The following is a 72,089-nucleotide window of genomic DNA, read 5'->3' as shown; positions in this document are numbered from 1 at the left end:
TCCCTTTCCCTTTCCCTTCCCTTTCCCCTTTGTTGAATGAAATTACTGAGAAAATGATGCTATTTTGCAAATGTGTCAATGATAAGGAAAGTGAATTCTCTGTTCTGACATTGTTTTCCCAACAATCTCAATTAACCAGTTCACTTGTCTTTGAAAGGTAAATTTTGTCCCCTTCCTTGGAAATTTTGTACAATTAATGCTTGGCCCAGCTCTGCACACACTGCCTGAAAACAGAGCAGCACTTCTGCAACCAAATGCCAACTACAAATGTGGGGGCCAGTGCATCTCAGGCAATGTGTCCTCTTGGAGCAAGACTGGGGAAATGGCACAAACACAGTCTGATCCTTCTAATTTCCTTGGAACTTGCAGTGGCCCTTTGTGCAGTGTACACCTGCCCTAATTTAAATCATAAAATCACAGAACCATGGAACAGCCCAGTTGGAAGGGACCTCAGAAGTTCATCTGGCCCAAGTTTTCTTGGGAAAGGGAGCCTCAATGAGATTGCCTAGCAACCTGACTAATCTCAAGTTGAAAACCTTTGGTGATGGGGACCATTTTCCTGGTAAGGTTGTTCCACTGAGTTATTATTCTGACCATAAAAAATTTCTTTCTTAAACCAAGATGAAACATCTCCTAGCACAACTTGTACCCATTGTCTTTTCCATGTATCCCCTTGTGAAGAAACAGCCTCTGTCCTCCTTTTATCTGCCCTCTAAGTGCTGGAATACCGTGATGAGATGCCCATAAGCCTTCTCTTCTCCATGGATGAAAGACCTAACTCCTTCAGCCTTTCCTCATGGAGCATTTCTCCAGCCCTTTGATCATCTTTGCAGCCTTTATTTGAACCCTCTCCAGTCAGCTTCTGCTTTTCTTGAAGTGTAGTGACCAGAACTGGACATGGATGCAACCTGACCAATCCTGAGAGGAATGATCTCATCTCCATCGCTGCCAGTAATGCCCCTGTGGCTGCAGCCCAGCATCCAGTGTGACTTTGTTGCTGCTGACTCATGTTCAGCCTTTGCTGTGTACCAGGGCCCTTCAGCAGGGCTGCTCCCCAGCCACTCAAATCCTACCCTGTGCTGGGCTCTTTTAAATCTCTGCTGCATTTGCCTTTCTTGCCTGCTGAAATATCTGGGAATGGTTGACTTAAGAGAAAAACCTGTACAAACCAAAATCTGTGTCTTCTGAAGTGTTCCTTGTGCTTGAGTTCCCAGCAGAGGATGAGATATGGCCTGAGAGCTTTTCATTAGTTTCATTCCATGTGCCTCTTGGCCATGATTTTCTTTCTAGCAGCACTGGCGTTGAAATGGAGGGTCTAATACATCTGAAAAATGTTATTCAACCCTCATCCTTACCTGCACAACAGTGGGTAGATTCACATCAACTCTGGGCTTTCCAAGGACTCTTTATAAATTGCAGGTGGGGAATTCCTGTGTCTCAGAGATGCCTGGATGTGCTCCAGGGTGTTAGAGTTGTTCAGCATAGAGCAGGCACCATGTATTGCTGTGATGTAAAAACTGAGATGAAGTTCTTTGCCATTTACATAGCTGGCTAGTTCAGAACTAACATTATAATCTACAATATTGAATGAATTTTGCTTATAAACAGGCATTGCTGATACAGTGTTATCTGAGAATGCTAAGCCTGATCAAACAATTAGCTTATCTCTTCCCCTTGCCTGATAAGGTGAGTGTAGCCACGATCAGTGTGGAATGCTTGGACATACTGTGCTCTGGTATTTCACATCTGCCTCACTTGCAAAGCTGTAGTTTAAGTTAAACCTGCTTGGTGATAAGTTCTGAGCATGTTTGCCTTCAGGCTCCTGCAGGTACCCTTTTGCCATCTCCAAACTTTACTGAGGCCTCTGGTTATGTTTGAGGGACAAGTCAGTAATGTTAATATGTAGATGAAGCACATAGCTGTCATCCACAGAGTGCATTTTTGAATTGTCCAGTATACCAGAGTGTCACAGCAAAGGGATGAAATGGGCAGAAGTTCTCATTTATTAAATGTTGAGCTTTGAAATTCTAGTCACGTTTGAAGTAAGATTTCAGCAGGGCAGCAGGGGCAGGGATGGGACAGAAACCTTAAAGTCCAGCCCAGAATAGACACTTGGTTTGGCACAACTCCTAATTAAGCTGTGAAACTCGTTTCGCATAGCTGATGCAAGTCAAAGGTATAAAACTCTTCAAAATGCAATTAGACACATTCATGGGGAAAAGTCAAACAAGGACAGAACATCAGAATGAGGATTCACTTAATACTTCAATAATTCCTGATGCCACAAACAGCCAGAAACTGTCAGTGCTTGGGGAAAGAGTGTCAGTGCAGGCAGGTGCTGTTCTTGTGGTCTTTCCTAAGCATCTGCTGGCAGCTGCTGTTGAGGTAGGCAAGCAGTTTTGATGGACCACTGGTCTGGGACAACATGACAGTTTTTATGCTTTTACATCTACAACTCTTAGATCCTGCAGTCCCGGAGACTTCCATTTGAGTGTCCTGCACTGCAAAAAGACACATCAAATGTGGGGCTGTATTCTTTTTCATAGAAGTATTCTAAGCAGAACAGTTATCATAAAAGAAAAAACCAAAAACCCACAGAAAAAAAAGTTATACCATCTGTAAGGCCTTGTGTATTTCCTCCTGTATCTGTACAAGCAAATGCCAGAGTGCTCCTAGAAAATCAGAGCAGGGTATCAAACTTACATCTCAGCAAGCTGCTGTTAATGTCTGCTATTGTTTCTGCAATAAATTCCTCTCACCAAAACTTTGGCTTAGAGTAGGGGAAAACCTAGACTTTATCAGCTGCCATTTTCTGTTGATGATTCCTAAACACTTTAATTAGAAACACACCTGATAGTGCCTTTCAAGCACATGGTGAACAGCTGTCACATAAGCACAGTAAAATTTCTGCACAGCAGTTTTCTCACAAGAGACCTATTGCTAATATAGCAAAAATACTGTGGGCCTTGGGCCATGTAAATTGTACTAATGCTGGTGAAAATCAGTTTTATGGGCTTATGTCTAATAATATCAGCAAAAGAGTGAATCCAAAAATGGGATAAACACTAAATACAAGTTCTGCAAAGTAACAGCAATATGGTATGTGTTATGTGTGCATGGAAAAGAAGCCAGCTGATTATTGGTATTGTGTCTGAAAAAGAGACTATTGAGGGACTAATTTCTGGTAATATTAATCATATCTTAAGTATATTTGACCCCCACAGATCAATTGTTGTTTTCAGGAACTGAATGTCACGTGACATAAAAGTGTTCCCAAAGGAAATCTATTCTACTCTACCCAAATGTCATTATCTAAAAGTGGATAAAGATTATTTGCATAGAAAATGTGAAGAAGATATTTTTCAGCTATTACAATGCTTCTGGGATTAGCACTTTTAGAAGAGATGATTCCTTCTTCCTTTTAGTTTTCATTTTAAATAGAAGAATAAGTCAAATTCTCATTCTTAATTTTATTTTGGTTTTATTTTCCTGCAGGTAACCACTGCCAAAACCTGCTTTTCACAAATTGTTTTAATGCAAACGTATCGAAGAGAGTCTTTTTTTTAGGAGTGGCAGGAGCAAAACGTGGTTTTGTTCCTTTTCTTTCTGTTTTTTGGACTACCAGAGCCTCCTGCTGCAAAAGCCACATGCGGTTAGATGCGATATAAAAAATATGGATAAGATACTGTTCTTAACTCTAAAGTACAAAAATCCCTTATTCCTAGCAGTAGTAAAAATAGGAATCATGGAAATCGAATGTGGGAAGGATTTCAAGAAATATTCTAATCTAATTTTTTGCTGAAAGGCATCAAGTGTATCTAGGCCACTGACAAAGATATTTGTCAAATAATTCATGAATGCCTTGAACGAAGGAGGTTACTCAGAATTTCTCTACCCCTTGGTCCTGAGACTCATTGTCTTTACAATGAGAAAGTCCACCACATATCTAACATAGTTAATCTTTGCTGAAAAACAAAATTATTTCTTTTTCGTCTCCTTCCAGCTGGTCAACAGCACTCTTATTTCACTGAGCAGCAACTCACATCTTGCCCCACACTTCTGCAAATCACAGAATGGTTTGGTTTGGAAGGGACTTTAAAAGTCATCTAGTTCTGAGCCCCTGCCATGGCCAGGTTTGTCTTCAATGTACCAGGCTGCTCAGAGCCCCATCCAACCTGGCCTTGAACACTTCCAGGGATGGGGAATCCCCATTTTCTCTGGGCAACTCTTTCCAGTGCCCCATCACCTTCTCTAAATTTAAGCATATCCCCTTTAAGTTTAAAGCCATTCCTCCTTGTTCTATCACTACATGGCCATGTCAAAAGTCTCTCCAGCTCTCTGGCAGTCCCTACTGAAAGGCCACAATAAGGTCTCTCCAAAGCTTTATCTTCTCCAAGAGGAACAATTCCAATTCTCTCAGACTTTCCTCATTGGAGAGGTGTTTCATCCTTTTTGATAAAGCCAGAAATAAGGTTCTGCAGTCACCTCACATCAACACATCAACAACTGACATGTCCTGGTGCCATGAGCACCATGAGGGGTTTTCCAGCTAGGACACTCTTCAGCCCTTGCAGAAGCACCTGTGGGAACCAGAGAAACTCCCTGAACTCGTTCCTGAACACCAGAACATCGCTGCTTCTCACTGATGCAGCCTCAAGATCCCTGTGTGTTTTAATCAAATAGATGGTTCAAGAAGACTTGCAAAAAAAGTCCAGGAAAAGCTCAAAATGAACTTGTTCAGGAGGATCTGAAAGGGTGGAAGGAGCAGCACTAGGCTTGGATGGGCTCCAGCTGCAGCAGATGTTGTGCTGCTGCTGGGGCACGCTGTTGAAGGGGCAGCACAGGGATGCCTCAAAAGCATGTATCTAGAGTTGTATTACAGCTTTCTTCAGGGAAAACTGTTGGAAAATCCAGTGGTATTTTTGCATGTTGGAAAATCTAGCTTATCTGACTGGAGCTGTAAAATTTATATCCCATCCCATCAGGGCACTGTCAGGGCCAGGGGCTCCCTGGGGGCTCCCTAGGGACCATGAGAGCTCCCTGCTGGGTCTGCCAGGGCAGGTTCTGGCAGCTGGGGCTCATCCCACACCACAGGCAGGAGAACTGGGCACCTCCCTGGGGCTGGGGACAGGCCAAGATGTGGACATGTGGGTTGAAGCAGAGCAGTTGAGAGCTGGAGATGGCTCTGCTGTGGTTTTGGGACAGGGGGCTCATGGCCATGGCAAGCTGACATGAAGTTCTGGGCTGTGGGCAGGGTACGGGGAGTCCTGAAGGGATGGAGAGGGACAGGCAGGGCTAGCAGAGCTCCAGGGCTATGACATTACCTGAATTTTCAAGCTTGTTCTCCTCTCCATCCTTCTCAACCAGCTGCACTTAAAGCACAAAAATATGGTGGATATGAGGTGCTGATAAGTCTTTTGAGACTAACCAGTTTGATACAATCCTTTGGCACAAGCTCCATGACCAGTGCACTCTTTTATCTGTGTTTTGCAAGGCAGAGTTGACTTCCATCAAGCAGAATCCTGGTCCTTCTCAGTGCACAGCTATCAATGAATAAACCAAACTTTGAAAAACACAAGGGCAACTTGTTCAAAAGCTCTCCCTAAGTGTCACAAGATATATAGAGCTGAAAAATGTCATGCTGATAAAATAAGTATCTTTATAAGCATATTTTGTCTGAAATGGGTCATGTTCCAGTAGCATGCAAAGTGCCAGAGCAGCAGATGCAAGGGCTGGGCAGCTTAAATTCTGTGCACACCTGAAGACTTGACACTTGCCTTACTCTCTAAGTTGTCTGTGGGCTGCTCAGATATTGTCACCTCTCCACGTCTCTGCATGAAGAACTGCTGAAACTAATGTCAAATGAAGAGTTCTTCAGGTAGTAAAGAGTGAATTCCATCATGTTTCTCTCTATTGCCTGGAAAAGTTTTAGGTTGTGTCAGATTTCCTTCAAGGTTTTGCCAGGATCTTTGGGACAAGCTGTGACAAAGAGACAAGTTTTTGTTTCTGAATATCTTCAAACCAAACTCAGAACTATATCTGTTTTTTTGGCCAAAATGAGGTTTAGTCAACTCAAAAGTTATTTGTTTCAACATTTAGCTAAATGATATTGAATAAGTGAAACTAAACAAATGAGTTTTCCCCTCTGGTGTGAAACAAAAAGTTAAAAAACGTGGATCAGAACTGCCATAGTTCCTCCTGCTCACTGCTGTGGGCGTGAGTCACAGTGCTTTGTTCCCAAATAAAATGTGGGCTGAAGAAGTTCACCCGGGACTACAGAGATGCAGCTCCTGGGTGAAAGCAGAGCCTCTCTCAAATTCTGGTTCTTAAATTTCTGAAGTCACAAATCAAAGTTAGGCACAATATGCTGTCATCTGAAAATGACACTTTTCTTCTATTTTCTCTGGCTTTTTTAGTTGAAATGAAGTATGACTTGACTAAACCCCAAACTGACTGTTTTTATTTACTTGTAAATAAAGATCTGGCCATTAGAGACTATTATATGTCTGCAAAGAAGTCTATTTTTTTCTGATGTCACAAAAGTAATTTACCAGAAGATTTTTTTTTTTCTCGGAATGGTGGTGCTTAATCATTTTACGAAAATGTGGGAAAGAACTGTCATGTGTCCTTTGCCTTGTAAAGAACCATTAAGCTTTGGACCTATTAGCTGGTGTTTGGAGATTTCATTTGTCTCTCTTTGTAGTTATATAATGAAATATTTATTGAAAAAGAAGAAGTAACTCCCTTCCATCAGTAAACAAGAGTCTCCATCACCTTGTGAAAATGTAGAATGGACAACTCTTCAATTAAACTACAGCGGATACAAGGATTTGCTGAAGACATCTTATTCGGAAAGTGGAACATCTGTTCTGCCTCTCACATTTTTCCTCAAGGAATTCCTCCTTTAAGTTATCACAGTTTTACATTCTGCCAAGGATTTTATTTATCACTCTGAAATGTTCAAAACTACTATCTTGAAGTCCATCCAAACTGTACCAAAGTAACTATGGTAGCTGAAGGATTTTCTACTTGGTTTTCTGTCTTAAAGTTTGTAAGCACCTCTTTTCCTGTATGTGCACAACTTACATAACTCTTGTGCCTTTTTTCATCACACATATACAGAAGTAATTTGTTAGTAGTGTCTCATGCTGTCTTAGGCATTTCTGTTTTGTGATTCTTTATATATTTTTTCAATATGTGGCTTCCATTTCAATATTAACTGACACTGCTTATAAAAGTATTTTAGGCTTTTATAATGCAATTAAGACAAAACAGTAAAAAAAAAGGAATGCTAACCCCTGACAGTTTAGAAGCTTAAGAGAATCACAGATGCTTTTAGTACATGGCCATGCAAAATTATTTCTCTAATAATGTGTTACTATTTTTCTTTCCTGACATACTGTTTTGAACATATTAATTTTCAACTATTTACTAAGAGACAGATTATCAAAGAGACCCAGCACCCACCTGCTAAGGGACAATGATTGTCAAGCCCTTAAACACTCACTTTTGCACTACTTTTACTTCAGATATTCAGATAGACCCAGAAGTCACTTCCAAGTTTGTGAACATCTGGAAGCTCTTCTGATGCCCAAGCGAGAGATGGGTATTTCTGAGAGTCTATTCACATGCACCTTTTCTTTGACACCAGGCTGCTAAAATATTCTGTATAGTCCTGAAACAAAGTTACCTTGCAATGTTATTAAACATAGTCAAAATAAGTCCTGAATTCCATTTAAAAAAATCTGTTGCCATGCACAGAAATCTCCTAAAGCTCTGACAGTCTAAGCCTATATTACATCTGACTGATTTCTGATGCAGGAGTTAGCAACACTAACCTCTCACCAGGCAGGGCAGATGAGTCTATTGCATAAACTCCTACCCTGCCAACACATCTGAGCCTGACCTTCAAAACAGCCAGCCTTCAGCTGTGACTCTTTTTCTCACCAATCCCACTATTTGCTGAATTTCTAAATTTCATCATCCATCTTCATTGCAAGCGTTTTTGCCTTGGGAGGAATGGGAATTGAATAGAGCTGGTGGGGCATTGAAGAAGTGTCTCAGCTAGAGGCACTCATGATCACTTTAGGGAATAACAGTACAATAGCACCAAGCTCTGTTCCTTGCTTTACCTGCTTTACTTGTTGCACTTGATGTCTGAGGACTTTTCTCTTTTCAATTCATATACTTTGGCTAAAATTTCAAGTAATAAAATAGAAAATCCAGTATATTGAAATATTTTATTTTTTATTACTTTACAACCTCAAAATAGATTCCAGGTGGTCTAAATGTGGGAACTGGGACCTCTTCACTTACAAAGTGTTTGGAGGAAAATGTTGAATCCTCATTTCTTGTGTTAAACAGAGAATTTTGCAGTTTTGCCTGCTTAGCTATTTCTTTCCTCTCTCTATTTCTTCTGTCAGTAATGAAATTAAGTGCAAATGAAAGTGATATGTCTGATCTTTGAAGTATAATGTATAGAGGAAAATGTTCTTTTAAATTAGAAAGTACTGCACTGTCAATTCTTCCTCTTCTTCCATCATGTTTAAGGACATCTGATTTCAAATTGCCTTAATCTGTAGTCTCTAAACAATAATTTTCCAGGAGAACAGGGAAAGGTGGCAAGTATAATGATGTTCACTTTGGCAGTATTGGTTAAATTGGACTTTGGTATGCATTCCTATTCATCAGAAATTTGCACTTTGAAAGACTGCATCAGGTATTTACAATTTCATAAAAGTTGTTTCATTTCATGACCTCTTTTTCACTGCTGGGTCTGATCTTTTATTTTGCTTATCACCATTTAGCCATTCCGCTCCCAAAACTAGTTTCATGTGTCAGTTAAACACAGTATTTGACTTGCCGAAAACATCAGACACTGCAGATCTGAAATGAACCATAAGGGGCTGGATTAAAGCAATTTGAAACAGGATTTCAGTTGTAGGGACTTCATCTACATGTACTTACCCAGGCACTTTTAGAATCTCCAAAAAGAAATTACCAATTTGCAGAATAAAATGAAGTTTTTATGACAGTTTAAACAAGAAAACTGAGAAGAAATTGTTCATGCTGCCATTCATGCATCTGCAAATGTGTTCCCTTCCTAATTTTGCCCATATGCAGCTGCATGTTCTCCCTAATTAATGAATTGCCCTCAGGTTACTCACCCAGACACATCTAATCTATCTCTGTCCAAAATGACTAAACTCTGTGCTGCATTAAAGATGTAAAAGGCCACAAATTACTTTCTTGATCTTTTCAACTAGATGGCTGCTTACTGAATGGCATTCTCTCCATGTGGCATTCAGGGTGACTTCATCACCTCAGGGCTGAAGCTTTCAGTAGAAGTGGAGTAAAACCTCTGCTTCTAAAAAGCTCCTCAATTCAGATTCCACTTCAACAGAAGCACTGTTCACTTCAGGTTTACCCTCATAATAACATGAATCCAATAAAATGTGTAAGTATGCACTTCTTCCATGCACTTTAAGCAAAGTTTCTTGAGAAAAATTTCCAACTAAAATTATGTGATTGGGATGAATTTGTTACAGAAAGGTATTTTTATTTTTTCCAGACCTTACAATAAGCAAGTGTGTGCAATTAGCATGTAAATCACATAAAGCAAATAAGAATATGTCATATTTAATACCAACTGACCTCCACTGCAGTGTATGGATGATGCAATAAGAGTGAATGCAATTGTCAAGTGAATTTTACTGTTTTTTTCCCTTACATTTCTTAAACTATTTTCCTCCTTAAGGCCTCTGAGAGCAAAAAAAACACTTCATGTTCTTCTGCCTGCTATGAAATGAAGCCTCAACAGTCCTTGGGCTAAGGAATTGAAAATTATAGTGCTGGATGTGAATTCCCTGCAGGAGTCCAAGCAGCAAGCATGCTTACTTATCACATTGAAGACAAAAAATTCCCCATACAATTTGACCTCTCTTTCAAGTGTGAACACCACAAGAGAAGAAATTATCAACACAGTAATATTGAGGATTCAGTAGCAGGCACAAATTTGGCTGGAGACTTACATTTAACAGAACACATTCCCTGTGATCTTTAGCTGGAATTTGCCAGTGAGACCAAGGCTTATTAATGCACAAACTATGAAAAAAAGAAAGAGAAAAAAACCTAGTGTACTTCTTAGTAATGTGCCGAAAGAGAACAGCAGATGTGGAGTTTATTTCCCACTTTGAGACCACTTTTCCTGTATAATCACAGGGAAGCAGTCTCTCTTGTGCTTACAGTTTCTTATTCATGCCTATCCTCTCTTTTCAGATTGTGAAGCCTCTGGGCAAGAACCTTTTCCAACAAGTGCACACAGTGCCTGACGTAGTGCACTGCCTGTACTAGCCAGCACATTCTGATTTGACCGTAGTAGGAACAGAAATGTGAGGGGAACATTGAGGTGCTCTCTGTCAGTATAATGGGGTAATATTGAAAAAAATTTCTGGTTTAATGTTTGGTTTTATGGAAGTTAGAAATGTGAGTGAAACGAACCCATTATTTAGAATGCTTAAAGGCTTTTGCTGGCTCCAGAAGTTTACTTTTCAAGCATCCTTTGGCTAAATCATGCATGCTAGATAAAACTAGAACTTTTTCTTAAAAGTAGATGAGAAGAGAATAGTACCTAAAGCCAATTTATGAGATTCAACAAGGCGACGTGCCAGGTCCTGCGAAGAACCAGGATGAGAGGAAAAGGCCTCAAGTTGTTCAAAGGGAGGTTTAGAGCAGATATCAGAAAAAAATTATTCACTGAAAAGACAATTAGGCATTGGAAAAAGCTGCCCAAGGAAGTGGTGGAACCATCATCCTTGAAGTGTTCAAAAGGGGTGTGGATGTTGCACTTGGGGATGTGGTTTAGTGGTGGAATTGACTGTGCTAGGTTCAAAGCTAGACTCAATGATCTCAGAGGTCTTTTCCAACTTCAATGAATTTATGATTCGATGATTTTTTTTCATTTAACTACAAAAATTGTCAGTTTGGGAAAAACAGATATGATACTGCCATACTTTCCAGTTTTCTGAACTACTTTTTTTGCTCCTGTTGGGAAAGGTACCTTAAAAATCCTGAAGTCAGCAGCTGGTGTGTTATATTCTTGTTTTGCTATCCCTCCTGCTTGGCAATTTTGAACTGTTGTTACTGTAGTGCCACACTGGATACTGACTACCACTGTATGTTTCTGCTTTTCTGATTGTGTTTGGATTCTTGAGGAATAACTTCAGTATAAAGAATTCTGTCACTCGCACAATATTTAGGACAGTGTAATCAACCCCCTGGGAAGATAATAGAGGAAAGCTTGATTGCTGGTGCCAATAGGGTTTCTTTTCCAGGTCACTGCACAAAGTGAGGCCTGGAAAGTGGTTATTTTCCAATTTTTTTCTTTTTCTAGTCATTAAAGAGGCCAGATTAGTCACCTCCACCTATTAGACCTTTCTGCAGGATCCAGAATTATGGATGCAGATGCAGAATATTCCATGTGGATCTTTTGTAGTCCTCAAAGTTTAGTACATTGCAGTCTTTGTATAGATCTTCAATATTGACATAGGTGAGGTCAGTTTGTTTCTTCTTTGGACATGTTGTTTTAATCCTAAAGAAAAAAGAAAAAATCAAACAAGAAATCAGCACAATTGAATTTTGTATTATGCATTTTGCATTTTTTATAACCATAAATTGTCCTTACTGAAGGATATTCTTCAGTGACTGCCTCTGAGTTCCTGATATAAGGGCTGACTGCCTCTGAGTTCCTGATATAAGGGCAAATTATTGAAGCTCTTTTGGGATCTGCTACTTTGCATAGCACTGCAATGTAACTCTTACAGGCAGGTGTCAGGGTTGGCAGTCAATCTGAGCTCCCTGTCTTCAGGGAATTGGTTATGAATAACTGAAATTTCATTTTTACTATCTGTCCAGCCAGGTTGACTAATTTCTGCTGGTCAAGGTATTGATGCAAGCTGTGGATTGCCATCTTCTTAGAAATGGTAAAAGTTTTGCAAAGCAACAAATGACCAGTAGTTTTATCACTTGCATGATTATTTCTGGAAGCAGAATATTTTGGTGCAAAGTGATTAATTTTAGCTGTTAGCATCTTTGATGCTTCCTATTGAATGAACAAATCAAAACCCTTTAAAACTAAAACTAAGTTGCTGTTTGGTACTGTTCCAAAACAATGAACACTTCCTTACTGTAATACTTGTTTCTCTCAGCACAAAAAGCGACTGCAGCACACAATTCCTTCTCAACAGTACCAACGTTAAGATTTTCTAGCTTTTTTCTAGATTTTTTCCTAGATTTCCTAGGTTTTTTCTTCCTTAATTGCATGCTGCAATGGCCAGAGCTGTACTTTGCTTCCAAAAATATGGAAGACTCAAAATTTATGAACTAATTGACTGATTTCACTTGCAAATTTCTGTGCCAAAATTGCTCTATAGGAAGCATTTACACAAGTTTTACAGCAATGAGATGATCAGAATGAAATCCAAAGTTGCCAAAGACAGAACTCTGAGTGCCCATCGTATTTGACCAAAAATTCCTTCTCTAATTGCTGTAAAAGGAAAGGGTGAAAATGGTGGCCCATCCATACATTTTCCCAGAGACAGCAATGGCAGCAGTGTACTTGAGGTATGTGAGATGGGCATGTGGCTTTCTGTGTGGCAATTTGTCTCTTAACATCATCAGAAGCAGAGGAAAATCTCTGTTAGCAAAACCAGATTTGTGCATCCTATTATCCGGTGCCAGGGTGGTGATACCCATGAATGAAGGAGTGCCAGGATGGTGATGGACACAAAAGGAGAAGAGAAGAAAAATACAGCAGAAAACTGTGACCACCTGGTGACATGATCTGGGCCGTATGCACCACATGCAAATGGGTCTCGTGGTCCTCTCAATATGTCTGATGAATTTTCCCTACAACAATTTTGTTTTATTACCGAGGCAAAGATCCCTATCTTTTAATATCCATTTTGTGAAGAATACATTTACAAATTGTTTTAATAACAGTTATGTGCATTAATCTCGCAATGCATTTTCTTACTGTAATGCAATTACAGAAAACATTTCTCTGAAGCCTGGTAGTAGACCGAGTCTGGAAGGTTAAAAAAAAAAAAAAAAAATTAAGAAGCATATTTCAGAGTTTGAAGACTCAAGTACTTTTAAAGGCAACTGCTGTCAATGTTGCTTTTGTGTTGACAGAATCCTTTTAAAAGGTTTTGTGGTGCGAAAAGCACCTTTTAGTGGGTTTTCATAATGCACTGGGAGAGAACAAGAAAATGTTTTTCGCACCGTGGCCGGTCACAGAGCGCACTTAGAACATCTCGTTCCCGGCGCGGGAGGCGATTTTCCATCGGGCTCGCAGGCGCAGCCGGGGGCAGCGGCACTCACGCCTGCCCTGCTCGCCCTGGGGACTCTTCGCTGCTTCCAGCGCTCCCCAGCATGACTCAGGCTCCTTAATGCGCCCGTCGGAGATGCTCGGCGGCGAGAGGGCTCACACCCGCCCCAAGGCGAGAGATGCACGTCCCTCCCCACAGCCTGCGGGAGGCGAAAGCGCTTTTATTGTAGAGCTGGGAGCGGCCGCAGGGCTGGTGTCCCCGGCCCCAGCCGCCGCCCCGCAGCCGCAAAGGGGCACGGAGGGTTCGCGCTTCCCCCGGCCGGTGTCCGCACCGAGCAGAGCTCGCGGGACAGCCTTGAGTGAGGCTTGAGCATTGCTGTGTCCTTGAGGCTGCTGCTTCTCAGGAAACCCAGCCCGTGCCTACATCACTCCTGCACAAATCCTCCCTTCCTGCTGTCGCTCAGGACAGCCATCGCTTCTTGTCCAGCCAGGCTGGCTAATTTCTGCTGGCCAAGGTGTTGATTGCCATCTTCTTAGAAATGGTAAAAGTTTTTTATCACTTGCATGATTATTTCTGGAAGCAGGATATTTTGGTGCAAAGTGATTAATTTTAGCTGTTAGCATCTTTGATGCTTCCTATTAAATGAACAAATCAAAATCCTTTAAAATTAAAACTAAGTTGCTGTTTGGTACTATTCCAAAACAGTCAACACTTCCTTACTGTAATACTTGTTTCTGTCAGCACAAAAAGCAACTGCAGCACACAATTCCTTCTCAACAGTACCAAAATTGTCTTATATGGTCAGAAGATGCCTCTCAAACACACTAATGTCAAGCCCTTGGCTGAGATGGCCAGACCCCCAAGTGCACCCCATGCTCACAGGTCATATGCAACAGGGTCGTCAGAGATCAAACAAACAGCAAATACTCCCAATTTGGCTCTTCTAATCCTGCTGCTCTCAGCCTAGTCTGTAACAGATCTGACAGCCAGGAAAATGAGAAAATCACTTACACAGGAGTCTGCCACAATCTTCTGCACTGACACTTTGGTGATGCTATGGTGGGGATAAAATTGGGTTTTCTCTTACAGATGAACCCCACCTTGGTATATTTGTGACACCTATGTTGTATATGATGCATCTGTGACACATGTCTTTCTGGGGGTGGACAGGAAAGGACAGGATGGATGGATGCATCTCATGCTGCTGTGGCTTTTGCTCAAGCAAAAATGAGTGATGAAGATGTGATAGAAAGAGAATCTTGTGCTGGGTTATTAAAAAGCACACTACAGATTTTCTTTGCAATATATATCTGTGTGAACCTCAGTGATTTCTCTGCAGTACTGCTTCATTCACACACAGGGTTTTCCTTATAACTTACTTTCAGATGCTTTGTGCAAAAAATGCTTAAGGAATTTCTACCAGAGGTACAGCTTCTGCTGGTCCTGTTGGGAAAATAGTGTGAAAGTGTCACCCCTTAAATTTTTCTTTTTACCCTGCCTTAACATTTTACCTGGAAAATAATCTAAAGATTTAACTGAGTGTGATAATAATTTGCTCTGAAATTGTGAAATAAACAGTTCCTACAACCAGTATTATGCAGATGCCATTAATAACCCAGTCCCAAGGAAGGCAGATATTAAGAGCTCCTATTTGTTGTATTCATCTATTTAAAACTTGCTGCTTTTATAAATAGGACTCCAGGCCATGTAAGGAGAATAGTGACATGTAATAGTTCACTGGGAGTTGCAGGTATGCAGTGCTCAGCAAAAGTAAGGCAGCAACTGTGAACTAAAGGAACTGTAAATGCTCAGCACACAGACCTCTGGGGAGCTAAAAAGCTGTGCCTGACTTCAGTCTCCACCTTTCTTCTTCCAAGAAACCATCTAAATGGAGATCCCCCCCCCCCACCCCCTCACCTTTTCTCCATTTCTTAGTAGTTAAGAAATCTAGATTTTAATATCTCAGTGATCTTTCAGTTTTTTATTGCCTAACTGGCATGGTGAATATGTTTTCTTCTTCAAGTGCAGCTTCCCTTTTATTGCAGGCTCATTTAAGGCTAGTTCAGCACAGCACAAGATACATCCAGGATGTAGTGTTTTGCAACACTTTTCCCACTTAACATCCCTGAATTTTATAATCATGGATCATGCATTCTGGGGTGGTTTGTCTCCCATTCTGTGGAATCTACACAAAGGGTGAGAAGTGATCCTGAAAGAGTATTTGCTCTAGGTTTAGCTACTTAAACTAAATGCAGATGTCGAAATCAAGAGGAATCACCATACATCACACTTTTCTTCACATCCTAATACCAAGTTTATACTTTTTGTCTGTGAGTCAATGCTTGGTAACTTTTGCTATCTTTCTAATGCATTTCAGTGACTGTGCTGACTTTACCTGTCGCTGTTTTCCAGAGCAGCTGTGTGCACCATTGTTCAATAAGAAAAAATATGAGGAAAACTTGTGATTCAGCTCTCCTTACTGTCTCTTCTTCCTCCACGAAAATCAAGGAAGAACACCAACTATATTGAGTGTAATGACTAGCAGTATTATTCACTAATCAACACTGGAAGATGGGGAAATATTTCTTTTGAAGGACAGCTTTTAATCAGGTGCAAAGTCTCCTTTGATTACCCTGTTCTCAGAGGATGAGTAATGTTGTTTTAATTCTTTTTTAGTTTAGTTCAAGGTTATTAATCATCTTCAAACTAGTAACCAATACATGAATTCACTAGTGTTTCAAGTCACTGACTGCACATTTTCTTTTTCTTGGAGACATTTTCTTTGCCACCTAAGAGTTGCTGATTTCTACATGCACTGGTGAAGACCACCACGTGATGACTACAAGTTTGAGGGATGGGAAAGGAATTTCTTCCACTAAAATCACTCTTCATAAAGACTAAATATTAATCTCCCTTGAATTCATGACAGAACTCACTGGCGGAGAGTTACTTTATAGATTAGTGGCACTGAGTGTTTGGAGGCACAAGAGGTATTATTCCCAAGTGGTAAACCTCCAACACTGGCAAAATCTTGGGATTCAGATTAGAAGAGTGACCATCTGACCCCACTAAAGCAATCAGGATCTTTGCCTTTGACATCAGTGGGGTCAGGTATTTGTTTTAGAACTATTGATGTTTTTTAGCTATATGCTCCCAAGAAAGTCACTGAGTTTGCTGTATTTGATACTTTACTAGATAAAACAGACCTAATATGTTTAAGACTTATAAGAATTATGATTTATAATTCTTACAATAATAACCTGACAAAAGAATATTGTGAGAGTAGTAGTGGTATATGAATTCAGATGAAACTTATTGCATAATTGTAGCATATTTGATATGTATAAAGAACCCACATTAAGTAGAGGCTTATACCCAGATCATATGCTGCTTGTTTTCATCTAAAATAAAAGACATTTTTTTCTAAATTTGTGATTTTTTTGGGGGGTGAGGTTTAGCATAATTTTCTCAATACTGAACAAATATTTTTCCCTTTCATAAACAGAATTTTATTCTCCTATTCCAGTATTTATCTTGTAGTAAACAAGGTTTACCTCGTTGTAGCTCGGTGATAATTATATAAAAGTATTCTACATTAGGAATGGGAGAAAAAGAAGAGAGGCTATGTGGAAATGAACAGTACATCAGAAGAAATCTCTGTCTTAGAACAGAACTGGTACAACTGGTCTGAAGAGACAAAGGTCAGGAGTTGTATTAAAACCAGACTTCTTTACTTTCCATAGAGGAGATGTTTGAATAAATAAGGTTCTTGACAATGGCTGCATTTTGAATGGGATAATTTTTTTTATTCCAGAAAGGTATGTGAAACATATAAAGGTATCTCCTTGTAGACTCCTTACTAAAAAAATCAAAAACCAAATCCAAAAGCCAAAACACCTTTAAGTGTTAGCATTAGATGATAAGATGTTATTTCTGCATTTCCTTGCTCAGACTTGCTGTCTATTGTGTTTCAGAGCAAATTAATGTCACACTCAGTTATTTCATCAGAGAAACTAACTGAAGTTATCTATGCAATAGTGCAATATTCTTTAGAGACAGTTATAACCAGTATACATTTTAGAGCAATCTCAAGTGTTACTGAGACCTAGAGAAAAAATTGCATTTGTTGTAGAATAGAATAGGTCAGAACATCATTCCAAATTACTTCTGTTTTTTTTTTTGCTTGAAAATACATATCAAAGTCAGTAATATTCTTGCACTTGAAAGCAAGAAATCCCCAGGAAATGGATTTCCACTACAGTGAAATGTACCGTATTTAACTTTCAGGATTTAAACATATCTACAGAGTATCATAGTTTATCATTATGTTGTTGCTATCGATACGTGCAGTTACCTCTGGAGACTGAACTCAGATTTGGGGGTCAAAAGAGAAAGTTCAGTCTTCCAATGTCCTAGCAATTTCTGGTTTGTGCTGTACTCTGCAAACTCCTATGAAATTCCAAACTGACTAAAGATATCAGTATTTACATAATGAGCTCAATGGACATGTACCTGGAGTAATGAAATCACATAGGAGTTTCTGCAGACAATCTTCATGCCTAATGAGAAGGGTCAATAAATCCAGTGCAGTTCTGTCTGAAATCAGTGAGTGGCATTACAAGGGTCAGAGACTGATTTTTGACATTAGAAGAGGCCATTACGAACATCCAGTCTGACCTTTGCATAAAGCAGGGCAAAGAATGGCTCGATAGCTTGAGATCTTTTAGAAAGATAGCAAGCCTGACTTTAAAGATTTTCTAGTAATGGAGATTGTAATCCAATTCTGTTTAAGTGATTAATTGCCTTGGCTGTTACAGAAATGCATTTTATTAGCAGATGGAGATGGATCGGACCATAAGGCCACACACAAGAAATTCTTTGTGCTCTCTTTAAATATAAAAACTAAGAACCACACATTTTCCTCTAGGCTAGGTAGAATTGAGTACTTTATTAAAGTTATGACAAGAGACAAAGATTATGTGCTGTTTCCTGGCCCCTATGTCTGGCTGGTGGCCCCAGAGTCTGCTGTCCAGCCAACTTGTGACACAGAGGCCAGAAAACTGAGCTCCCAGTCTCATCCCACACCCTACCCTTTACTTCTGGAGCTGTGCATCTGGTGGAGACAGGCCCTCATGTGCTGCTAAGGGATGTGGGAGCTCTCCCTGTTGCTCACTGTTGGAACCCAGGAAATTCCTCTGGCTGCCCTGGAGGACTTGAGCCCCTGCCTGAGGGGCTCAGAGACCTTGGGACAGAGCCCAAGACCCCTGTGCCTTTGATCTTGACCCATGGAAAAAATTACCAACCTTATATGAGCATTTACAAGCCATGAAAGTTTAAGTAGAATGATAGTGAATTTATCACTGGGTGACAAATAGATTTTTGAGGTTTTTAGAATGTGGGCTCGGGGTCCCAAGATGGAGGAATTCGGGCGTGCCTTGTCTTTTTTCCTTCTTCCTAACCTCCATCTTCTGGTGATGTTGGCACTTTTAGATTGGTTTAAAGTAGAAGCTCACTGTCTAACATAGGTGATAGGTATTGGAAAGTTATTGTAAATAATGTACATGTAGTTTTTAGAAAAAAAAGTAACACCACCGTGGGGGCGGGTAGTGTGCCTCAACCCGACCTGGCAGACAGACCTGCGGCAGGTCAGAAAAGAATGTTATAGATAAGAAATAATAAACAGCCTTGAGAATGAGAACAGAAGAATTCTGAACCCTTCTTCAGCTGCCGGACTGGGAAAAAGAAGCTTGTACATATCTCAGAGTCACACTGACCAGCAGAGATTCTGAGAGCTCACCACGCACAAACCAGGGAGCTAAGCCACGTGAAGGGCTCCCATGCTCAGGGCAATTTTGGCTGTGGCCAGCATGGCCTGCAGCCCCACAAGGCAGAAGCTGCACTGCAGGGTGCACAAACCACCAAGGACAGGCTTCTACACCAAACCAAATATCTTTTTTCCTTAATGAGAAAGGCTTTGTTATTGTCTCATCAAAATACGTGTTCTGATTGATATTTACTGGGCTCTGCGTGACCCGTCTCTATCATCCTTAGCGTGGTTAATTGGAATTATTGAGCGGCGCCCGGCTCTGGCACCCTGGGATTCACCCCTGTTGGGATGCTCCTCACCTGCCCACCCCGCACGGCCTCTGTGCAGCCTTGCTCCCGTCAGACTGAATTAAGCTGCACTGTCAGGAGCCAGAGACCCTTCAACAGTTTTCCAGCACAAGCAACACTAAATTAGTGTTTGGTAATAGGCTGCACACTGTTTTGTAATAAGAAAATATGGATGGTTCTATTTATTCCCTCTCGCTCCCTGCGATGATAAGAAATGTTCTAATTCATTATTAATTTGTTCCAACTATTTCTGGTAAATGTAAACTATGAATAACTTTAGCTATGCCATTAGCAATACCTCAGAGCTATGGATGGATTTTTGGTTCTGGACACAGGCACATGGCAGTCCCACTGTTTCTAAAGGTGTACCCCAAATTCTGTCACATTGGGAAACAAAATCAGAACTTGTCATTCACCTTGGGCTACAGCTGCATCTAAAGCAACCCAGAACACAAAAAAATATTGAGGCTGTTATATGTCCGGTATAAATTATTGTATCTTGGCAGCACTTGTGAAACTTTGTATATTCAATCTGCTTAAGTGTTTACCCTACCCCTGAACACTGGGCCAAATAGAAATGAGAGAGGGGATAGATCTGCTGCCAGTGCTAAAGCCTTTTGTTCTGCCCTGTGGACTAGTAAGGTCTTTAGTGGCATTTTATGGGTTGCTGGCTTTAGTGTAGAATAGGCCTTTGGAATATTAAGTCTTAAAATAAGTCCTTTATTTGTTGCTGTTTTTTGCCTTTCATAATTTATTTTTCTAGTTTTCATACATAAATGATTGATCAAAGAACCACTGTCAGAAAGGATCAAGGATAATTCTTTTCTTCCCTTGCAGCATACAACTTTATTTGCGTGAAAGATGAGAGATTATAAATAAATCTATTGGTCATCCAAGGAAATTTTTTGTTCCAGGCATAGCATGGTGGCACCTCCTCGTGAAACCGAGTCCACCGTTTGGTCATTCATTTATTTAGAAAGTGATTTGCCTTTGTGTTTGGATGGGAATGACTCTCCTTTTGCCTCTGTATTGTGGTAGTCATCTGCCTTCATTTACTGGATAGGGGGAGGAGGACACCCACGGGGTAAGATTGAACACTGAGCTTCTGTGTGGGCAATTATGCAAGACACAGGCAACCCACTGGCCTTGTCTCTCACCGTGAGCAGCAGCAAGAGCAGAGTGACTGCGCTGCTGGTGCTCCTACACTGCTGCCCTGGCAAGTGCTCTTCTGCCTCCTCACTTCAGAGGAGGAAAGGAAAAAAAACCCAGCCCTTTTTTTGACTGTTTGCTTGGAAGTAAGGTTATAAAAGGTAGCAAGGAATTATCTTGAAGATTCTCATCACAGAGACTTTGCTAATGCTTTAGGTCTCATGCAAAGAGGTTGGCAAGGGTCCTGGCCACCAAGTGAGGCTGCTCCTATCGTCTCTTGAGAGATTTGTAGTCCCAATACTGTCCCTGGTTGTTGTTCTCTCAGATTTTTTTTGTAGTTAGTACATTCTGCCCAGAACATCCCTGGGTGACCGAGCTTGTCAGGACTGCAGTTTTGTCCCACAAACACAGATATTTGTGCTTTCTCCAGTGTGCCTGAGCATTTTGCTGCTTTTACCTAAAGAAAGCCAGAGAGGGAATGGCTTATTAAAAGAAAAACAACTCTGTGAATGAAATACTTCAGCCCTTTCTGTCCCTGAGTGGACTGACATCTAGCCTACAGGAGGAAAGTAGGGCTTTCCCACCTCTGCTGCAGATTCCACGTCTTGGCTGGAAGTGCTGAAATGTCCTCAAAGCTGTGCTTGAGCTATAATACCATCTGTTCTGCTGCCAGGCTATCTCTAATCAGCCTTTTTCAGATGACCACAGCTACAGCTGGATGATTTAATGGATGGGTTAATCTCCCCTCTGACAAGTTCATCCTTCCCAGGAGCTAGCCCTTGGGGGGGAAGAGGAGTCAGGAAAGCCAAGAAAAAGTGAAGGCTGGTGTTGTGCTTGTGAAACTGGTGCAGACAAGTATTCATTGGCATACTGGTTAGCAATAGGTTTCCCATGCCACTCCTGTAAGAAAGGAGGCCTGGCAGGGACAGGTACCAGATAGATGATAAACTCATAATATGTGTGTGTGTGTCAGAGAGAGAGAGACAGCTGGTTTGGCAGGATTGCTTGCTTTTGAGAAAGAAGAATTCCTCCCTTTCTATATTGTCAGAAATACATGCGTCCTTTCATGATAAAATTATGTATTCCATGTACATAAATTCTTCCAGGTTCTTTTAAAAACATGCAGCTAAGTTGGGGCATATTGAAAAAATATGAATATAGTGGCTGGACATTCAACCAGTGTGTATGAGATATCTGGCTTTAAGGACCAATAGAGTTTCCTGACAATTTGATAAATTACTCATAGCATATTTTATAAAATATGCATAAATATAAAAAGGGGGTTTCTGAGGAGTCAAAAAGATGTCCATTATGGTACATGATGAAATATGTTCCTTTGAATTAGAACTATAGCAGCAAGGTTTCCAGCAGTCAGCTGCAGTCAGCTGCAGTCAGGCTTGACAAGGCTTACAGAATGTAAGCTCCCCTAGAAACTTCTATAGAATTATAATGCTCTAGTTAATAAAATAGATATTTAAAATAGAATAGTTAGATAAATTAAAAGGTCTAATTTAAGCTGGTAAAGGAAAGATGAAAGAAATTCTGCCAATAAAAAACCCCTGCTTTTCTTTAGATGCTGCCTTAGGAATTTGCCCTAGAGGCAAGTATTATATACCTTAAATCCCTCTCAGCCTTGAGATGACAGTTATTGAGAAATTTACTTGTATGCAGAGACAAGATTAGAACCTTTACTTCCTCAGCCTAAACCGCAGTCATGTCCTAATCACATTCACTGTGCACACACACCCCTGTGACGTACACAGAGATGCTGTGAAACTTTTATTGGTACAAACTGTGTGTGAGTTACTCACCACAAGTGACAGCTCAGAAGATGCCATTTTTGCAAACCATCCTGACATTGCTGCTGCATGCACGGCGCCACCAGGGTGGCATAGGGTCTCTGTGTGGGGTCTGTAGCTTCAGGTTTGTTTTATGGGTATCTCTATCTCTACCTCTGTGCTGCTAATGCTATTTCAGGCATCCTCATACTTTCTGTAAGGATCCTGGGGAGTGGGGATGGAGGAGAGGAAATGCAGCTCTATCTATCAAAAGTACTGAAAGTAGCTTTTTTAAAGTGAAAACAGCCACAGCTTTTACATGCATTACCTGTGTGTGTCTCGTCTTTTTGGAGAAAAGGAATGTTTTTCTTGTCGTTTAGACGGAGTGTGCGTTCAAGCCTTCATTCTGACGTGATTCACACAGTCCTAGCCACACAGGTTTCTAGAAAAGCCCCCTGCTACCGCCGAGCCATGACAAAGGAAACCAAAAAAACCCCACCACAAGCCCCGCCAGCCCCCAGGCCCAGTGCAGGGGGGCAGCGGGCCGCCTTTCCTGCTGGCCGCTCTCACAGCCGGGCGCGGGGGGCTCACTCCAGCCCAGCCCAGCCCGGCCGGGGCACGGGGCAGCCCCGGCCCGCCCGACGGCGGCTCCGCGGCTTGGCCGCAGGCGCGCAGCTGCCGCGCGGTGGCGCCCTCCGCTCACGGACCGTGCGGCCGCGGGCGCGGCGGGCGGCGGGGAAGCCCCGGCGCGGTGCGGGACCGGCGGCGGCCGCGGGGCGCCCCTTTTCCTACCGGGAGCGGTGGGGGGACCCTGCTCCTGCGGGTCACCTCTCTCTCCCTGCTCCGGCGGGTCACCTCTCGCTCTCTGCTCCAGCGGGAACGGCGGGTTGCCCCTTTTCCTACCGGGAGCGGTGACCCTTTCCCTAGCGGGAGCGGATCCGTTCCCCAGCGGGAGCGGCGCGGTGACCGCTTCCCCGGCAGCCCCGCCGGGCGCCCTGCCCTGCCCCGTTCCCTCTCCAGCCAGCGGTCCATAGCGGCCCGAAAGGCCCGGCACAGAATGACAACGGGGACAGCGTCCCTCTCCGTCCCTAGTCCCGCATCCCCGCCCGGGATCGCGTCGTTGGGCATTTCTACGGGAATCGTTCATTCACGTCAAATTTCCTTCATCTCCGGAAAATATTGAAACCTTAAATGACCGTAATAGGAATGTAATTGTATGGTGTGTTCTTTGTTGTTGTTGTTTTTGAGAAATCGATTTGGGCTCAGATAACCCATCCAAGCACGTTACACCAAACCCATTCAAATAGGAAACAGGAGAACTATATTATTGCTGTTTCCTGAACGATCTGGTTATGATCCCAATAATTAAAATGTCTAGTAATGGCTCCTGAAGCCTGTATTTCTTTGGGTAATTCTCGGAAATGAAGGGCACATTTTCGGTCGCTGAGGGAGGGGAGTGCGGAGACAAGCAGCAATTGCAGCGGCTGGGAGCCCGCCGGTGGCCCGCGCCCGGCGCATCACTTCGGGGGAAAATTATTCCGGCGGCGGGGAAGTCCCCAGAGAAGGGATTTCCTTCCCGGTCCCTCAGGCAAATCAACTTCTTTTTCTTTTTTTTTTTTTTTTTTTCCCTCATGGCGATGCTCTTCCCTCCCTCTCTGCCAAGTGCTGCGAACCGCACATCTGTCTCTGCACAAGGCGGAGAGACGAAAGGGTCGGGCCATGGGAGTGAGGGGAAAAGCCGCCCCCCCCTCCTCCCCGGGCAGTGCCGGCCGAGCGTGGGACCCTCCCTGCGGCGGGGCCGTTGGGTTTGTCCCTTACGCGGCTTCAATACACGCAGAGCGGTCACCCCGCTGCTGGTTTCCCCGAGAGGGATGCCTTGTGTAATGAGAACAATACTAACAATCCTTTAAAAAAAAAAAAAAAAAAAAAAAAAAAAAAAAGACAAGAGAAAAAAGATAAAGAAAAAAAATTAGGCACTTAAATTCTTAAACCTCCGCGGAAGTGGGGGTTTCCGCGGCGGGGCTGCTCCGCCTGCGCGCTCAGCGCCGGGCGGCTCCGCGGGGGCCTGCGCCCAGCGGCGGCCCCGGGCTGCGTGCGGGCTGAGCTGGCCCCGCGGAAAGACCCGGAGAAAGCCGTGGGGGAGCCCAACAAGCCGGGGGACCCCCACCCCACCCCTCGCTGCTCTCCTCCGCTTCCCTTCCCACGTCAGGTAAAACTTTATTGTGGCGAACATCCTTTTGGGTTTGTGCGGTGGGGCTTTTCTGCGTGTTTGTTTGATTGTTAGGTTTTTTCTATTTTTTTTTTTGGGGGGGGGGGGGGGGAGGAAGTGTGAGTTGGTGTTTATGAGAAGCTTTATGACTCCTGATAAGCTCATCTTTGAGGACGACACAGAACTGTGTTCCTTGAGGAATTGGGGTGGTGACGTCTTTTCTGATACCCGATTATTACGTGACTGAGAAAAAAAAAAAAAGGCATTTGATTCATGAATAAAAATCCGGACACCACTACGGGGGCAACAAACAATATTGCCCGTCCTGTAAGGTAACAAGCAGGCAAATGTTTACGAAGAGGGCTCTTGCCGAAGCGGGGTGTTTGCAAAGATTTTCTTGCTAATTGCGTATCAGACGGAAGGCTGCGGAAGGCTGGTCAAGTTTGGAGCCACCGAGCAGGAGAAGAAGAGAAGGCTGAAGGCACTCAGTGAGGGGAGAGATCTGGGGAAGACAACATCGCACGCAGCCAGCCCGCGGCTCCCGCCTCCGCTCCCTCCCGGACTCGCCCGCTCTCTTCCCTCTCCGGCAGCGCTCCGTTCTCCGGCGGCATCTCGCTCCATCCCTCTTTCTCAATTCCCTCGTAGACTCCACTCCAGATCTGTGCTGCTGCCTGCAAACTTTTTTCCTTTATCTTTTTTATTTTTTTCCCTTCCTGCCTCTCTTTTTCTTTTTGGAGTGGATAGCCCTAAAACCAGCAAACAACTAACTGCTGCCGCTTCTGCATCTTCTGCATCCTGCCGGTCCCTCGCCCATAGGAGAGGCGATGTCACGAGGGTTTTAACTCCTTTTGGACGCAACTTGGGAGAGAGCTCGATTTCTCTCCCCCTCCCCATTTTGGGTCTTTATTTTTTTTTGCCGCCCCAAGACCTGCCGTTTTAGTTTCGCAGCCAAACGCTCTCAGTGCCGGGTGTCTAGAGTTTAATGGTAAGGACACGAGCTGGCTCGCCGGGCCTTCCCGCAGCGCTCCCGGGGCGGGCGGGCACCGACGGGGCGGGCGGCGGCCGCAGCTCTCTGCACCCGCCTGCCCAGGGCACTTCTTGTCCTCCGGGGCCGCTCTGCCTCATTTTCTGGCAGGCGAGGCCAGGGGGTTGGTGAGCCGTGGGGTGGTTTCTTTGGGTTTTTGTTAGTGGTAGGGCTTTTTGTTGTTATTGGGGTTTTGTTTGTTTGTTTTCGGTTTTTTTTTTCCGTTTTTTTTTTTTTTTTTTTACAGCAGTTTCCTTTCCCTCCCGCACAGAGTGGCAATGTGTAGCAAAGCGATCTTAGCACTTCTGGTCTATGGCATAATAATGCACTGCAGCGTCTACTGCTCACCTGCGGCCGGACTTCAGTACCCGGCGCTCAGGTAGGTCCGTCAGCTGTCCGGGAGCTCCGTCGGGATCATTTCAGCGCCCCTCAGCCCCATCTCAGCTAAGGGCAGCGGAATCTTACCGGGGAGGAGAATGAGAGGGGATGTGGAGTAGAGTTACCAAAGGACATCCCCTCCACTTGGGCTGTGTGCCCATCCCCTCCACCGGCTGCAGCACTGGCACCCCCAGGTCCGCTCCTCGGGACCCCGGCACTGTGACCCACGGCCTCTCGTCCCCGCTGGAGTCCCCGAGAGTGGGGGACCTGCTCTTGTGCGTGTCGGCGGGAGCGGGCCGAGGTCCCGGCTGCATGTCGACGGGGCCCAAAAGCTCCTCTCCCGTCTGCCCCGTGTCTTGCGGGGCCCTTGGCAGCTTCTGGTTGTCCGCAGCTCGCCCGGGGTGAGCGCCGAGCACCGCCTGTCCGTCTCAGGGGAGCGGGGCGCGGGGTCGGGTGCGCCGGTGTCTGCGAGCGTGTGGGAGCTGTCACGGTTCGTGCAGCGGGGTGAGAGCTGGTGGGGATTCGGCGTCTCCCCCTGTTTACCTGGCTGTGTATTTCCTTTTCCCAAGAGGGAAAGGGGCTGGCACAAGGTTGTTTGGTTTTCTGTGCTCGGAGTTGTCTTGCTGGGCTCCAGCGCAGGCTGATGCCTGTGCTGTCCCTTTCCAGCTGGGAGCCGTGGGTGTTTGGATTCCTCTGTGTTTGGGGCAGGAGTAGAGGACGCCCAGAGGCACCAGCACAAGGGAGTTTCCTGCGCTGGTCTGCGGCTGGGGGCTCGGGGGGCCTGTTCCGGGACGGCCGCTGGCAGCCTGTTCTCACCCTGCTTGTCACCTGCTCGGGCGACCGGTGCTGCTTGGCTTGGGGGAGTTTTGGGGCTCGGCGCTGTCGTCCTGCTCCACCGGCGCTTGGCTCTGTTCCGGGGTGCCCTGCGGGGGTCACTGCCGTGCGGAAATGAAGGGGGAGGGGGGGGATGCCGGGAGCGCAAGGTTGTCCGAGGTGCGTGTCCTTTTTGGGGCTCCGAGGTGTCCTTGCCGTCACCGGGAGCCCGTCGGAGCTGGCTCGGAGCAGCCCCCGTCATCTTCCTGGGCAGTGCGGCTAGGGGGCAGCGGGCTCGGTGGCCTGAGGGGCCATTAGCCGGCAGCAAGTCGGCTTTCTTCATTCAAGCGCCTGAATTAGCAGGAGTGAAACACTTTAGCGGCATCTATTATTAATACCTCCGCCAAAGCTCACAGACAAAAATAGCTGCCTGTAACGTGCAATGACCTACATCGTACTGCAGAGAGGGAGGCAGAGAGCGGGCGCTGGGGGGGCTGGGACGCGCACAAAACTGGCGAGATCTCAAAGGGCAGAGGCACCATTCAACGAAAAAGAGCAGGCGAAGCCCCCCCGTGCCGGCGGGCGCTGCGGGGAGGAGCGGGGCGCGGTCCCCGCCGCCGGGGCTGCCGCTCACCGCCCCGTCTCGGCCGCGGAGGCTGCTCGGCTCCGGCCCAGCCCCCGGCACACAAACGCGTGTGTGCGCGCAGCCTGCGCGCCTGGGCGTGCGCTCCGCTCGGGAAGCGCAGCCACGGCGGCGGCGGAGAGGGGACGGATGCGCCCCAGGCCGGGCGTGGGCCGCGGAGGGCGGGGGAGGGGGGTGTTTGGGGGGTTCTTGGAGCGCGTCTGACGGCGGGTGTGTTCCCTCCTCCGCGCTCCTGCCCCGCACAGGAGAGGGCGGGGATGGGAGCGGGCGGGTGCAGGGAGGGGATGGGGCAGTCGGACGGGGCTCCCGGGGTTCCCGGGGCTCCCGGGGCGGCTTTGCCGAGGGGCGGCCGCCGAGGCAGCCGGAAGCCGGCAGCGGGGAGCGGAGCGGAGCGCCCCGCGGAGCCCGGCTGACTCCTTCTCCTTGCTGCTCTCGTTGCCAGGCTGGAGGATGAAGTCTACGACGAGGACGGGAACACCCTGCAAGACTTCGCCTACGACCAAGAGCCCCTCGGTATAGCGAATCCGTCCTCCGTGATCGGCGAGATGTACACCTTGTATTACCCACCGGAAAAGAGGTGACTGCAACTCGCAGGGTGTCAGGCGTGAATTTGGAGTAGGGACAAAAACGGGTCTGGCAGAACCGATTGGGGGAAAAATAGTAATGACACCTAACAAGCAAACAGCAACAACATCAAAATAAAAATCCCGAACCCAAACAAACGACCATACTGCCCAGGTCGCGGTGCCCAGTGTAAAGCTCAGAAGGAATGGAAAAGCCGCCTTACCTCCAGCAGCGCGGGGGAGGGAGCGGGGGAGCCGCCCGCGCCGAGGAGGGCTGGCGCTGCTCCCGCGAACGGAGCAGGAATGCCCGGCCGGCGCGGAACCGAGCGAGCGCGGCGGGGAGGGATCTGGGTGGGGACCAGGGGTCCCGGGGGACGCGGGGAGATGCCGCCCTCCGCTCGCTGGCGGAGAGCGATGGTCACCGCTGCCGCCGGGCTCCCGCGACCCGCCGCTCACCCGCGGGCTCTTCCCTCTGCCCAGGCACGCCGATGGGATCTTCAACAAAGCCTACAGGAAACTCCTGGGCCAGTTATCCGCCAGGAAATATCTGCACTCGCTGATGGCCAAGCGGGTCGGGTAAGGCTCTCTGCTTGCTCTTTTCCGCGGTGGGCGTTGGTGCTGCTGGAAGGGCCGCGCCTGGGGGGGAACAAAGCTGCCCCGGCCGGGGTCGGGATCGCGCTGCTCCCGCCATGGGGCCGGTGGGGCCCGGCTCCCCGAGCACCGGCTGCCCCCGGCCGCTCCCGGCGCAGCGTGAGCCTGGCTGTCAGCGCGGGCGTTCGCGGAGGTTTGTTTGGGTTACTACGCTCGGGCATACGGATGTATATGTGTGTATATATATTTAGATATAGATATACACACACATGCATGTGTATCTATCTATATGTATTTACATCTATATATCTATATATCTATATCTATATCTATATATCTACGTCTATATATCTATATCTATATATCTACATCTATATCTATGTCAGTCTATATCAATCTATCTACCTATATGTCTCTATAAATTTTTATAGTCAGCCGATTTAAAATTAGCAAATTGGGCAGCCCTTACGGTTTGCTGGGGGGAGCAGCTTATCGAGAGCGGTGATCGAGGGCTCAGCTGCAGCAGCCGAGGCTCGCTCGAAGCCCTGCGCGCCCCCAGCCGCCGGGCGGGGCTCCCCGGGGCCGCCGGCGGGGCACGGGCGGGCCCGGTGCCACCCGCTGCCCCTCGGCAGAAGGTAACACGTTAATGAAGCCCCGGGGAGAGCAGCTTTGGCGGCCGCAATGAATAATTCATGGCCGGGAGATATTGTCTCTCCCGCCGCCGCTTGCGCGCACGGCGTCGGGCGCGGTTTCGGCGCGGCCTTTGTCTCGCCGCGCATCTTGCGCGCAACGTGTTGCGCCGGGGGCCGCGGGCTGCGCGGGGCTGCGCGGGGCTGCGCGGGGCTGCGCGGGGCTGCGCGGGGCAGGGGGCGGCGCGCAGGGGCGCGGAGCGGGGCGGGGCGGCCCCGCCTGATGCAGCTGTGCTTCTCGGTGCTTGCAGCGGTGCCAGCGGCGGCCTGGGGGACGATGCGGAACCGCTGACCAAGCGGCACATAGACGGCATCTTCACGGACAGCTACAGCCGCTACCGGAAACAAATGGCTGTCAAGAAATACTTAGCAGCCGTCCTGGGGAAAAGGTATAAACAAAGAATTAAAAACAAAGGACGCCGAGTAGCGTATTTGTAGCGATGTGAGTAACCAGCCACTCCTGTGTATACAAAGTCCTAAGAGAGAGAGAGAGAGAGAGAGAGAGAGAGAGAGATAAACCCAACAACAACAACAACAAAATCTAAACAAAAACAAAAGTCATTTCCAAACTGACTGAACAATCACCGCTCCTGTGTTATCTAAACATGTATTTATGTATGAAGTAAAGCCATTAAATGAATATTTTGATAATAATATTGTTTTTCTTTTGTACAAAAAGCACTAGAGAAACGCACAGATCTACTTTGTGGACCAATCATTAAGTTATATATAATATATAAATATATATATATAAATACTACTAAGAATAGTAAAGAACAATTCTTCATGAAAAGCCTGCACAAGAACAAGAATTCGCCTGAGCTGTTTATGTTTTTATATAAAATAAATAGAAAAAAAGAGACAATCATTGTTTTGAATATTACTCCTATTTTTGTAACAGAAATTAAAAAGGACAGTATTTTTATCCGAGACAGGGTCGAAGACATTAATTTTCACCATTTGCTACTGTATATAGAGAAGGATGACCTGCACCCAGGGGGATTATGAGGAAATTGATTTGGAGAATTGGTGAAGCAGATTCTTCCCCTGGTGAGTCTCAAGGCAGGCTCCTTTGCCACTAGCCTCTCTGAAGGGGCAGCGTCCCCTTTCTTCTAGATTTCGATTACTATTTTTTTTCTCTCCTGCTTTCTTTGATTCCAGTTGTATCTCTATTAGTGTATCCTCAAACAATGAGCTTAGAGGATAATTATCTTGTGAAAACAACAGCTCGATCCAAATTGTGCATCTCTGTTGCCTATTGGAGGGAGAAATAGTTAAAAACCCCAAAACTAAAAATAATAATAACAAAAAAAATTCAAAACAAAACCAAAAATAGCCAAACTCAAAACCCCTATCCCCAAATCCCGAACCAGCAGCGAGGGCAGTAAGTACCAAGCCCCGTGCACTGCCCTTCTGGCTGTCTGGGCAGAGTTGCAGAACAAAGCCAAAGCAGAGACAGGACCCGTTTGGAAAGAGTGGGGAGGTGAGCGGGGGCCGGAGCCTGTGCCGGAGCCGGTGCCGCGAGGGTCGAGGTAAGACGAGGCGATCCCACCTCCGATCCGCTACCCAACTGCCCCGGGCAGCTCGGTACTGGACCTGGATGCAAAGTACAGTGTGTTACTCTCCAGTGCTGTCCATGCTTCTCATCATGTGTAATAATGAGCAGGGTTCTCGCCTTTGCATTTTTCGGTCGGAGTTGCTCTTTTCTTTGATTGCTTTTTCTTGTAGGACCTCCCGCCTCTCATCCTCTCTTCGAACTTTTCCGAGCTCTGTTTAACCCACCTGAGTCACCTTTTTGGGTTATGTTCTTTTTGGGAAAAAAAAAAAAAAAAAAAGATTGTGAACGCTCTCTCACTCCTTTGTTCTGTTTTATGCAAGCTCTTATTGTACAAGTTTAGGAACCCCTGTTGTAGCTACCACTAAAGAATTATGCACTACTACGAAAGTTTTTGTTCCTTGTTTATTGAGTTTGGAGGTAAAATGTATTTTTCTACATTCTGGCTTATTGCTTAGTAAAATTTATTTCATAAAACAAACTTTTGTCATAAAAGAATGTGTAGTGTTCACCTGTGGTCCGGTTTCTAACGAGATAAACCATTTTCACCTCATCTCTCTATGTACGGACTCCTATCTTACCGTGTGCCCGGGGGCTGGTGCCGTCCCCCGCCCGGGCCGGGGGCGAAGGAGGACGCGTAGGTACCCGCTTCCTTCCAGCTCACCACACAAACCTTGCAGGAGTCTTTCCAAAGACAAAACCAGCCCCGCATCCAAGACGCCGGAAAGCAACCCCCAACCCCCCCAGCAAACCCTCGCGGGTAAACCCTTCCTTCCCCGGCCGAGGAGCGGAGCGGGCCGGGCCGGGCCGGGCCCGTGGGGGCGGGCGGGCGATGCCGGCACCGCCCGCCCCGTCCGTCCCGCCCGTCCCGTCCCGCCCCGCCCGCGCTGCCCCGGCCGCGCTCCCGGCCCGCGGGGCGCTGTGTGCAGCTTTCGTGCCTTCTCTTCACCTTGTAAATCGCCACGAGTTCACGGATGGCATTTAGTGGCCCTACGATGCTGCAACACATCGGCTTGCGTTTTAGTCGTCCTTCTGTTCTTTGGCCATGGGCAGAGTGCGCTGTGTTTGTGTCGGCTGTGGTATAATGACATAGGGCTCTCTTGACGTTTTGTTTATGACCTTATCAGTTAGAGTTCAGTGGCTAGTCGCAAGCATTATGAAGTGATCACCTAGGTTATTATCCTTTGTACGATTTCTTTTTTTTTTGTTTTTCCAGAAACGCCAACAGCCTTACCAAAATTTGAGCAGATTTGAGATACAGTCATAGTAGGTAGATGTTAGTCTTGGAGAACTTATTTTGTGTGCAAATGAATATAAAAAGAACTTAAACAAAGTATTATTACACACATGATATCTATAACTAGGACTTTGATAAATGTTATATAAAGTGTGTAAAGTTTGTATTAATAAATTTTTGTAAACAATGCAACTTCGTCTAATGTTTGGGGGAGAGAAATCTAGAACCTAACAGTGAAAGCTGCATTTCATTTAATTTGTTTTTTAATTAGTTCATTATTAAGCAGAATTCTTCTACAGTGTTTCATGCCTGGGATATCTTTTTCGTTAAGTTTCCACATCTTATCACCTCTACTCTGTTCGAACCAGCTAAACAGAACTGCTGGAGTAAAGAGCCCAGTCCCACACACATCAGCTCAAAACGCTCTCTAAAGTATGCAAATTAAACTAGTCGGCACCTATGGTCCATTCCTCTAACAATTCCTGTGCTTAGAAGCCGTTTATTTCAAGCGGAATTGGTATGTTTGATGAGATCTTCTCGTAATCCGCTTTTAATGAACATTCTGTATGCGATAATGTGCTTCCAAGTGCCACCCGGCTCTGGCAACGGCAGCATCTTTCTTTGGATTAAAGATGTACTAGGTGTCCTAAAAAAATTACACTGCAACACGACAAAGAATTCCTGAGTTTTTCAGGGTAGTACGTGGCTACAGTGAAAAAGCACAGGATAGTTTGTTGGCACAAAGTGGAGGTCAGAACTCAAACCTTCACTTCAGCTTAGCAATAGCTGCTTCTGTTAATTATTTTTCTGGTATCTCTGGGACTTTACTCAAGTATGCTGAAAAGTAACAGCAATTTAGTTTAAACTAAACTCAATTTCTTTCTAAGACTGTACAATTCAAAAACAAAGCACGGGAATTTAAATGACAATTTCCTAGCAATTTATTTTTCAAACTCCAAGTCGAGCATTTGAGACAGGCTGGTCATATCCTCTTTGCCACGAATTCACCTGCTAAACAGTATTTTACTGACAAACTGGAAAACACTGAGAGAACTTCACTGATGATGTCAGTGGCACATGTCAGGAGTTACTGCAAAGTGAGATAAAAGTGTTGATTAAATGCAGAGCAGGTCAGAGAAGAATGCCAACCCCCATGCCCCCCAGAACATACGTGTCCAGGGGAGGGGGAGATGTGAGTGGTTCCCCAGACTCAGAGCATAACAAAATCCAGCCACTGTTTCCCAAAACCAACATGCAGCAAACACCTGCTCTTAACCTTATTCAGGGCTCAGACATATAACTACACTACATTTCCTGCCCATCAAAACTGACAATGTGATTAAGATTACCAAGCTGGACATCTTCTTCATATTGGTAGCCAAAGGATGAAACTTAGGATCAGTCCACCTGAAAAGTAAGGTCCTCATTAAGTCCTGGTATTTGTTAAAGATGTGCAAAAGATGGAAATTCTGCTGTAAATCACATAAAGATAGTCCTAGCCTCACTCTACTGGAGTTCCTCTTTACCAAATCAAATACAATGGCATGGAAAAGCTCAGCTCAGTTCCCAGTGAATTAAAGTGCTATCTTAAATGTTACTCTTGGAAAAAGTACGATACTGAGTCTTACAGTATGAGTTTTGTGGGGATTACTGGAGTTCTGTGTACTGCTATAGAGATAGGAGCAGAAATGGATAAAACTAGCTGAGGAAACAAGAATGACTAGGCAAGACATGGTTTTGGAGCCTCCTATTGTAAAAACTTTGACTGATATTCAGTCAAAGTGATAAAATCCAGTTAGGTAGTAAAGAAGGCTGCTGTATATTCCATCCCTTGGAAATGTGGTTCAACACCACACCTGTCACAGAGCTACATAGGTCATCAAAACCAGAAAAGCCAATTTCTTTAGAGCTCTGTTGTGAACTCGGATGCAGCCAGTATTTGCCTTTCACAAGATTTGCTTGTGAGGGTGCTGATCTCCTCTCCACGTTCCTACAGGACCTTTCAGTCTTCTTCAAAGCATAAAGTTTGTCTGTTGTCTGTACATGTTTTCACCTAGAATTAAGGAAAATAGGAAAACAAGATGAAATTTTATCTTTTGGGGGCTTGCTACTTCATACCTTTGCAGCTTACTTTTCAGTTATAGGATAAATAATTCAGTCTTCAGGAAAAACCTTCAGGGAAAGCTCATCCTGGAAAATGTAAAGGCCTCATACTTAGCCTCTAGAACTACATGTCCTCTGAACTACACTCATGGATTTTTAAGACCCAAGTGGACTCTTATGATCATCTACTCTGTTTTAGATAATACAGGGCATAGGATTTCATTCAGCATTTCATTTCTGAATGAGCTATTCTGTATGACAGCAGTATTGATTCCAAGGCTAGTAGGGATGGCAAATTTACTGGATAAGTTGTTCCAAATGTGGCAGTTTAGCACTCTGTTCTTTGTCTCATTTTTGAGTCCAAGAGATTTGTAGCCTGCTGAAGAATCTCTAATGCCTGCATATTTCCCTCTCCACACATGCAGTCTTAGGCAGTTTTGCTCTTCTCTGTGCCCTTTCTTTGAGGTAGTGAGGTCAATCTTTAAGCGATCAGCATGAGGGAGATTTTCCTTATGTGCCACTGTCTCTTAAACATTTGTATTTATTAACACCCTTGCTAAAGTGTTGAGACTAGAAATGGTTACAATACCTAGCGATGATCACCTTGAGGATGTGACAATAAGTAGCAACTTCTTTAACCCCTCCTTCAGCAGGTGCTGCTCATTGCTAACAAGGATTGCTTTTGCTCTCTTGGCCATTTTGTCATGCTGTGAGATCACGACCTGTTCATAATCCTCTCCCACAGCTAGCTTCTTTTCTAGATGATTACTTCACATGCACAGAAGCCACGGCCTGGAAGTGACACCATAGTTCTTGATTCCTATTCTGTACTATTGTTTTATGTAGTGGTAAAGCATTTTTTCCCCAGTTATTTTACCTTACCGAGCTATTACTTCACAAAATATTCTTTTTTTTCCTGCACAAAGACCATTATGTGCCATCTCAGCTGTCACCTGGCACCCCTTTCTGCCACCTTTGGAAAGCAGACCCTTTCTAGCAATGCTGCTTGTGTATTTATGCACTGTGATACATGGGCTCAATCCTGCTGCAGTGCAGATCTGTTTAACTATTCCAGATAGGAATTTGACGCACTTGTAAGTGCAAATCCTGTGACAGAGGAAGTCAGAGTGACTCATAGCAGGTTGCTGGCCGGATCTCCTTTTGCACTTAGGTTCCTAGAGGCAGCCCCATACTGGCATAGCTGAGGCCCCATCCACTCTAAACCTATGTGGGACACCTGAAAGTACTTTTTGATAGAACCATGGCTCAGTTACTCACCTGGAATACACAGACAAGAAAAGTAGTCCATGATGTATTAATGGTAATGTGGTTGAACTGCTGAGGTAGAATAAGTGTAAAACCTAAATTCATCTTTCGAAGTAATTAGTTAATTGGCTGCTGATAAGATTAATCCAAGTGTAAAAATGGAATTTAGTTTTGAGCAAGGACATTTGAGCACCAGAAACAGGACAGTTTACAAGCACTGTTACCTATGTTTACCATTTATGCAATAGTGTTTGTTGTGCAACTTCAATAATGAAATATATACAAGAGATAGAGGTATGGTTCTCTGAAACAGCATAATTTCTTTGTGAGGACCACAGCAAAAAGACTTCTTTCTCTTCAGGCTCTGAGAAGAGTTTCAGACATTCCTTCAACAAGAACTTCATGGAGGTTCATGGTAGCATGAATTAGAGGAGTGGGACAGAAAAATGAGAGTCACTTCTGGCTCTTCTATGGTGTTGTCCAGAGTCTCAGTACCAGGATATCATAGAATATCATAGAGTCATAGAATCATAGAATATACTGTGTTGGAAGGGACCCATCAGAATCATTGAGTCCAACTCCTGGCCTTGTGCAGGACACTTCAAAAATCACATCATGTGCCTGAGAGCATTTTCCATACACTTCTTGAACTCTGTCAGGGTTGGTGCTGTGACCACTCCCCTGCCGAACTTGTTCCAGTGCCTGACCACTCTAGATAAAGAACCTTTTCTTGATATCCAACCTAAATCTCCCTTGACTCAGCTTCATGACGTTTCCTTGTGCCCTGAAACTGGTCACCAGAGCGAAGAGATCAGTATCTGGCCCTCTCCTTCCCCTTGTGAGGATGCTGAAGACTGCAAGGAGGTCTCCCCTCAGTCTCCTCCTCTCCAGGCTGGACAGGCAAAGTGACCTAAGCTACTCCCTGCATGGCTTTTCCTCCAAATCCATCACCATCCTTGTGGCCCTCCTTGGGACACTCTCTAAAAGTGTAATGTTATTTCTATCTTGTAGTGCCCGAAACTGCCCCCAGCACTGGAGGTGAGGCTGCCCCAGTGCAGAGCAGAGCAGGACAGTCCCCTCCCTTGCCTGGTTGGTGATGCTGTGCCTGATGCCCCCAGGACACAGCTGCTCCTCCTGGCTGCCAGGGCACTGCTGACTCAGATTCAACTTGCCATTGACCAGGACTCCCAGGTCCCTTTCTGCAGCACTGCTTTCCAGCCTCTCATTCACCATCTGTACACACAACCAGGGTTGCCCATCCCAGGTGCAGAATATCCGGCACTTTCCCTTGTTAAACTCCACATGGTTGGTGACTGCCCATGTCTATAATTTGTTGACCTCTCTCTGCAGGGCCTCCCTGCCTTCGATGGAGCCAGTTCCTCCTAATTTGGTATCACTGGCAAACTTAGTATTCCTTCCAGTACTGCCTCCAAGTAATTTATGAAGATGTTGAAGAGCACAGGGCCGAGGATGGAGCCCTGCAGAACTCCACTAGTGACAGGTTGGCAGTCTGATATTACCCAGTTACTGTAGTCTTTTGTGCCCAATCTATAAGCCAGTTACTCACCCATCATGTAACATGTTATCCAACTGTGTGCTGGATGTATTATCCAGAAGGATTCTGTGTCAGACAATATAAAAATCTTTTCTGAGGTCTAAAAAGATTACATCTACTGGCTTTCCTAGATCAGCTTGGTGGGTTACCCTGTCATGGAGGGAAATCAGATTTGACAAGCAGGACTTTTCCCTCGTGAAGCCGTGCTGGCTGTGACTGATGACGGCGCTGTCCTTGAGGTATTTTTCCATACCTTCCAGGATAACATTTGCTGTGATTTTACTGGGAACCAAAGTAAGACTGACAGGCCTGTAGTTTCTGGGGTCATCCTTCTCATTCTTAAAAATTGTGACAACCATATTCAAGAGGATATGAGGAACTCCATAGGCACAATTTGATGGGAAAGGATATAGCATAAATAAGCACCTTCCTGCTGACATCTCAAAATGGAAATGTGAACTGGAGAAAGGAGCAGGACAATGAGAATTAACAGTTTTATGAGAAAGGAAATTTCCATTGCCATCTTCCACAGACATCCAGATAGCACCCTGTTTGTCTCATTTGTTGGACCACCTACTTGGGACTGGAGGGCCTGCTGATTTCAGGTGCATGTTGAATGATAGAGATATTTTAACAAAAACTAATACATTTTTCCCTCTCTGGTACACATTTCTGGAAGTCTTGTGCTTTGTCGTCTGACTCTTTGCTCGTATCAGAAAGATTGGTCAGCATCATATCCTGTCCACATTAGCAGGATTAATATGCTTCTCTGATAGCATATATCCATTCTGATATGCATATTTATAGATGGAGAGGGCAGAATGAGGAAATAGTTGCCCAGGCTAAAGGGTTTGCTATTCAAGATTTGACAACAGATCTAAATATATATTCATTTTGGACAGATTAGATTAGACTCAGCCTATGGGCGGTCTCTGTTTTGACATTTATCTCCATGGTGAGAAGAATGGTTACTTTTGAGTGGTAGAGTTATGAATAAATGACTGCCTTTCCCCCAGGAGTGAAGATTAGTGTCACAAGAAATCAGCCATCATGTATGTTATATGCCGAATGTGTACTCTCTCAGCTCCCACTGCTTGGATGGGATTGAAACTTTCCTGACAGTTTGAGAGAATGAAGAGTGCTTGGGCGTTGTGGCAGTCAGGCTGCTCTGAAAACAGTTAAACTTCTAATCAGCTGTGAGCTCTTATGTCACCAGCAAAATAACAATATATGCAAATGAAACTGTAAAAATAGTGTAAAGAAGTCTTTCTCTCCCTTGCTAGGAGTATATATATATGTATGCATATGTGCATGTATATACACATCTTTCTTAAGCAGACAAGAATGAGAACACATTAAATTTCTGATATTTATGTATCGGCCATAGCTAAACTTAGACGCAACATCTAATTTACACTGACGTCTTTCTTTAACAAGTTTTGTAAGAGGAATGATTTAAGTTCAAGGAAGTGCACTGAGTCATCTGCACGGTGGGCCAGTGGCTGAGCTAAGTTTAGAATCAAGGGGAAGTTTGGATCTTCTGGCTCTAAGTTTTTCCCTTTACATCTCTGCTTTTCTCGTTCTCAGTGCTTAAAAAAAGAGAAACTTTCTTCCCCCAAAAAGAGAAACTTTCTTGCCAATTTCTGTTCTTCTCCTACTTGATTTTTTTAATGTATACTTGGTTCTCTAGTCTTCTATAGTAAATCAGACAGTTTAATTTAATGAGCTATCTGAGTTTTTACAGTCAGGTTAGCTAATGACGTTGCAAATAGTACCTTGAGACATCTCTGTCTCAGGAGTGCTGAGATTAAAAAGCACAAATGAAAAACGTGAGGTCTGTTCTAGTGATACCTGAGCAAAGTAGCATTTCCCAGTCTCAAACAAAAAAAAACCCCAACAGATGAAGCTGAGCAAAGTCAGTCCAGCTCAACCCACTCAGCACAACAACCTCTGTTCATGTCTGCCCGATATAAAACTACACACAGTCACTCTCTTCAGCCTTCCTTCCTCCCAAGACTTTCTGTGGGCCAGTGAGTTTCCTGCCGGCCCAAGTGTATCATGCGGGTTATGGAACACCATAGCCTGAGGAATCCAGCTCATTCCTCCTCTGAGAGACATATCTGAAACCAGACTCATGGCCAGAACAGGGGAAGACCAGCGCATTCTCTCCATAAATGAGCTGCAGACAGGCTGTTCCCAGGTTATGAGTCTTTTTCCTCTGTGTCAGACCCAGGATGCACTTTTTGTGCCACATGGGTTCATGGGTTAGAGCTTCATGGGTTCCTCTCCAGTCTTTTGTCATCTGTGCCCAGCACAGCCCAACAGATAGATTTTACAAGGCACAACTCATCTCTGATACAAATTGAATGGCTAATCTCTTTTGTACAACTTCTGTACATTTTATCTATTTTTTTCCTTGGGCTGATAAATACACAAAAACTAAGAAAGGCTGGCCTGACTCTCAAAGGTTATGCATGTTTAATAATTTCTGGTGCCTCTAGTTGATTTGGTGCATTGCTGTGTTTTGCATCAGGAAAGAGCCATGACACAGCTAAGAGGTGATTAAGCCCAGGACTTTGTGTAGCATGCTGTATGCAGACAGGTGGAACAATTAGACTGAAAGGAAGCAGTTTTCTGATTGTGTTTCACTTGCTATAATAAAATGTAGTTATGTCTTTTACCAGTTTCATTTTATTCCTTATACTTCAATGACAGCCTTATTACACCACTGTTTATGTGTTTTTTAAAGCTTAGTCATTGTTTAATCATATAAACAGAGAGTCAACTTCATGACTGATAGTTGTTGCACCTCACTTCATTATAAGAGCACTACCAGGGCGACCTCATACTGTTGTTACTTCCCAGTAGAGCTGGTCAGAAAAAACAAAAACATTGGAATCTATTGAATCTATTGAAATCTATTAATTATCAATTATTAGTACGCAACATGACCACAATTGCATTTGCATTGTATTCAGCTTTATTTTAGTAATAATGACAGTGTTCATGTCAGTGGAGCCAAAACAAGAAGAAGAATGCCTGCCCACTCGACCTGAGTGAGCTTCATCACAATCTGACCTTGTCTCATTAAAAAGGACTTTTCCAACATGTACAGCCTTTTCATATTCCAGATCAGTAGTTCCTAAAGGGTGGGCTTCAGAGCCAGAAAATCACAAAACTCCCTTGTAACTTCACAGTGAGCAGCTGTCACTCTGTTAAGATAAATGCTACCTTTTATAAGCTGCAGTTACTGTTCACTTTTCTCCACACTCCTTATATTGCTGCTTTGACCTAGTCTGAGTCATTCCCTGCATGGGAAGCATTTCTTCCTGTGGGCATACATTATGACTGGGGTTGTGTACTGTTAAAAAGGGATAATGCGTCCTCTGACTGCTCAGCAAAATGTTTCTGCCTGGAATCAGGATGCACATACAGTGAAGACAAAAGTCAGCAGGAGTTTGTTAGATTCCCCTGCTATATAGGTAGATGAGAGGTGGAAAAGTAGCTTTTAAATGGCAATGAATACCATCCCTGTGCTCGGGGAGAGGCAGGCATGAGCTGTGAGTATGAGGCAGGAGCAGGGGGTGCCCAAAGGCTCTGCTGCATCTGTGTGCAGAGGCCCTGAGAAGGCACCAAACAAGAAGAACTTTGTTCCACCACCTTCAAATTGTGAGAAATAAGAATGGATTTCTTTCCTGCTCTGCTCTACTAGCAGGATCATAAGAGCTCCCATATGGACCAGGCCAAAGGCTAGCCCAGCAGCCTGTGTCTGATGGTCATCAACAGTTTCAGAAATGTCTCCGAATCTGGGCATGCAGAAGGGCCATCTTTGCCAAAATGAGCATCTGGCCATCAGTAAATTAAGTACTTACTACTCATAAGCTGCCTTTATATGGGTGTCTGACAGACCAGGGGGACATCCATTGATTTAGTGGCTACATTTTAAAGTCCATTTTTATTTTAACTTTATTTCAGCAATGAATATCCCATTCTAATTAGGCACTATAAATTCTTGTGCTTTGATAAATTAGATTGTTACATGTCTAGCCACCCTCTGAAGACACCTCTATAGTCAAAGTATCATTACTTGTGTATTCCAAAACAGGATACATGTTGGCTGTTGGAGATAACAGAAAAAATCCCAGCTCATTAAAATACAAATCTTATCTGAATTACCATTTTCTGTCCATTCTTCCTACCCTGTTCTGTCTATTCTTCCTACCCTACAATTTAGGGATCTTTAAAATTTCTTGCCATGACTTTCAAGCTATTTATAAACTTTGTGTTTATACGCAGTACAGCTTTTTGTGTCTCAGGAGCATTCTGACTTCTCTTTCTCTAACAATGCCTTTAAGAATGAGCACCATGAGAAAGCACTGTATGATAGCTTTGTTGTGCTTTCCATATAGCTCCAAAGCCCAAGTTTGAAACCTAGGAGAGAATTTTAGCAACTAAACTACAAATAAACCCACCAGTGCTTCAGTATGCTTTTGTAATACAAAGCCACATATTTGAATACCAGCTTCAGGTGTTTCCACATCTTGCCCAACAACTTGTAGTGATTATTGTGAAACATTGACAAAATCACATATTTTTCGCCCAGTCTGAGACTTTCACCAGCTTGGTCAAAAAATGGAATTGCTTTTCTTTTGAAATTTTATCTTTTTTACATATATATGTACACACCAAATTGTACAGAGACTATGGTGTAGCCATGTGGACAAAAAGAGATATCCCTAAAACACCTGTTAAGATTCTCAATACCCAAAGAATGACATATTCCTTTGAGTCTCACAGAGACATGCTGCTGGGGCTTGCTGCATTTCATGGCTGAAACCCTTTCAAGTACAGATTCCCTCTGGCTTTCAATGGCTTTCTGCATGCAGAGGAACCTGCCCAGGCTCATTGCTGTAGGAATACAAAAGGGGCAGGAAATGTGGCTGCCTTTCTCTGACCACTTGGAACTAAGATACTCTGCATCACAGTGAAAGACAAAAGCCAGAAGGACTTTGTTAGAGTCTGGTTGCCTTAATCAGAAAAAAAAAATCTGGTGAGCTGAAGATGTCCAGATGGATTTATAAAGAAAAAAAATAACAGACTGTGTTCTCTTCTTCTACCCCCATGACAAGAAATAATTCCATGTTGGTGATGCTTCCACAACATACCACCTCTGCTGCCACCAGGGCAGCTTGCACAGCAAAGAGCCTCTCATGGCCATGAGCAAAGGCAAGTTCAAGTCCATGAATTCAGCAGGAGGTCTGCATGTAGCTCAAAAAGGGGAATAGTGCTGCAGAATACAAAGATATCTACATGAAAGAGGACTCAACTCAACCAGCAAAGTTGGTTGGTGCCAGCACAGAGGCAACACGGATAGGGAAAACTTCAGGTAATGGTTTGTATTGGCAAGGAGCTGAGCTTCAGCACTGGGTCCATTCTGACGGGGATGCACACGTATCAAATTGTCTTGTGGTGACAGATCTATCACTTTGTTGAGTAACTTATGCCAACCACATGGGAAAAGCCAAGCTGATCAGAGAGTGGCTGTCATTCTATAGTGAATGTTTCATCTTGGTGAAGAAGAGGGTGCAATTAGTATCAGATAATTCAAAAGTGACAGATACACCAAGCTTAGGTTATTTTTCCAAGTCAGCAGAAAGTCATCAGATTGTTTTTTAAGAAGCATTTTCTCAAGAGTTTTAGTAAAGAGAAGAGAGAGTCATGAGTTCCAGTTCTGCTACAAGTAATTGTGATAATGATGGTGAGCTCCAAGTCAGATACCTTTCCACAGTGCCCACAGCTAAGCTGTATGGTTCCATCAGCCTTGGAGCAGCCAGGCCCTCTGCTTTCCTCACTCTGCACATGGAAGAATCTGTGAAGGAAATCTGTCTTTCTACATGTGGCAAAGTTTCAAAAGATTTTTTCACAAACCCTCATTTTTGCACAGCTTGAAGTTCATGGTCAGTAGAAGAGAGGGGAAGCTGAGTGAGGCTTCCCTCTTGTGCTTCTGCCTGGAGGGGGCTGGAAGCCACTTGGAATTGCAGCAGATGAGCACTTGCAGAGAGTGCTTTAATGTGGACATTGATGTAGAAAGATACTGAACTCAAATGTTATTCTCTTTATTGAAGTCCCAATAGGGAAACCTAGGAATGTTCTTGGGGGATCAGTTCTGCAGGGCTGGCCCCAATACCTTTGCCAAAGGTGTAGATTGTTTTAATGACTGTCTGAAGTTTTGGGTTGCTCTGATTCCTAGTTAAAATAAATCTCTATTTAAAAGCTGTTGATACCAATTTTCAGGGACAAACATTTCTGATCAGTGGTAGAGCCAGCTCTTGCTCTGCTGCCAGCTCTGGCATCTCTTGTCAGGGGGCACCTGCATTGCTTTCCACAGCTTTGAGCAGTGCCTTTCTCTAATCCTGGCACCTGGAATAAAATGATGGGGAGCCCTTTGGTAAGCAATGCCCTGCTCAACCAGAAAGATTAGGAGTAACTCAGCTTAGCCTGACAATTCGAGTTATTTTCTATGTAAAACTGATGCAGGAACCCACTTGTATTGATTATTCTAACTCTGAATAGACTGTACAGATCCTATTTCAAATCTTAATTTTTTAGGCTTAAATGTTTAAATGACACAGATTTGAACATTTGCCACAACTTACCTTCTCAAAATTTTACTCCATAACCAGCACTGAGTGTTTTTGCAGCATTATGAGGATAAAGATATGGAAAAGATGTATTAGGCTTCTCTTTTGCCACACTGTATGCCCTCATTTTTTCCCTTGGTTTTGGATTTTCAATACACAGAAATACTATTTTGGGCAAAAGTTGGCACTAAAAGTGTGCATCAGGTTACTGCTGCTAACGAGCAGCTTGTCTCTTTGATCTGAGGTAAAGCTTGGATTGGATGCTCCTGGGTCATTGTGCTTGGCATGATAAATTTACTTTGTTCCTTGGTGGTAGATGCACCCTAGGGTTTGACATTGAGGGCTGGAGACATCAGGTGGAAGAGATGGCCTGGTGCCTGAGAGAGCCCTGTGTTCATGTACCTCCCCCCAGATGTACAGATGTTTGAAGTTCACTGGTGTATCTCCTTGTCCTGGCAACACACATCAGTTTTCTGTGGGCAGGCATTTTCTGTGGGCAGATATTTCCACTTGAGTGCCTAATGTCCTGACATGAACAAGTGCTGGGCTGTTTGGCAGGATCCACAAACCAGATGTTAGCTCAGCTGCTTGCTGCTCAGGGTGTTGCCTGCTAGGTGTGCCGGTGAGGGATGTCACCCCTGTGGGGTACAAATTCAGGCAGAAGCCAGTGATTGTGAGCTGGAGAAATGAGGGTCACATCCTACTGCTCTCCCCTGTTGCATCTTTGGCCACTTGTTTTCCCATGGTGAAGTCAGAGTGATCTTTCATAACCTGCTGTCTTCAGAAGAGCAGAGTGTCTCTTTGGCTGTGGTTGAACTGCAAGTTAACTTTTCTCACAAGTAATGGCTTCTTTCAAATAATCTTTGTTATGATATAAAGTCATATTACTCTCTGCTGTGCTGCTGTTAAGAAGATGTGAATTGGAGGAGTGTCTTCTGTAACCAGAGGATTTGGGAGAAGGTAGGATTTATTTTTAAATTTGTCATTTTTCCCTGATGAGGCCTGTTATGAAAAAAATAAAAGAAATTGTTACTGCTGTACTTTATTGCTTCAGAAATGTTTTCTATAACTATTGGTCAGTAGAAGAGTTATTTCAGAGTAAGTCACTTTTTAAAAAACTTGCAGTAGTAAGCAACTGCAATTCCCATATGTCTGTGTTACTGCTGGTCCTTAGTCTTATGTAGTGCAATATGTTGCAAGGAAGATGCAATTAATTATCAACCTAATTTTTCAAGGTTTGTCTTTAGAAACATGAGCTTTTTTTATATCTGCACAACCTCATCGGGTCCTTATACTATCTCTGAGCACTGTAGATTTAACTTTCTGGTCTCTTTGCTAGCCAGCAAGGTTTACTTTTTCTATTTTTAACATTTAATTTTTCATCTATTTTAGAAATGTGTCAACAGGCACATTTCAATGACTGCTGGAGCTACTGGATATTATATCTGTCACTGCAATAATGAAGGTTTATACCTCCCTATTTTCTAAATATACCTAGCAGCAGTTTGTATGTAATCAATACACATGCATAGAACATAGCTATTCATCTCTGTATGAACTTCATGTATCATTCTTATAGGATTAAATATAATTTTATTTCAATAAAAAACAAATATGCAGGCACTTTAGGTTTTACCAATATTTAATATTTTCCCCTGCAAAACAGGAGGAAAAGCAGCTAATTTTCTGCATGTCTTTGACTTTTAAAACTGGTGTCCGTCTACAATGGAAATGCATGGTATTAAACATTCCAAAAAACAAAAAAAGACATTGAAGAATCTTATAGTTTGAGATTATTCAGGAAAATAAATTCTGCAGTTCTTTCAAATATAACTCTTGATCTACAGCTTCATGTTGCATCTTGGCCACATGAGCTTAATAGTTGTTATATAATAAATAAAAATATTCTTTAATGGGAATATAACTATAAATTACAGGTATTTTGTGGCTTTTTTTTTCACAGCTGCAGAAGTGTAAAAAGTTATCATCTGAATGAGAGTGGACATGTCATGGTATTGTAGAGAAAGAGAAGCCCATGAAGTTACTGGTGTCCTTCATATGTGCAGACTCATGGGTTTGGACATGCCTGGCTTTGGCATGTGACTTGCATGTCCACGCACACACATCTCCACCCAGGCACACCTCTGGCAACATGCAGCCATGACCAGCACTGCCAAAATGCTGCAGCATTACATGATAGAGCCACATTACCATTTTCTGGTGTGTACAAGGCACGATAGTTAATAAGTGTTTTGGGGCACTCTAGTCACTCAGAAATGTTGCTCAGAAATGCTACATTGCAAGTAAGGGCAGTAATTATAATTCTGGAGATCCTGCTTACAAAATGAGAATATTTTATTCCAATGTATTATTTTTACTATTTATTTATTACTTGTATTGCCATAGCAACTAGGAGCTCAGCCACAGTCAAACCCCTCACTTTGCTAGAAGCTGCACAAACAGGAAAAACAGATGAGGAGCTCACACTTGCATTAATAAGGTGTTCTTAATTTTAAAAGGTCTCTGAGGTCGCATGTGCAGCTGCAGACAAAAGATGTAAAGCAAGTTTCAATATAAAGGATAAATAAAACCACAATCAGACCCTCAGTGATAACTTGCCTGTCTGCTGAAACTCCTCAGAGAAATGCTGGCATTATCAGCAGACCCTGAACCATGCCCTTAAGGAAATAAATTCAGGCTCTATCAAGCCAGGAAGGGAGGGCCAACTAAAGACCTCATGCTGCAGCATCTCCACATTTTCCATGTGGATAGCTATGTGGATTTTCTAGAGGGAACATCTCTGCTGATCCATCTGAGCATGACCTCCTCACGTGAGGAAAGCTACACAAAACTCTTTGGTACAGAATTCAGGCTTTAATGAACCTGGGATCTGGAAATATTCCTTTCCCATTATCCTGCCATTGACCTGAGGAAACCTTCTTGTTCATTAAGAAAAAAAGTTATTGACCCTCCATAAGGAACCATCACCCTATGAATCCCAGTGGGGACACCACCGAAAGGACCATGATTACACAAAACAATGACCTTCTTAAATCCTACTACATTTTGGAGCATATTGATTCCTGGCATGGTATTCAGATGTGTAATACAAATGCTATTTTACATTCCAGAAATGCTAGCCCTGTTAACACCTTGAAATCTTCCTTTTGTGCCCTATAAAGACTTCCATTAAATCCTTCCCTCATTCAGTATCTCCTTATTTTAGTTTCCTATTTATTTTTCTCTCTTTCTTGGTCTTGACCTTTTTTTCTGCAACATGTTACTCTCACAAATTTCTGCCTGAAAGAAGACTTGATTTACTATGTCATTTTTAATGAAGGGAGTTTGTGCAATGCATGTAGTTGGGGTTATTTCAAAAGAAAGAACACAAACATGTACGTGCTAATTAAACACGCCATATTAATGATGAGGTAGCACGTGGCTCTCATAACTCTGGCAGCAATGAGGAGAGTTCTGAGGGAGGCATATTCCTTCAGACTAAATTGCTGTAGGGATCTTTGCAGGGAGGCTCTCCCTTTTGTTTCTGAAGGCACTATGCTGCTGGGGGGATGTGCTCTTGTCTAACATTAACAGCCCACTGCCCCTGCCCTTTTCCCTGTCTGCATTAAACTGCTGATAAATCTTCCTGGTCATCCTGTAGATTAGAAGAGAGAAACACCGCAGTGTTTCCAGCCAGCAAGACTTTGGAAGGCAGGAGTGTGTGTGATATTGCTGCAGAGGGGGATTCAGCTGGTGGGAAGCCCTGCTGTTTGCAGGCAGCCTCACTCATCACCCAGCAGGAGCAGGGAGTCAGGCTCTGCTCTGGTCCCCCCGTGGGAGCTGTGCTGCCTGGAGCCTGGCTTTGTTCATGGGCACAGCCAGACAGAGCCACAGGCTGCGCCCCAGGCTTTGGGAGCTGTCAACAGGGTGCACCTTTGGAAGCTGGAAAGGGGCCCAAGCTTTCTGTGAAGGCATAGGCAGGGGTATTTATTCTCTTCTTTTTGACAAGTATGAATTTATAAACATCTTGATCTGACTGTCTGGTTGGATGTAGGGCTTACAGGAACAGAGTGGTTTGAAAAGCATGGTCTTTTGGATATCATAAGGACAATCCTAGTCCTTGTCTGTTCACTCATATGGAAAAATTATACATAGCAGAAAAAAATAAATTCAAAGAAAACCATTTCCATCACAACTGAAGCAGGGCAAACCTCTTGCTCAGTCCCTATTTGGACAAAATGCCTGTTTCTGAGTGTGAGGCTTTTTAAGCCAAATGCCTAGACAATTTGATATTAATGGGCAAATGAATAGGAAACCAATTCAGAATTGATGCTAGAAAATGTTCAAGGTCAAATGACAGTATTTAGCTTTCACAATTTTTTGTATCTGCATGCTTCTACAGCTTAAGTAGCTTAAGTCCTGAATGCTGTCATTTGTGGGTATAAATTGTTCATGGTCAGATGAGGTAAAGGTGTTCTCAAAACCGGAGCCTGAAGTTTCCCCAGATGTGCAGCAGAGATTGAAGCCCAGGCAGGTGAACAGCACTGATCTAGGAAAGGAGGGATGAGTGAATGGATAGGCTGTGTGCACAGCACAGTTTGGTTCTACTGGGCTGGGATGTAAAAAGCCTTTTTCTTTCAGCTGCTTCATGCATGGTGGCTGCCTGTTGTGAATACTTTTAAGAGGACAGTTTGAAAGAAAGACTAGGAGGCTCATATACTAGCTGCTTTGGAAAATATTTTTTGCAAGACTTTTTCTGTTGTAGGCATTGACTCTTCTCTGACTCTGGACAAAAATTGCCTGCTAGCTGTACAGAGGTGATGCGTTCAAATATTTGGAGATTGTTTGGCGTAGTCTGCCACAGAGTACTGTGTCTGAGCTATCTGCTACCAGCACATCTTTGAGCTGCTGTCATATCCACCTTTAGCTTTTTAGGTATTGTTCTAATGGATATTTTATGACTGGGCACAGAACAAGGCTGCCAAAGTCAGCCTAGGGGCTCTTTGCCTCTGCTCCTGAACTCAGTCTTTACCATTCACTACTGCCTTATGAGAGGCTGATTCAGGAGTGTTGCCTCTTCCTGCTTTATCCTGCATGGATGAAACTTTCTTTTGCTCCCCAGGCTACAGATGAGTAAATTCCCTTCCTTACCAGAAAAGATAGGACAAGTGGCTCTGTTGGTACTTGGGCACATCCTGCTGGCTTCAAGCAAAGGATGTTAATTCACCTCTGCTCTGCTTTTGGCCCTGAATGCCTGTTCCTGTGTGCTGTGGGAACCAGTGTTAAATGTTACTGTCACTTTTAGTATATGAGAGATGATAAATACTGTGGAGACAAGCTGTGAAGAATGAAGACAAGAAGCTGATGTTTGGTGTGAATGAAGAGGGGGGAGGCTGTGAAAAGTGAAATCACATGCTCGGAGCAAAAGGCTAGGAAACTTTTCTTCACTGTAATGTTATGAATGGAAATAGGTAGCTATGTTATATTTGACAAATTTGTAGAAGATGATGTTAGTTGAGACAGGAGATGGTGAGAGCCTGGAGGAGGGTTTTATGTTATGAATGAGAATAAATGTGTATAATGTATAACTGTAAAGTAAAAAGATGGAGTAAGAATAATTTGGGAATTCAGCTAAAGTCTGTGCCAAGGCCATGGACCTGAGGAGCTGCAGAAGAGGCAAGACAGTGGAATTTCCATAGTGACAAAATAAAAGGGAACATGACAGAGGGAAAGATGAAGAGCCCTACTCTGACTGTGCCACTCTTAAGCAGATGGCTGAAACATGAAACATGGAGCAGGTACATTATTTATTTATTTTGAAGATGAGATTATCTGGAATTTGATTATTTGCATAATTATCTGTAAATGAATTATCCGGAGACAACATGAAAAGAAACAGAGACAGAGTCCAGGTGTAGAAGGCTTCTGTGGAAAACCGGAGGGAAGAATGAGAAAAATCCTTTGAAATGTACATTTGAGTGTGGTTAGAGGGAAAAGGGAAGATTCAAGACACAGATGAGTCAAAGTCTATGTAGAACAGCTTTAGAAGAAGAAGAGTCTTGCAGGCAGATTGAAGAGGGTGGCAAGGGGTGTCAGTTCTGGGTTTTGGGAAGAATGATTTGTGAGGCACTTTGAAAATGTGTCTTCTTCTCTGGAGGACAAAGGGAAAAAGTTAGGGGAAAAAAAAAGAAAGCTTAAGACTGAGCTTAATTGGAAGAGCTCCAGAATGCATTTGCAGACAAAAAAGGTGGGTGGGATGGTTGGTAGAGAGGAGAGTGGAGTCAAAGATGGTTTATTTTTAAAAGGACATTTATATTGTGAGGTGGAGCATCTTGAGGAAATTGAGAAATAGAGATACTAAAGATGGAGTGGAAGAGTGCCAGCAAGATTAAAAGACAAGCTTGAAAGAAGATAAGATGCTTGTCTGCCTAGAATGAATATTGCAGTATACATGTCCTGCATGCTCTGCAGAAGGGAAGGAGTTTTGAAAAACCTGACAATTCTCTTTACAAGGAGAAATGTATGGTTGGGAAGCAGGGAAAAGGGAAAGGAAAAGGGAAAGGAAAAGGAAAATATGACTGAAGGACTAATAGAGGGAGGTGGTTAAGATGTCAGCTCAAAAATATGGGATTCATTTAAGTATAGAAGCATAGAGATTTTTTTTTTTAGTAGGGATGTAGTAGAACTAAAGAACTGAAGGGGAAAGGGAGGAGAGGTGAAAGAATTCAGACTGAAGGGTGTTTTCCAGGCTGGGGAGAGAAAGAAGGGAGGAAACTGGAGGAGGACATACCTTGCAGTGGGAAGGTGGGAAAAAAATAAATGTGAGTGGGGAGACACAAGTTCTGGAGAACTTAATGAACGTGTGATAAGAGAGGAGAGAGAAAGAGGGAGCAGGAGACTCTGAAGAGCAGAAGAAAAGGGTATCTGTGCTTTTGATCTGGACATAGGAACAAGGTAAACTGAGGAGACATGTTTAACAGCAGTTTGTCAAGTCAGAGAGATAAATCTTCAAAGCTGGCCAGCAAATCAAATGGAAATACAAAGATGATTTATGGCAAAAGGAATTAGGTGTACTATTAACACAGTACTCCAAGATATGGAGCACTGGTTAGCAGCTGGAAAGAGAGAGATATGAGTTCAAAATTTTTAGAAAGGATGGAAAAGATTGTAATTTGGAACACTTGTAACTGGGATAGAGTTTTGTGATAAAGTTGTAACTTCTGAAACTTCTGATAACGCTGTGGCCATTATAATGCTTGATGACAGAGGCTTGCTTTTTAATGTTAGGCTTAATGTTACTCATTAGTTTTTTGTATTTCCTTTCAAAATTCAAATTGTCAACTCATAATACATTAAAGTTCTTTTCTGTGGGTCCCATCAATATTTTTCCCAGGATGCTATCTCCTTAGAGTGGAGCCTATAATATACTCATTTATATTTAGAAGTTCCTTGAAACTTAAAAATATTAAGCTTACTAAACAATGTATTAACTTAAATAGTGAGTCAATGAGTAAGAAATTATGAAGCACTTCCTGCATCAATAGGTACTGTGAATTAACAGGAAAACGTGTTATTTCCATTTCTTTGAATAGAGTTCTTATGAATGCCAGAATAATAATGATGAAGGTCAACAGCAAACCAGCTATATATTTTTGGTTTTAAATTTTCATTTGTAGAATCGATGTAGAAAATAAACCAGAATAAAAATATGTAGTACCTCAGATACACATATGCACAGCTATATAATCTCTATCTATATCTATATCATCTATATCTACATCTATGTAATCTATATCTGTATCTCAATATCTTTATTTGCACCTATCTATATGCAATCACCTCAAATATAGCTAGTTAGGAGTAGGAGTTACACGATTTCTCAGCAGGTTAGAAATTTTTGTTGTGATCCTGGAAAAGTCTGAAGCACATTTTTTAAAAAATCTTTATTTATCTGATGATGCAGCAGCAACAAATTACTTGCTAAGCCAGGCACTTTATTTATGATGAGTGTCACTGTCATTTTCTAATTAAAAGAGGTTTTTTTCGTCCATTAAAAGAATGAGATTTCACTTCCATTGGAAAGGATGCCCTTAGTCATCTAAAGTTTTCTCATAATCTTGCCATTTATTTCCAAAACTGCTTTTCACCTTTATCAGAGGTTTATATAAGGTGCCTTATGTTGATGTTTACTCTTCCAGCTTTCCCACAACAGTTGTTAAAACTTCTTGTGGATGTGGTCCTTATTTCTGGAGGGATTGTTTGATAATGCAATATTACTGCAACTGGGAAATAAATCCCATGTATAGTACTGCTAGCCCCTTCTTAATGGGCAGAAAGCTGGGAAAACCCGAAGCATGGTGTCAGATCTGTCAGCTGTGATGTCTCTTTTACAGTGTTTTTCTTACTCAAAAAATCCTTAATAACTTTTAAACTTAGGGAAATAGCAGAAACACAAAGAGGTTGAGCCACTGTAAGCTACAGAGTTAGCTGTTGAAAAACTTCTCTGATTTTCAGAGGTATGAAAAGATAATGGGCTTGGGCAATGCTAGACTGAGCAAACGGCTACATCTGTGCCAGGAAATTAAGTGGTGACAGGGAAGGCCCCAGGGCACGGGCACCTGGTTGTCTGTACTGTTATTCCTGCAACAGCCCACGAATGGCACACCTGAGACCCACAGAAAACAACAGCTCACAGCCAACTCAGAGTGAATCAGAAGCCAGCAACTCCCCAAAGGCAGTTTGGCCTCCTGGAGACTAGCAGAGTTTAGAAGCATGGACAGGGTAATCCATGCCTGTAGGTCTCAGTGCCAGAATATAGACCAAGAAAAAATTTAATTAACCAATGTGAAGAAGTCTTGCAACACTGTATATTACATGTGTCAAGAAAATTTGGAAAAGAAGCCAGTGGTCTGCTGATTGCTCAGAGTAAAAAGGTGAGCTGAGTCAGTGATGGAGGTAGGGACAGTACTCTTCACAAAAGGATCTATATTAAGGCAGGCATCATTTCTTGAATCTTCCTTTTTTTTTAATGTCCAAATATTTGTTCTAGAGATGAATCATCACTCTTATTGAGCTCCATACAAGCCATAAAATTCTTCATTTTAAAGCTCCCGCAGTAAGAAAATATTAGAGTAAATGGGCTTGTGGGTAAAATATAACAACAGATTAATGTCATTTTTTGTATTTATTTCCTATGGCTAGCCATCTCTAGGAAATAAGCTAAGAAAAGCAGAGAATCAGTGATTCCCTATGTGATATTTTACAGTCTTATTAGCTTATAAGGACACTTTTTTCTTTTCTAAGCAATGGTGATGTCCATTAGAAGGTTATTTTTTTTTCAATTTTAATGAACTCTAAGGAGTGCTTAAGGGACAGGTGAATTGGCCTGAATTTTGTCTTCACACTTGGACAAACATTCAATGGAGCCTTAAAAATGTCACTTTATATTTAGTTTTTCTTCTGTCTGAATAGGTTGGAGGAAAGGAACTTTTGCATGATCCTCCCTGCTAAGTGCTTTAGCATGGCCAACACCATCACTGCATTGATCAATAGTCTCATGGTATAAAAAAGACCCTCAGGCAATGACTTGAAGCAAAGTGGCTAACTGTCTAAGTACATGAACAAAAAAAGCATTTCTAAAATACAAAGGGCAAGGCTGTTCTTACTGTTCTGCTGCAATTATTACTTGGTGTATGCTGACTAGAGTAAACAGAATTGGGCATTATATCCAAACAAAAATCTGTCTGTGCACGCACACAAAAATAGTTACAGTTCTCGGGCTTAAGGAGAGAACAGAGCAAGAAGTTATATTGTGACCAAGACATTTGGAAATTATTTTAACTTTGGTATCTTCTTCTGTGAATTTTGATGTAGATATTTTTATTCATAAGAGAGGAGCTCATCATTCCATGGAGCTCTGGACATGTCTCAGTCTGGCCAAAACATTGTTATTTGAGAACCTTAGACTTGTAACTTTTCCAGCCTATAAAGATTGTTGGCTTTATACTTGTTTTGTATGTACTGAATCACAGGAGAATTCAGCTGCAACTGCATTGTGATCCATTTTTGAGGGTTTCTATAAAAATAGGGATGGGTCTGTGTCTGGGCTCACATTGATTTTGCACCTCTGTCACCCCTCATCTGGGAAGGAGAACAGTGACACCAGGGGTAATGACATTGCTCCTGATTTGCAACTCTGAAGCAATTGCAAGCCTGTCTTGCTTCTGGCAGCAAAATTTCAAGCATCTTTTCCTAACACTGCGGAAAGCATATCTGAAATTCTTGCCTGCTTTATGTCAAAGCCGCATCCGCTAGGAGAGCTTTATCTGTGAAAAAGTGAATGAGGCTTCAGATAACCTTTGTCTTACACTCTATGTAGGGTCCCAGTGTTAGGAGGCTGTGAGGTAAATTTAGATTAGTGTGGACTAAATATAAATACACTGCTCACTTCCCTGAGCAGTTGATGTGAAGAGGTTCGACTCCTGCCAGAAAGAGGACCCTGAGTCCCTGCTCTGGACTGTTTTGCTTTGAAGGCTGGGGTAAATCGTTGAGACATCCAGCACATTGAATGGGATCCTTGGCCTTCACTTCATATTTGTAAAGTAGCAAAATAATACTTAATTACTGAATAGGGACAGTTCAAAGATGTCTGAATTAGTTTGATAGCTAGAAACATTTCAGCCACTGAACCAGTAATGCAAGAGTGGAGCAGTTACCTTGACATGCAGAGACAAGTTTTGGTGGCAGGACTTTTGCTCCATAACATGTCTGCTGTGGCTGAAAGATAAAAATGGATTGATTCAGACATTTGGAATTCAGCCGGGCACAAATATAAAAGAAACAAGGAAAATTAATAATTATAGAACTGAGAATTTTTAAAGGGAAATCAATGGAAGCCGTGGATGAAATATATGTTTTATGCTTTCCCAGAGTAAAACATAAAGGTGAAGGCTTTATATCAGCAGAGTTAAACACCACTTTTTTATTTCTTGTACATTTATGAGGGGTATACAGGAACAGGGTATTGTTAAAAACTGATGCTGCAGTTTGGTTCACAGTGGCTGCTGACTGAGCTGACAGTGTTAATTAAACCTTTTCTCAGGCAATGTTTTTAAACACAAATGAAACTCACACCTGTTCAGGAAAGCACTGAGTCACATACCCATAGGCCAGTATCATCTGAGTGCTGTTGACTTCAGTGGGATCTGAGTGTGTGTGGCTGCACCCTACTGAAACAGGAGTGTTACTCAGAGCAGGACCTGAAGGCTGATTTTCCCTGAAGATGATGAAATTGTATGGAATTAGTTAGTATTTGACCAAGCTCTGAGTTTGAGTGGCTCTCCAAGAGAGAGACTGTGTTTCTTGAAATAATGTGCTTTGTTGCATTTGTGTATTCCCAAAGATACTCTGGTAAATCCCCAGTCATTAAAGACTATTCTGGAAGTATTTTTTCCATGCTAACCAGATTTTATTTGATTAAATTTAGTATCTAAAGGTATATAAGAGTTGCAGTGTTGCTATTTAAATTACTCAAGGAAGCAATTTTTTGTGGTGTTGATTAAAGGATGGTTTGAACAAGTGTGCTTTTCCTTTTATATTACTTTTTTAATTTTCGAGCCAGGGAGAAACCAAACAAACATCCCAAGATATTCATAATGGGAAGTGACATAGGGAACAATTTGTTCAGGACTCAAAGGCAAGTCAGGCAAGTCAGACTTCATATATCTGTCCAAGGAAATTGCAAACACACAAAATGATTTTCCTTGACGTTAGCTATGGCATTGCAAGTACAGAAAAAAAGGAAAATATCCTTCTTTTTCCACGTCCCTGGGATGAAATCTGGAAGGCGTTTCTCCTAGTTTTAAGACAGGGGCTCACAGGAAGGTGAGGATGAGTATTCCTGCGTTTTGGTGAGAGCAAATACTTCATTCATTTCACAAACCTGATTACAGGCTTCCAGGGTATTTCTTGTCCCCTGATATTCAAGTGATAAACTAAAGAAAATAGTTCTTTTTTGGCTTTTTGTGTAGATAACAGGAAAAACAACAGAGAAGCCTTAAGTGTCTCTCTCAGTGGGCTAAAGCTTTCAGCACACCTATGAAATACAGCACAGCTGTTCCTGTGAATAGGACTACAGAGCAGGAAAACATGGAGCAGCATTGTTCTGTACTTCAGCCCATACCCTGAGGCTCTGCATTATCCAGCCATTCTCCTCGTGATGCCCCCAGAAGTGTGAGGGGTGTGTGCTGAGCATCCCACAGCTCTCTTTCTCTCTAGGGAAGGGGTCCCCACTGCCTCCCAGCCCCACAGGAGCTGGACCAGCCTCAGGAGGATTGCAGAGCTGAGAGCAGGGCAGTCACAGGTGCCCAGGGAGGGATGGACAAGAGCAAAGGAGGAAGATGTGCCTCTCAGGCTGTCTCATTTGAGGGAAATGAGGTGTAGGCAAAGGGGGCAAGCACTTGGTCACAGTTTTATTTACCAGAACTGATTCAGACACAGAGACCTTAGGACATTCCAATCTACAGCTACTTATTTCCTGTTGCTCCTTCGGCAAGCAATAAACTTGTTTTTTGTTTCTTTTGCCTTTGCGAATGATTTAATCATGGTAGCTCCTGAATGTGTTGCTGCTAGTTTGGCTATGGTCTTTGAGGTGAATTGTGGATCACAAATATGTGCTTTACTGCAAGACAAACCAAACCTAATTTTGTGCCTCAGGCAACAAAGGTGCCTGTGCAGAATGCTGCTGAATATTACAACCTCTGTTATGGGCTGGGAGCATTGAAAGGGCAGCTTGGTCCTGGAGAGTGCTGCTAACTCCCTCCATTGGCCACTTTGAAAGAAATGTTGAAACAAAACAACAGCAAAAAAGTTAGTGAAGTTAGTGGGTTGTCCTCCCAACAAAATGTGAGGGGATTTCTGCTGCTAATTCACAACTGTCATAGGTTTCCTGTATATTACTCATAAACTGTGTTTAAGGAAAAGCACCTTGTTTATCTGCAGCCTGTCTGAAGAACAGGATTTTTCATATGAGGCTGATATAGAGAAGATATTAGGCACTGCCTTTAAACAAAACTTATATTTTTTTTATCAAAGTAAAATGTAAGCAATGTTATGGTAAGACAAATAGTTGAGCAAGCAAAAAACAGCTTACAGGCATGGCCAGTGCCTTCCAAAGTAAAATTACCTGCTGTTAGAGGAGTTTTATATTCTGTGCTGAGTATCCCCCCTATAATAAAAGCATCCACTACTAGGACAATAATCAATGGGCTAAAGGTCTGGCACACTCAAAAAAGGAAAGTTTGGGTACCCAGTTTTACCTTTTCCAATTTTCTTCATGTCTCCCTCTCTCCAGTCTTTGTTGGTATAGAATCAGGCAGTGGTCTCTTTTCCTGCTGTGCCTTGGGAGATATAGACCTACATGTCTATACCCAGGACAGCTCACCCACAAGGATTATTCCAGTGGCCTGTTGCAAGCAAATTTTTTCATTGCTGCCTGTGAATTTTAATGAACATTCTGCATCTCACATGACAGAAATTATTTATCACCCGTGTATTCTAATGTCAATTCATAGATACAGGATGAAGATCACTGCTCAGGGACAAACAAACATGAAGTCTTTGGTCAGGAGCCTGTTTGGATTCAAAGAATTTTAGGAGATGAGAAGCAGACTGCTGAGCCTCATTTTATGGTGCAAGAATGGCAAATATCTCTCCACTTTGTCTAGTGTGGCAGCTTTATTTGGAGACATGTACTTGCCAGAGCTTCAGCTGATATAAATCAAGGATTTCTCATGGCTGAGGATTTTGCCCTGTGCATCCTCACTTGCCAAATACTCAGTAGTTGAGTGGTCATTTTTCACAAAGTCCTGTTGCTTGGCTAAAATGTGTGGGCACAGTAAAACGACAGAAGTTTCAAGTTATAAAGCTCACTATATTTACCAAAATTGCAAAGAGTGCATGTACAGATGGAGTTAAATCTTTTGTGGTGTGGATGTTGGCTCCTGTTCCATGGGCTGAAGTTGTGTAAGATGTCTTTTCCAAAAAGATCATGGTAGCTCTGACAACGGATATCCTTCATTATTTCTAACCCAGGACACCAACTTTAAGATGGATCAAACCCCTCAATATATAACAAACATTTAGTGCCCTCCAAAGTCAGCCAAATTGTGCCATGATCCAGTAGCAAGAAGCCTACCCCTACTATCTAAGGAATGAAAACCATACTGCGTGAAAACTAATACTTAAAAAATTGGACTTTATGCCTCAGAATTTGAGTATAAAAATTATTTAGTTGTATCAAATATTTTTCTCAGCTAAAAGATGAAATTGGTTCTTTACTTTAAATGTATAATTGCTTATCTCTAATTTTTACTGATTGTTTAAGCAGCACGTAAGGATGGGAGAGCCTGAGCTTACAGATCCCTCAGTCTGCTCTAGAGTTTGGAGAGGGCTGCAGGCAGAAACTCATACAACCAAGCTTTAGGAGTGATCATTGCAGAGACTTTCTCTTCTCATGGTTTTTGTATGAGCTAGAAGAGCATAGATACCTTTATGGGGCTGTGAGCCTTAGGTTTATTGTGCTCATAAAGTGATGTGATTGATAAATTATTCTGCAGATTTTTGACAACAGGATGATCATATTAATGTTTTTTTATTATGATGCCTTCAATAAAAGAGTTGCAGCATTACAGAGTCCAGAGTTATATTGCTAAGGATTGCCTGCAAACTGTGAATATTAAAGGGCAAAAGACATGATAAGGAGAGGTGTGAAAAGAGCAAAGGAACACCTCACTTTAAAAGCTTTAATTTGTACAAGTATGACTCAGTTTCAACAAATGATTGTACTTTTTTCAATTAAATAGGAATGAACCATATGCACTGTTCAGGAAAGGAAGCGGCTAGAACACAGCATTTCAAAATAAACAGCTGTTCAAATATAAATTTCCTGTTTATTGAGATTTCAGTTGTATCAGAATAAAGGTCTCAGAGTGGCTGAGCAAGTCAATCATTATATACCTTGTTAGTGTGACAGCCCCCTGTGTATTGTTTAACTGGAAATAAAACACAAATACTCCAGACCCCTACTGTGTCTGCTTCATGGTGCATAAATCTATTGTGTGTCATGTCACTTAGAGTTTTGATGGCAGGCTACTAAATGGCAGAGGAAGAGACACAATCAAGCCTTCATTTTCATAAATGAAATTAAAGTACACACAGGAAATATAGAACAGAAGTGTTTTCATTAGTGCTACTCCAAGGGTCCATCACTCAAAATTGAGACTTTGCAAGCCCCACTGAGCATTTGAATACATATGCAAATGAGTGGCTTTCCCAAGTATATATTATTTTCTTTTCCAAATTTGATGGTATTTTTGTAATAATAAACCTGTGCCAAATAATTTGCACTAATATTATGTCTTGTACCTGGTTGGACTGACAAGGACAGAGCCCTTGGTCACTGGTGAGCTCCAAGGGCTTCCTTCACACGAGCCTTGGAGGTGTTAGAGGCGTTTAAACACCCAAATGTATGGCCTCCAAGGTCAACAATATAACTAGAATAAATGCCAAAACGAAGTTTAGATTAGCTGCTATCTTCAAGCCCTGAGTCTTCTTTACCTAAATGCTCTTAGGAAACACCTACAAATAATTGACAAGTTTGTTGGGCACTGAATGAAGGGAAAGCCAAAAGAAGGATCTTACCCTTAAACCTTGTGATCTAAACTGGCATGCATGCTGTTCTAGGCAAAAAGTCAGTTTTGAGTAAAAGCATAAATAAAGATATGCCCTAAAGATATTTGTTCACCCTGCATAATTTTGGGATCTAACAAATAAAACAGGTAAATTTCAGAATTAGATTTTTCAACTAGACTTTGAGAAAAACAATCTGATAATATGTAGTATAAAAAGTTGACCACTAATATTTAGATTAAGCTAGACTTTGTCAGTATTATCGCTTTCTTATTTATGCTGTTACACTCATTTCAATACTTGAAACATCTGTTTGTTTTATTTCGTTGAGCCCTGGGAGTCCCATGATTGAAATCATCCCTAACTTCGGAAACTTGGTCTCCAAAGAGGGTTCTCTGCAACATTGCCCAAAACAAGAGAAGAAAACAACTAAACCAAAGAAACAGTGTGTGAGATCCAGTCTGCTGAACCTCAGTGCTGGACTTGTTTTGAAATGCCAGGTGCACAGGGAAGCAGTCTTGGAGCAAGTGACAAGTTTCCTGCCTTGTCTGTGACAAGAATTCCTGTGAAGGTCTCCGAGGGAATCTACTGTCTGTGTGATGTAGACTCTACCCAGCTTCAGAAATCTGGTCTCACTACAGGCATTTTCCCCCTTTGTGGCAGAAGATCAGCCCTAAAGAAGGAGCAACTGGGACAGGAACAGACAATGGAAGCATATGTTCAGCCTGCGTGCTAAATAATGGGCGACCATTGAGAGATGTCCTCTTCTAAGGCTCCAGCATTACTGCGGTATAGTCAATAAAAGCTAATGGGACTTTTGGAGTTAGCTGGAGAATGCAGAGATCCACATCCTGCTGGTGCCTGACAGGGGTGCAGACCGTAATTCCTTTAAATATCTTGGGGAAAATCTCAGCTGTAATTCTCACTTTAGATAGAAGGCAAAAAAGCTCAAACTCAGCCACAGAAAGCACACAAATGGAAATTGCTGGTGGTGTGATTTTATACGTATGTTATATGTTAGAGTGTCGTGGTTTGACACTGGCCCAATGCCAGGCACCCACGAGTCGCTTGCTCACCCTCTCCTGTGACAGCTGGGTAGAGGAGAGGAAAAAAATTAATGAAGGGTTCATGAGTTGAGATAAGGACTGGGAGAAGACACTCCAAGGGCAAAACAGGCTCAGCCTGAAGTTGCAAAGTGAATTTATTGCTAACAGAATCAGAGGAGGATAGTGAGAAGTAAAAGAAGTCCTTAAAACACCTTCTCCCCGCAGCCCCTCCCTCCTTCCCACCAACAGCAGAGGGACACAGGGAGTGAGATTTTTTTGGGTCAGTTAATCACCTGAGATTTTATTCCACTGCTCTGTGAGAGGAGTTCTTTCCCTGTGAGGCTGTGGGGTCCCTCCCATGGCAGACAGTTCTCCATGAAATTCTCTGGTGTGGGTCTACTGTCACGAGCAGCAGCCGTACTGCACCTGCTGAAATGTGAGTCCCTCCAAGGGCAGACAGTCCTCCCAAAACTGCTGTGGCATGGCTCTCTTCCCATGGGGTGCAGCCCTCCAAGGACAGGCTGCTCCAGCCTGGGAGCAGGGGCCTTCTCTCTCCACCGGGTATCCCACTGGATCACAGCCTCCTCCAGGCATCCACCTGCTCTGCATGGGCACCTCCCCCACAGGCTGAGGGTGGATCTCTGCATCCCCCATGGATCCCCATGGGCTGTGGGTGGATCTCTGCATCCCCCATGGATCCCCATGGGCTGTGGGTGGATCTCTGCATCCCCCATGGATCCCCATGGGCTGTGGGTGGATCTCTGCATCCCCCATGGATCCCCATGGGCTGTGGGTGGATCTCTGCATCCCCCATGGATCCCCATGGGCTGTGGGTGGATCTCTGCATCCCCCATGGATCCCCATGGGCTGAGGGTGGATCTCTGCATCCCCCATGGATCCCCATGGGCTGTGGGTGGATCTCTGCATCCCCTATGGATCCCCATGGCTACAGGGGCACAGCTGCCCCACCATGGTCTCACCACGGCCTGCAGAGGAATCTCTGCTCCGGTGCCTGAAGCAGCTCCTCCCTCTCCTTCTCCGCTGACCTTGGTGTCTTCATGTTGTTTCCCTCACATGTTCTCACCTCCTCCTCTTCTATGACTAGAAGAAAAAAACTGTGTGAGGCTGTTTTTATTTTCTTCTTAAATATGTTATCACAGAGGCATCACCAGCCTCTCTCATTGGCCCAGCTTTGGCCAGCAGCATGTCCATCTTCAGAGCCATCAGGGATTAGCTCTGCCAGACATGGTGGAAGCTTCTAGCAGCTTCTCACAGAAGCCACCTCTGTGGCCCCCCTGCTATCAAAAATCAGGCCATGAAAAACCAATAATGAATGGGAAAAAATAGCTTTCCATTAATTAAAACTAATTCTGTACTGATCAAAGCATTTTTCCCTGTGTCATATTGTGTTCTTTCAACTGTCCCATTAGAGGTGGGAATTTCAGGAGGGTGCCCAATGATTTTGACTCCAAATTTTGTGGCAAGATTAGACATCTTTCATTGCTTTTCCTTGGCAGTATCTTATGATGAGCACTTATTATCTACAGATTTAGGCAGAATTGCTCATATCTAAGAAGCAAGTGCTGCATTACAATACTGTCTTTTTTTCTGGGTAAAAAAGATGCGTTATTTAGACCTTTAAGGGCTGTAACAGGCACAAGTTATTCATCTTTTTGAAGGTAAGAAACCTTACAGAGGAAAAAATTGCTTCCCTGTAAGAGAAATTTCTAATGTGTATTTCAAGTCTGCAGTTTGAAGAGTTATTTTAGTTTAAAACAGTACCAAGAATAAACGGATATAGATAGTAGTTTGTCTTGCGGAGTGCTTATTCTGGTCAGATGGATGTTTTCTGCTTCACCTTACTGTTTTTCCTGCTTTAGGCTATGAGCATTGCTCTGGTACATATTATCAATAATCTTTTTGTGGCCAACAGTTCCTATTTTATAGCCAGACCTCCTTCACTGACAAAAAGGTAATGGTTCAGACTGCCAGGAGGTTAAATCTCCAGCAATACTGCTGAACTGACTGTACTGAGCACTGCCCAAGTCAGTTAACTCAGTCTATGATACATTTTAAGCTCAGCACATTCCCAAGGGCTACAGATGTGATATGACTTAAGACTTCACGGTGTTGCTGACAGAAGGTCCCGACAGAGGGAGTCTGGATTTTCAGGTATTTGTTATTGACTTTGTTTCTGTTTTTCAATATTTGAAAGCAAATGAAAGGGTAACAAAATGTGTTTCTGGTTGACTTTACTGATGAATTCAATCCCATTTTACTCAAAAAGAGATGCTACAATTTTGTCTAGCAAGGACGTGAATTCTTAGGATAGAAAAAAGTGATCTGTGAAAAAGAGATTGACTGCTCTGTGAACTTTAAGCTGGTACTCATTCAGTCAATTGAACACGAGCTACAGCTGTGCAGTTCTCCCTCTCTTTACCCCACTGAGATGCTCCAGTTGTTTATTAGAGAAATCCCCACTGGTTGGGATTTGTGCCAGGTCAGTTCTTGGCTTGTCTGATCTCCTACACTTGGCTTCTCTGAGGAGCATCTCAACAGGGGACCTGTATCTTGTGACTGAGAAAAGGAAATAATTGGAGAGAGTTTGACCAGGAGCCGCGGATTTGGTGCTACTGCATGGACTGAGCTTTTCTGGACAAGCAGGAGCTGGGGGCTTGTACTTCAGTACAGATCCCAAGATACCATCCCTGAATCCTTTCAAAATACTCCTCCTTCTTCTCCTTCCTCTCACTACACCATGCCAGATGAAGGTACTTAAGACTCACATGTGGAGGAACAATGAATTCTTAAGCATTTTGAATCAAGATCACTGACAAATTATATGTGTATTTTGAGGGAATATCAGTCCTCTAAAAATTACCTTTGAACAAAGTAATTTTCAATAAAAACACCACTGACCAAAAGTGTCTTTGACATTGGGATTTATTATTTTGTAAGATTTGAAACACTAAAGCACTCCAGCCACATTTCAGTTGCCATAAATAGAAAAATTATACTATAGACTTAATTTCAGTTAGGTCAGCAATAGCAGGAAGCTATCAACACTTCTGCCCTCAGAATAATCAGTGATAATTTACAGCTAGGAGGATCAATCAATATGCAGGAACTGGCTTCATTCTGGGTAAATTGAAATCTTTCACCTGGCAAGAACTGATGTCTTGCTCTAAACAAGACAAGAGTTTCCCATGGTAGTCCAAATTGTTATATCAATTTACCTAAAAGTAGCAAATATAAAGATATATCAGTACACTGACATCAAGTCACACTTTCTTGACAATCCATGATAGTGAAATAGTATTTTGAGGGTCACCAGTTTTGTCCTGGAGTACCCTAATTTTAGCTGAAATTCAGTCTTCCATGCTTCAGAAATACTTTGTTTCATTTGTACTGGAAAAAATCACAGCCTCCCAGTAAAACTCCTCATATAGCTTGTCATGCACTTAGTTCCCGTAGGTAGGCTCTTGCTGTGTCAGAGCCTCTGGTCTAATAATAATCCTGCAAATCTGTTCTGTAAATTTTCTGCCTTGATAGGGGCTTTGCTGATTAATGTTGTCAGAATGGGATGTGCTGAAAAACACCTTCTGATGCATTACATGAAAGGCTCAGTCTAACAGATGTACGAGATCGGGTTATTGTCATGATCTTTTACCAGTAAAAGTCAAGACTTTGGGATAAATCAATGGTACAATTTGCTTAATGTGAAGTTTGATTTTGCTTGAGTCAGACCTCAGCGGTCTATTCTTTCTCTGAGGCAGAATAAGTTTCTTTTTTAAGTGCCTGATTTCCTTTATGTTTTTTTTCTAGATTTGCGTCTCCTGCTGTGAGTTATTTGAAGAATATTTATTCATAAAGTAGGTTCTTTCCTGCCTGAACTGAATGAAAATATCTTGTTGATTCTCCTGACTTTTTCAGAAGTATTTTGATCCTAACACTTTGTGTACAGCAAAAGTCTCACAACCACTGAGCTGGTGCCTTTGCTTTGATGAAACTTCTAAATCTTGTGTTACGAAATATGGAAATGCTATGGCACCCAGGTGGAAAATATAAAGGTACTTAGATTTAATATGCATGAAATCTGCAAAACCAACACTACATCTTTGAGGAGAATAGAGCTTTATCTGGAAACATCACATTTAAAGGATCTACTCTTGAATATGGATAAAAGAGGTGTCTATGATACTTTGAGTAGAGTTCCTGGTTATTAAGAAATTATATATGTAATTGCATATTCTGGAATGAAAGCTGTGCCATTAACTGTTCCCTTTTTGCAACTCCTGCCTGGTTATCCCTACGCTGTTTACAGCCAGTTGGGAGCAGGTCTTCATGCTCTGCAATGCTTTGCATGGTGTGCTTGCTGCAGGTGCTGGCAGTGGGGGCTGGAGGGGTGGCCTTTGGAAGAGTGGCCTTTGGGATGAAGGGTTGGGGCTGCTCCATGCCATACACAAACAGTTTCAGATGGCTCCAGCCAATTTAGTTTAGGGCATAACTGAGCCTCTTAACCAAAACAGTAGCATCTTGGGGCCATTTTTTATCCCTGTATGTTTAATTGGCAATCAATGAAATGAATTCCCCCTATGCTGAGACTGTCTTGGCCATAATGGTAACAGTTAAATTATCTTCTCATCTTTTTCTTGACCCATGAGCTTTTTAAAGTAATTTTTTCCCTGATGTTCTGTTGAGGAGGGAGAAGTGGCTGAGCAGCCATTTAGCTACTGGCTAGCCTAACCCATAAAAATTGGACATGTGGGATCCGGAATTTATTTGATTTAACCCTCATTTATTTTGGTTTCACAGATTTCATTTTAAAGTTTGAATCATTATTTTCTGGCAAAGCTGAATCTGTAGATGTTTCTTCTCCTGTGTCTGACTATCACTCAGAGAAGTACCAGCTATTTAAATACACTCAGGAATGAAAAAGAGGAGGAACACTAAAAAATAAAAATTTCATGTCCAGTTTGGGGGACACATGTTTCCAAGTTTTATAGGACTAAATCTCTCCTGTGGGGGGTAGAAACCCACCCTTTATTAGCTGCAGCAATGAGGCTACTGTAAAGACAATCATCAATGGTAGGTAAGTAGGTTAAATGCATCTCCAAGGTATGTGAGTTTTAATGAAGGGAACCCTCTTGCCCTTGGCTCCAGAGAGCTTGTGTGCAGAAGGACCCTGCACCCATTCCTCAGTGGCAGGGCTGGTTGGTGTTGGGTTGGTGAAACCTTGCAGTCAGTCCCTGAGTGGACACTCTCCATGTGAGCACCATGGAGCAGCCAGCATGTCCGTGGGAATTTGTCTTCCCTGGACTTGAGCAGAGGGGAGACACTGCTCTTTACTGAGCTCATTTTTGTTGGGCCAGAAAGTAATTAATTCTTTAGTGTTGCTTCAATGTCTGCATGAGGCAGTAAGTCCACACTTCTGTGTTCTCTATATCTCCGTGTCTACAGATCTGTCTCCTGTGGCTCTCCTGGCTTCTTCCCAAGCTGAAGAGCCCCCCTCTCTCTGTCTGCTTTTCAGGTCAGAGAGCCAGCTGCAGTACTGACTCAAGATCCCTCTTACTACAAAAAATACATAAATTTGTACATATAGCTTTTGGGGTCTCATTGGCTGCCCTTAAATATTATGGTTGTATGAGCTAATGTCAAAGTCACTGCTTTAATCTGGTTCCAAACTCTGCTACTCAATCTTGAGATTTAGGATTTGTCCTTGCCTCAGTTCCTTGGCTGGAACAACAATAAATCCTGATTGGCCATCGCCATATCTCACTGTTGGGCAGAGTAAAAGCAGGTTTTACCTGGTCTGACCTTGGCTTCCCACACACCAAATCTTTCTCCTGACCTTGTCAGCACTCATTGGTTATATTTAATTCCACAGAAACACTGGAAGTGGATCTGTGGAAAGAGATGGTGCTGAGAGCCCTTTGTCTACATGTTGCCCACATGATGTCTTTTCAAGGATTTTTCTTTTGGCTGGTTCTAGCCTGGTCCTGTGTATTGAAAGCTCATTTGTGGCTGGGTTACATTGGATGTTCAGGAGAGTGTCTCTGGGGATACTTCACCTCTAAGGAATCTGGTTCATGTGCTCTGTTGCTGCGTCACTGTGTGGAGAGCAGTGATCTTTGAGCAATTCTCAGCTTGAGCTAAAGTGCTGATGCAAATGTACCACAGGCTGTACATGAACAACTTCTCTAAGTTGTTGTAAGGAACTTCTGGGTTTGCTGTGCATGTAGGTATGACTCAGAGATGCTTTTATTTCGTGTGTCCTACTTTTCTGATATTCCTCCTCTCAGGCAAGAAGTCTGTATTTATTTGCTTCCAGAAACAATGCAAAGGAAAGCACTATCTTAATTTTTGCTCTCTTTTTAAAACCTGAAAAATGTTGAGTGTTGGTTCTGCATAGAGGAAACCAAAATGTTTAAAAAAATAAATGGAAGATAGCAAGAAACATTGTAAAAGAAGTGTTTCGTTGCCCTGGCAAAGTTCCCTTTACAAAAGCATTCTCTTTCCAAATATTTGTTATGAATTGACCATATTACGTATTGTAACACGTTAATTAGACAGTTTATAGCAGAAGACAGGTAGGATGTGGGGAAAAAGATGGGGATTGTCTACTATTCTATAGATTCACATCTTAAAAAGAAGATCTGCTGTTCCTGTTGATCACAAACATTCAAAAAAAATTTCTCTATGGAGATTTCACGACTTCTGAACCATATTCCATATTAAAAATCAACCCATCTCCTGCTAAAAACATGCTTTGTTCTTGTCTCTTGTGTCCTGGATGCACTGCTGTAAGCTGCAAACCATCTAGCATGCTTGGAAGTGAGGTCAGCAGCATCTTTGTCAGCACCATAGGGCTCTGTCATCCATCAGTAAATCTAGCAATGAGGAGAGTTTGCAAGACTCAGATGCTTCTCCCTGGCCTGCTGTGCTGGGCGTCTGTCACATGGCCCATTAATGGCAAGATGTTCACACTCTGTCATTTTTCACAAAGTTGTAGGTGAGGTATGAGCCAAAAGCAGATAAAAAGACAAATTAACTAATGCAGCATGTAGCGCTATGACCATGATCAGTCTTTCCTGTCTAGACAGGGGAAAGACTGGAGCAACATTTCCAAAAAGTACTCATTATCCTTCAAATTGCTCAACGCAGCAGTTTTGAAGTGTGGTTGCATAATATTTATGTAATGTTGTACTAAGAGAAGTGCTTGTCACAGACCTGAGACCTCAATTTGGAAAAATAATGGTATTTCATGTTTGAGTAATGCTTTTCTCTGATACTGATCAACGGCAGTGCAGTAGGAGAAGCGTGGGCTCCCTCAATCTGCCAACAAGAAGGTCTTTCAAGCTTGCCAGAAGAACTGCTATTGTTTGTGGCCAGGCCCCAGTCTCACAAGCTGTTCTGTGCAGGTGGGACTGAGTGCTTCACAGAGTCCTGGTGACTTTGTTGACTACAGCAAAATGGAGAACTGAACAGCAGGATCCCCACAAATCCCCATTTGCTTGGAAAATGGCCTTCAGATCTGTCTGAAGGATAGGTCAGTCCACCTGTATGCAAATGGACCTCTTGCTACAGGAGTTGAATCTACATATTTACATTGTAAGCTGAAATTCAAGGAGAGATTTGGTAGAAGATTCTGCCATACCAGAATCACACAATAAGTGTGTCCCAATTGATGGGCAGAGCTTAAAGTGGCAAGATGAGCAGAGCTCATGCTATCTTCGTTACAGGTGTTATTTTTATGAGCAGAATAAAAATATTGTCTGAGGAGCCTGGGTCCCAGGTCAGGAGCCCTGTATGCCACATAGCACTGTGTGGTCAGAAAGAAGAATTAAGAGCTGTATTGAGGCTGACTTTTGGTTACCAAAACCTCACATTTCTGTAAGAAAGATGCAAACAGATTTTGACTCTATTATCTGGCGTTTGGGTGCTTTTTGGGTGTGTGCTGGGGTCTGGGCAAGCACTGGCATCCCCAGCAGGATCAGGGATGTTGTGAAGCCTCTGAGGAGCCTTGGTACCCACTCCCCATGGGATGGATTTGGATATGGATAGGGTTGGATATGTAATAGGGGTTTAGACACAGCCACCTCTCTTTCTTGGCATGTCTCTCTTCTGTCTCTCAGGGCCAAGCAGAAACCATACAAAAAGCAAATCAGGCGTAGCACTCAACACTGGTACCAAGCCCTGCTATCCAAACCTTGTTCCTGTTTAAACTAGACAGCATCCAGGAAAAGAATCACATTAAGATGAAAAAGCCCAATTTGCTCTGGCCCAGGCTTCAGGGGGATTGTGTTTTTCCATTCCAATGTGAATTGGGTGCCTAATTATTTTTCCTTCCCCTCATCCCATATTACCTAGTGTAACAAAGTCATGGTTCTTCTAACTGGACACTGAAAATAGTGAATGGAGGGGGATGGCCAGGTTTGCTCCAAAATACTTTTTCTTAAATTACTTTTTAAAACTATTCTGTACTTGTCACTTTTTAAAGCTAAGATTTGAGCAATACAAGGGAAAAAGTATTCTCAAACTGGGGAAAATAACAGGTTATGGTGCCTGCAAATATTTACATTTATCTACCCCTTTTGTCGACCAGTTATTATAAGAAACTGTGGGAAATTTTAATTGCTACAAATACATACAAAGAGCTGGGAAAGCAAAGTTAGTTTATTTCCTTAAGGCAGAACTGGAAAAATGTATATTTAAACATGGGTCTGCTTCCATCTGCAGAGCTCTAAAATTAATTCCCTCTGGAATTTTTTAATATATTTTTGATATATTTCTCATTTGTATTAATCCAATTTAATTATTTAGAAGTAAGTTTTTAGGTTCTGCTAATATATATTTGCCAGTTCCAGTGCTGTAAATTAAAATTTTATTTTATTTATATATATGCTTTCACTCTTTAATATCAAAGGTTTCTCTTTTATCTAATGGCTATAATGAAAGCTTTTACTGCTAAATTAAAATAAAAGGAGTTAATGGGTACCCAGTGCCTTGTTCTAGTTAAAACGTGCATCCATTTGCAATGACCACTGCTTTGGGATTGTAGCATGTGTTTTGTCTTAGACAAAGTATAACAAAAAGCATGAAATTTCACTTTTAAAAGTGTTGGTTTTTTGTTATTTTTTTTTAATCTGCTTTTCCGTGGACCTATTTATAGTTTATTTCACTTACTAATAACCTTGCCACACATTATCAGCTCACACAGAAATTTTCCATTGTAGATAATAGCTTCAGATTGAATTCTTACAGTGTTACTGAAAATGGTTTAGGCATTCAGACAAGGACAATAAGTGATTCAATTTAATTAAAATTTTCAAAATTTTATCCATTATGGTGTGAAGCAACAGCAGATTTTTCTAAAGGAATACACCTATGGTCAAGTGACTTTTACTATTTCCATGAACATCCACTCAGGTATGAAGGAAATAAGAAATCAGATTGAACAGAGTCGATTTAATTGTAAATAGGTTGTTTTAAAGTTAAAGATAATGCTGATTTCCAGAACTCTGACAATGAATCCCTAATTCTCCTCATCATAACATTGTGTGTGAAACTGTAGTGTGCATGGATTTTGTAGTAAACATATAAGCAATTACAGAGATGAATTCACCTTTCTAGCATCATACTACTTTCAGCAGGAACAGGTCTCAGCCTATTTGAGCTCAACCAGTTTTAAAAAAATAGCACAACATATTGTGATAATATTTAATCAACACTGTTTACAAGTAAAATATTGCACTTTTAGGAACTCTTGGGTGCTTTTAATTTTGTTTTTGTAGTAAATGTGTATAATAACTTTGTGACGTGCTGAATCTTCTTTGCATATAAGGTAATGGTCCACAAATGGTCTCTGTTGTTTTCAAGGTTTGGAGGTTTGGTAAGGAAGGGTTGATGAGATTTGTGTACTTCACAGCAAGCTCATCTTTAGGCAGAGGAACAGAAGGCACCACACACCACACACCTCTGTGCTAAGCTCAGGAGGGGCCCTGAAGCTGCCCATGACTCCACAGTACAGAAAGAGTCCCCTGCATTTAAATGTCTGGGGTGTCCCGAGAAAGCTCTGGAGAAGCAAAAGAGCAGCTGCAAGAGAAAATAATAAAAGTGCATGGGCTCTGGACCTGGTCCTACCACTTATGCCTGCAAACCTGTAGTTAACCAAGTCAGACACTCCTTCCAGGCAATTTAGGAGGCCTTGGCTTGAGAAGACCTTGCACTTCCCATATCCTGTCAGATCTTCCAGCTGTCACTGCAATGTCACAGAATCACAGAATTGTTGGGTTTGGAAGGGACCTCTGGAGATGATCCAGTCCAATCCTACTTCCAAGGCAGGATCACCTAAAGCAGGTGATGCAGAAATCCATTCAGAAGGATTTTGGACATCTCCAGAGAGGGACACCCCATGACCTATGTGGGCATCTGTTCCACTGCCCTGCCACCCTCAGTGTACAGAAGTTCTTCCTCATGTTGATGAGGAAATTCTTGTGGGATTTTTTATGGCCATTACTCCGTGTCCTGTCACTGGGTACCACTGAAAAGAGTCCAGCACCACCCTCTTGGCACCCGCCTTTGAGAGATTTATAAATATTAATGGCATCCCCTCTCAGTCTTCTCTTCTCCAGACTAAACAGTCCCAGCTCCTACAATCTCTGCTCATAAAAAAAAGGTTATAAGCTCTTCATCATCTTTGTGGTCTCTACAGGACCCGCTCCAGTAGGTTCTTGTCTTTCTTGAGCTGTGGAGATCAGAATCATACACAGCGTTTCAGGTGTGACCTCACTAAGGCAGAGTAGAGGGGGAGGATCAACTCTCTTGACCTGCTGGGCCACACTCTTCCTGATGGACCCTGTGGTGCCATTGGCACTTCTGGCCACAAAGGCACTGCTGGTTGAGAGCCAATCCGTGATCCACCAAGACTCCCAGGTCCTTCTCCACAGAGCTGCTCTCCAGTGGGTTGGTCTTCAGCCCGCGCTCATACTTGTGGTTATTCCACCCCAGGTGCAGGACCCTGCCCTTGCCCTTGTTGAACCCCATCAGGTTTCTTTCCACCCAACCCTCCAGCCTGTCAAGGTCCCACTGAATGGCAGCAGAGCCTTCAGCTGCATCAGACACCACCCCCAGTTTTGTATCACCAGCAACCTTGCCGAGGGTGCATTTGATTTCTTTGTCCAGGTCATTGATAAACATTGATAAACGAGTTGAATAAGGCTGGACCTGATCCCTGGGGAATGCACTGACTACAGACCTCCAACTGGCTTCTGCTCAGCTGATCAAAACCCTCTGGGCTCTGCCATTCAGCCATTTCTTGATCTGCCTCACTGTCCATTCAACTACACCACATTTCCTGTGCTTACCAAGGAGGATATTATGAGTGACAGTGTCAAAAGCCTTGCTGAAATTGAGGTAGGCAACATCCACTGCCCTTCCGTCATTCACCCATCCTATTACACCATCATGGGTGACATGACCAATTCTCAGATTGGTCAAGCATGATTTCCCCTTGGTGAATTCATGAAGACTCCTTCCAATGATCTTATTTTCTTTTTCATGCTTGATCATGATCTCCAGAATTATCTATTCCAGGACTGGAGATGAGGCTGACTGGCTGGTATTTCCCTGTGTCCTCCGACTGGTATTTCTCTGTGTCCTCCTTCTTGCCATTTTTGAGGATGGGAGTAACACTGGCTTTTCTCAAGTCATGGAACACC

General features: G+C 43.0%; 1 protein-coding gene across 2 annotated transcripts; it reads left to right on the top strand.

Annotated features, from left to right (window-relative positions):
• Positions 1 to 24,473: 24,473 nt before the first annotated feature.
• Positions 24,474 to 31,387, top strand: ADCYAP1 (adenylate cyclase activating polypeptide 1). Of its 2 annotated transcripts, none has more exons than XM_059477057.1 (5): positions 24,474 to 24,578; positions 25,874 to 25,981; positions 27,879 to 28,013; positions 28,480 to 28,575; positions 29,531 to 31,387. In XM_059477057.1, the coding sequence occupies exons 2-5, from the start codon at positions 25,881 to 25,883 to the stop codon at positions 29,715 to 29,717; spliced, it is 519 nt and encodes a 172-aa protein (XP_059333040.1). In that variant the 5' UTR covers positions 24,474 to 24,578; positions 25,874 to 25,880; the 3' UTR covers positions 29,718 to 31,387. The 2 variants fall into 2 exon arrangements, with proteins under 2 accessions (XP_059333040.1, XP_059333032.1); XM_059477049.1 differs by lacking the exon at positions 24,474 to 24,578 and adding an exon at positions 25,084 to 25,563.
• The last annotated feature ends 40,702 nt before the right edge of the window (positions 31,388 to 72,089 follow it).

This window comes from Ammospiza nelsoni, chromosome 1, assembly GCF_027579445.1.
Source record: "Ammospiza nelsoni isolate bAmmNel1 chromosome 1, bAmmNel1.pri, whole genome shotgun sequence".
NCBI lineage: Eukaryota > Metazoa > Chordata > Aves > Passeriformes > Passerellidae > Ammospiza > Ammospiza nelsoni.
Note: the sequence above shows the minus strand (reverse complement) of the source record. Positions and strands in the feature narration are given on the sequence as shown.

Excerpts from the sequence above, each read along its gene's own strand:
- ADCYAP1 (XM_059477057.1), top strand. The coding sequence starts at position 25,881 with ATGTGTAGCAAAGCGATCTTAGCACTTCTGGTCTATGGCATAATAATG. Across the intron at positions 28,014-28,479 it reads TATTACCCACCGGAAAAGAG|GCACGCCGATGGGATCTTCA; the intron begins GTGACTGCAACT and ends CCCTCTGCCCAG. Across the intron at positions 28,576-29,530 it reads CTGATGGCCAAGCGGGTCGG|CGGTGCCAGCGGCGGCCTGG; the intron begins GTAAGGCTCTCT and ends CGGTGCTTGCAG.